At 50.6% G+C, this 69,111-nt stretch overlaps 3 protein-coding genes across 5 annotated transcripts; 1 reads left to right on the plus strand and 2 right to left on the minus strand.

The window, feature by feature from the left end:
• Positions 1-1,357: 1,357 nt before the first annotated feature.
• SLC34A1 (solute carrier family 34 member 1) lies at positions 1,358-12,198 on the minus strand. The gene is made up of 11 exons (XM_049647761.1): positions 12,090-12,198; positions 11,789-11,938; positions 11,571-11,699; positions 11,356-11,499; positions 10,324-10,435; positions 9,824-10,199; positions 4,881-4,950; positions 4,440-4,607; positions 3,304-3,420; positions 3,079-3,203; positions 1,358-2,398 (listed from the first exon to the last, which is right to left on the minus strand). The coding sequence occupies exons 1-11, from the start codon at positions 12,196-12,198 to the stop codon at positions 1,895-1,897; spliced, it is 2,004 nt and encodes a 667-aa protein (XP_049503718.1). The 3' UTR covers positions 1,358-1,894.
• Positions 12,199-22,794: 10,596 nt separating this feature from the next.
• Positions 22,795-38,012, minus strand: RGS14 (regulator of G protein signaling 14). Of its 2 annotated transcripts, XR_007461369.1 has the most exons (16): positions 37,817-38,012; positions 30,847-30,868; positions 30,500-30,678; positions 30,053-30,145; positions 29,824-29,967; positions 29,257-29,400; positions 29,029-29,140; positions 28,615-28,727; positions 27,935-28,138; positions 26,145-26,221; positions 25,795-25,921; positions 25,631-25,712; positions 25,483-25,529; positions 25,298-25,403; positions 23,685-25,038; positions 22,795-23,338 (listed from the first exon to the last, which is right to left on the minus strand). XR_007461369.1 is itself a non-coding variant. In XM_049647762.1 (15 exons), exons 1-15 carry the CDS (start codon positions 37,859-37,861, stop codon positions 24,836-24,838), a joined length of 1,698 nt encoding a protein of 565 aa, XP_049503719.1. In that variant the 5' UTR covers positions 37,862-38,012; the 3' UTR covers positions 22,795-24,835. The 2 variants fall into 2 exon arrangements, 1 of the variants encoding a protein (XP_049503719.1); XM_049647762.1 differs by having other exon boundaries at positions 22,795-25,038.
• A 4,544-nt stretch (positions 38,013-42,556) lies between these two features.
• Positions 42,557-65,029, plus strand: LMAN2 (lectin, mannose binding 2). 2 transcript variants are annotated; one of them, XM_049648638.1, is made up of 8 exons: positions 42,557-42,990; positions 43,159-43,277; positions 54,192-54,309; positions 54,912-54,991; positions 55,174-55,335; positions 55,444-55,558; positions 58,526-58,645; positions 60,388-60,522. In XM_049648638.1, the coding sequence occupies exons 1-8, from the start codon at positions 42,795-42,797 to the stop codon at positions 60,420-60,422; spliced, it is 945 nt and encodes a 314-aa protein (XP_049504595.1). In that variant the 5' UTR covers positions 42,557-42,794; the 3' UTR covers positions 60,423-60,522. The 2 variants fall into 2 exon arrangements, with proteins under 2 accessions (XP_049504595.1, XP_049504594.1); XM_049648637.1 differs by having other exon boundaries at positions 42,571-42,990; positions 60,410-65,029.
• Positions 65,030-69,111: the final 4,082 nt, after the last annotated feature.

Raw genomic sequence — 69,111 nt, forward strand, 5'->3', positions numbered from 1 at the left:
CCCAACGCGGGGCTCGAACCCACGGACCGCGAGATCGTGACCTGAGCTGAAGTCGGATGCTTAACCGACTGAGCCACCCAGGCGCCCTAGAAAGATTCTTGAAGAGGGGTTGCCTGATGGGGCTGGGATTTTGAGTTCAGAGGCTTCCCAGCCTCCTGTACCCTAGATCTGGCCCTCCTATCCATGAATGCCCTGCAGAGGCCTCTGGCCTGACTTCCCAGGGTCCTTTCCCAAGAAAACTTTCCACACCTCTGTGCGGGACAAACTGTAAAAGTAGTTTCTCCCACACCCCTCCCAAAGCAAACCCCAGCTAGACCCTATGGGGTCAGGGAGTCAGGCTGGAGGCCAGTGTACTAGTCACCCCCTCTACTTGGCAGGAGGAAGCCTTTTCAAGTGTCAGTGGGTGACGGAGTAGGGCTGGTAGCTTGGAGAGCAACTCTGGGGCTCCCAGGTTCTTGCATCTCCTCCCACATATCCCAAAGGGAGTGGGAGAAGAGCACATGGCCAAGACCATCACGACGAGGTCTGGACCCTATAGCCGTCTGCCCCCTTGGAGTCCAAAGGCCCCAGAGGACTCTCTAGACTAGAAGGAGGAACTTAGGCATTCCCTACCCCTTGACCTTCACTCTGCAGGCCTCAGCTCCAGGGGCCCTATGGAAAAGGAGGAATTGAAAAGCTTGGATGGATTTGTTTGTTTTAGTGTTTATTTTGGGGGTGGAAGGGGCAGAGAGAGTGGGTGACACATAATCTGAAGCAGATTCCAGGCTCCAAGCTGTCAGCACAGAGGGGCTTGAACCCACAAACTGTGAGATCATGACCTGAGCTGTAGCCAGACGCTTAACCAACTGAGCCACCCAGTGCCCTGAAAAGCTTGGATGGGTTTAAATGAGGCTTGGTTTATTGCCCAAAGTTAAAGGACAAAGGTGGGAGGGAGGGTGGCCAGTCCCTGACCACTATGTGCTGGGGCCCAGAGCATGGCCTCTCTTGCCCATCTTCACCTTCCCTGTCCCCTCCCTCAGTGTCCCCCGACAAGCCCCCACCTGTCACTTGTTTTCTGGAACACTAATCTTATCCCAGAAAGGGGAAGTAAGGTGGGTAAGTCCAGAGGCAGAGAGAGACCAGAGGAAGTCAGCTGGATGGGGAGGGTGGGAGAGTGGGTGGGGATGGTGCAGAGAGCCCTTCTTATGGTTGCCTTGGGGGTGGCCCCAGGCCCTAGGGGGGACTCCCAGGGAGTCTGAATCTGGTTTGGCTCATTAAGGTAGGGTTAAGTGGATTGTTGGGGTGAGCTTGCAGGAAATAGTGCTGCTGGACCCCAAGCCATGGCCTACCCCCACTCCCCAGATGGAAGCAAACAGACTTGTAAATGCATGAGAATTTAATTCCTTTTTCATCACGCAGTATTGGGAAAGGGGGTTGTAGTGGTGCCACAGAACAACTGGGTGAGGGGGAGAGTGGCAAGTAGAGAAAGGAAGGTGACAGGGAGGGTGAGAACTCAGCCAGTGACTCAGGCACCCACATCTATGCACAACCAAACAGCTGCAGGTCCTGTCCTCAGACCCACCTTACTCCTGCTCCACTGAGTCGGACTTGTGTGTCCCGGAGAACCAAGCACAGGTCTCCAGACAAAGCCTCCTGGTGTGCAGAGGACTCAAAATCATACCCAGGTACCCTGTAGCCTGCACACGGGTGCATCAGTTCACACATGCAGGCTGACATACAGTATTACCAAACATGCCCACACATGCACACACACTGACTCTCAGTCACACAAGCCCAGACCTCTGAGGACCTGTACAAGGATAGGCCCGTGCCCAGAGTACACAGACACACCCCTCTGCCCTTCTACAGTGGGCCCCAGGCACAGGCCCTTCCCTGCCCTGGGTGGCAGTCTGGGCTAGAGGCGGGTGGCATTGTGTTGAGCAGGCAGTGCCAGACGGGGGGAGGGTGTGGCAGGGGGCAGCTCCTCCAGGAAGACCCTGGCGGGCAGCGGGGGTGAGCGGGGCTCAGGAGTGGCACAGCACAAAGTAGCACGGGTGATAAGATGGTCCAGGGGCTGCAGGGAGTGCATCCAGTGGGGCAGGAAGTCCCATGTCTGCAGCCACTTGGGCAGGCGTCTGGGGCTGCGATTCTGCAGGACATTGACGAGCACCACAAAAGCCAGCAAGGCCCCAAATGGTGCACCCACCCCCACCATGGCCTGCCAGCCTGCCATGGAGATGCCAAACACCAGCGAGGGCAGTAGCAAGAAGCACAGGAGGAGGTAGAGGACAGCAAACCAGCGGTACTTGGCAGTGCGTTTGCCCAGCGCCTTGGCCATGCGGATTGGCAGGCGCGTGCAGGGCACTGGGTACCACAGCAGGATGCCTGAGATGTTGAAGAAGAAGTGGCAGAGGGCAATCTGTAGAGGAGAGGGCAGAGGGGCTGAGGTGGGCATGGCTCCAGCTCCCTGTCAGGCCGGCAGGGATAGATAATAGGAGCCTGGCCTGGAAAGGCAGCACGAAAGTCACCAGAGGGCAGATGTGCTCCTAGCATAATACTGAAACACTTCCAGACCAGGTAGTAAATAAATGCTGCCCTAACTACACATTTTCCCCCACTGACCCCTCTTGCAAATTCTCCAACAGATTCTGCCCAAACTCAGCAGTAAAAAGATTCATTCTAGTTTCTGGCTCAGCTGCTCTGTCATCCTTATTGGTCCGAACCCTGGCCCCAGCCTCAGGTTTGTCATTACTTCTTTGCTCCTAGAACAGCAACCCCTTTGCCATCTTCCCCCCCCCCCACTTGTCCTTAATCCCTCAGAATGGGCCAGCCCCCCTCTCGCTGCACCCCTTCTTCAGAGTGCAAATCCCACTCACTGTCATTGGTGTGATTATGTGAGTAATGTCTACCCATTAGATGCTAAGGTTTTGGGGATGGCACCCGGTCTCCTTTGGCCCGTATAGTTTCCAGAGCCTGGCATAGTGGGCAGCCCCTAGTAGGCAGTCAAAAACTCTGTTACATGATGTCCCACCCTGGGTCAGGTGCCACACCCCAGTCCCAGCCCTGTCTTGCCCCTGGCAGGCACCCTCCTAGGCGCACCTGGAAGGCGCTGGACAGCTTCTCCCTGGGGCTGGCCAGTGCAGCCAGGATGGCTGTGGTGGTCGTGCCAATGTTGGAGCCCAGTGTGAGAGGGTAGGCCCGCTCGATGCTGATCACACCCAAGCCTGAGGCCAGACAGAGAAGACAGATTCTCCTCAGCCCCCTCCTTCAGCCCTTTCCCTGCCAGCCCACCCTGCCCCACCCTGCCCTGCCATGGGCACTCACCAATGAGTGGAGTGATGGCTGAGGTGAACACAGAACTGCTCTGGACAACGAAGGTCATGCCAGCTCCCACCACCATGGCAAAGTAGCCTGTGGCCCAGGTGAAGGGGGCGGGGAAGTCTACGAGGACACCCCCATCCCAGCAGGGTCAGTAGGAGGGCATTGGGAGAGTAGCCAGGACCTTTCTCAGGGAGGAGGTATTGGATGCCAGCTTCCAAGTGGGGTCTTGTCAATCCCCTGCTCAACTGCAGTGGCTCCACTTATAGTCCTCCTACATGATACCAGATATCATGGCTGCTGAAAAGCCCTCCCTGACCCCTGGCCCTCTGGCGGACTTTGTTTCTTGCTTCCCTAAGCTCCCATAGATGTACCTTATTCCAGCATTTGTTAGCCTCTGCTGGTGCCAGGCAGCATCTCAAAAGTTTGAAATGCAGTTTAAAATGAAAATCAGGTGGTGTCACTCCCCTGCCCCAACCCTTAACCCAAAAGTGGCCCCATTACCCTTAATAAAGTCCTGGCTCTGAGCACAGCTTGTGGGGACCCTGTGACCTGCTCCACCCTGTTACCTTACTGACCTCTCTCTGCCTGGCTCACTCTTCAGACACATCTGACTACTACTCCTCATTCAGCCTCCTCACAGAGGCCGCTGACCACCCATTGAAAGAGGTATCTTCCATACTGTATATTTGTCACTTTTGATTTCTTCTCAGTAGTAACTTCTCTATCTGAATATATCCCCACTCAGTCATTTATTTTTCATTGTATATCCATCTCCCCCTCTGGCCTGTGAGCCCCCTGAGGGTAGGATTCATTTCTGGGGCTCACCTCTGTATCTTTGGCACTAAACCATGCTTGGGCACACAGGTTTAATGAATATCTGTTGAATGAATTGGTGGCCTCTGAGGATCTGTTTAGAGCCACCTGCTAGAATGGAACCACAGCCAGAGACAGCCTCAGGTCCCCAGCTGCCAGCACCTCAGGGTCCTTAGAAATCACCTGGCCCAACCTCTTCTTTGTTCACAGGGAGAAACTGAGGCTCAGAGATGGCAGAGCTTTACCCAGACCACATAGCAAGTGGGACTTAGTGAGATTTGGAAGGGCCCATCCTGGGGCCCACACACCTAGTTCCTGGGGCTTACCAGTGTTTATAACCTTCTGAATGACCTTGGCCACTTGGCCCTTAAGCAGAGAGTTGAGCATCTTGACGAGGAGGATGAGGCAGGTGCATAGGAGCACTAGGGAGCCAGCCAGCAGAATGAGCCCCACAGCCAAGTCAGGGAGCCCCGTGTCCACGAAGATGTGGTTGCCTGGCAGAAGAGGTGTCAGGCTGCTGAGAGCTGAACACCCACAGCTGGTTCCCAGCATCCCACCTCTAGTACCCTTTTGGGAATGGAGTCTAAGGCCCCACCTCAGGCTACTTCAGCCTCAACAGCAGGGCCTAACCCAAGCCCATGAGCTGGGCTGATTGACAGCTGGCTTTCCTGAGGCTGATAGCAGCAGTGACCAGGTTGGGGACAGCCCTTCCTCTGCCCGGCTCTGCCCCTGCCATGCCAAACATCTCCCATGATGCAGACACTCACATTTCTCCATGGTGGCATTTCCAAGGGTCCAGCTGGTATTGGCCTCTGCCCTGGGCATGGGAGTGGGAGCCTAGGTTAAGAGGAGCGTGACTTAGAATTTAGGAAAATGCAGCAGGGCTTGGGGATAAGGTGGGGGTTAGGAAGAGGTGGGGGATGGGAGGATGGAAGTGGGCCTCCTGGCTACGTCCCCTTGGACAGCTTGCTTGTCTTCTTTGAGCCTGTCTCCTCCGCTGGAGAGATGGGGATGAAAACACCTGCCACACAAGAATATGGCCGTGGTGAGTCCTCTGAATGTTCTGTGCTATCACTCTGCTGATCTGGCTCTCACTGGAGCCTGCAGCCTCCTGATCCCGTGGCTTCTTGTCCTTGTTTTCTTCCACCTCTCCTTGGTATTGGGTGCTACTGACCATGGCCCTCCTTCTGAAAACTCTCCCTTCCCCATTCTTTATTATCAGTCTGTCTCTTGGTGCCTCCCACTTCCCCAGTGTCTGTGCCCCATCCTTTCCCCTGAGGCACCATCAGCCCAAGCCCCATTGTTCTCTCGCTCAAATCCTTATGGGGGGATGTTGGGGTACAGGGAGTGGGGGAACCACCGGTGGAGAGAAGTCCAGGCCCACCCTTCCTCCATCCCACACCTACTGCCAGTGAAGTGAGGGGAGTTTCTTCTGGAGCCCCCCCCCCCCCAATTCAAAGGGCCCAGAGCCAGGCAGGCCCAGGCCTCTGTCACCATCCAGGGATGCAGCCCAGCATGGCCAAATGGCCCAATTTTACAAGAGAAACCACATACTTTACAATCCTGTGAGGGCCACTAATTTGCAACCTCACTGGATTGAGGAATTATGATTTTTTTTTTCATGCAACTGGGGTGCCTTACCTTTCCCTCAGGATTCTAGCCTTGAAAAGAGAAAGTGGGCTGGGCTCGGATGGGGAGAAACCATCTCACAAAGGAGGAACTGAGCCCCAGAAATAGGCAGTTACTCCCAGGGCCCCAGGCAGAACACAAGAGCTACAAATTTTCCTTATACACATTGTGCCTCTCTGGGAGCTGATAGGGGCCCTGGTCCAGTCCCCAGGGAGTTCTGCCTCCCACCCCCACCCCGGACCTCCCCTGTGCTGAGGGTAGCATCTCAGGTGCAGGACTGGCCCTTCAATGTTGCAGCTTCTTTGGGGTTTATTCCAAACTGTGTCACTTATAAAATGTATAATAGTAAGAAATATTTCTGGTGTCTGGCTTTAAATCAGGTTTATTTTAGTGACATGTGTCACTGTGAGTGGGACACTGTGCTCATCTGTGTTCCAGCTGGCCACACCTGGGGCCTGGGGCACCCTCAAACCCAGGCCAGAAGTGCAAACTGAGAAACCAGGAGAGAATACTCTCTGTTGGGCTGTGTTGGAAAAGCAGGCCAAGAGAGTGATGGGAGAGAGCCATGTGTTTGCTGTCCAGCAGATCTGAGCAAGTCCTGTTTCTTAACACCAACTACCTGGGGCAAGTCATATCACCTCTCTGTACCTGTTTAAAGCAGGATAGCCAAAGAGCTGTTATAAAGGTTACAGGAGAAAATGTGTGTGAAGTGCTCTCTGCAGGCTTATGCCATAACAAGTCTTCAGTAAATTGTGCCTCCTAATACGGATTAGACCCCCCCTCCATCCCTGGGCCCATTCAGGGTTGCATGATGGGAAGGGTGGATGTGTATGTGTTTGCATGAGATTGACTTCCTAGGTCAGGATCAATGACTCCTGCACGTGTGCCTGAGGATCCTGGCCCTTTTGGGGAGGACCTTGGTGGGCCAGCCTGGAACCCTGGGAGGCAGATGACCCCTGAGATGAGTGCATACCTGACCAGCCTGTGCCCCACTGACCTGGCTGGGCCTATGGATCTCTTAAGGGAGGAACTTCGCTGGGGTCCCATTCAGGGCTGGCTGTGTCAGGGCAGGGCAAGACTCAGGGCTAAGGCCTTGAGGGTTTTGAACCTTGACCTTCATGCCTGGGATTGTGTGGTTCTGGCTGAGCTCACAGAGGGGAATCCAGAGACTGTAAAGGGCAAGAGAGAAGTAGGAGAGTGGGGAGGCCAGAGAGTGGGTAGACTGCACAGTCAGGCTGGGGGTAGGTACTGAGGGAGGGGAGGGAGCAGGCCCAGGACTTCCTTGTCTAGAAGGTGGGACCTCTAGCCTAGATAAAGAACTGGGCAGCCCAGGGTCTGGGACATATCCCTAGATGTGCCCATCCTGCCTGGGCCTGGGAGTGTGGTGGGGGTGGTGAACTCTGTGGGAAGAACAGAATAAATGAGCACCAGGCAGCCCTAAACTGAGATCCCAGCTCAGCCACTCCCAGCTATGTGATCCTGGAACACTTAAGCTCTCTGGGCCTCAATTTCCTTTCCTACAGTGTGAGTTTTATGATGCTGCCCACCTCTTCCCAAGAGACTAGTATTGAGGAATCTTGGAAGAGAGTTAGGATCTAAGTGCCTGTAGGGACACCCCAAATTAAGGAAGCACCTCTGAGATTAAGCTCACAGAAGACTGCCAGGCTCCAGAAATCCTTCCCCTGGAGAGAAATGCACAGGATGTGGGCCTGTGCTGTTGTTCAGCCTGCAGGGTTAGGGGAGCTCTAGGGTCTTTGTTTTTCTGGAAGCAGAAATCACCGTGCCAGCAGCGCCATCTGGTGGCAAAGAGGAGAAATCCTTTTTAGAGCAGTACCTACCACTCGGGAGCAGTCTCTGGGTGGCTGTGGTTGTCTGGTGGCATTCAGGCCTGGTGGGCAGAGCGGGGAATGGACACATATAATGGAACACCACACTGGCTTCTGGAAGAGCCAGTGAGATGGGGGTTCAGAAGCATGGGCTCCAGATTCCACCAGGATTTTCATCCTACCTCAATGGCATGGACCTCCACAAGCCTCTCTGAGCCTCAGTTTCCTCAACTATAAAATGGGCAAGTGATAAATCCTGTTTCCCCATTGCAAGTCTTCAAAGGATGCTCGTTTAGACCAGGCGAGTATGGTTGACAATCCATAGGATAAGTACATAAGAAGGTAATTTTCCAAGACAGTGTTAGGTCCCTGGAGTGTCAAGAGGTGTTGGGACACTAAAACTGCCTCTGGGTTTTTTTCCACCATCTCAGACTCCCAGTACTGTCTTTGGTGACTTCGTTCCTTGGAGACTGTTTTGGGTGAGGTTGGGTCCAGTTTGGTGAAAGCTGGAGGCCACGAGGACAGGTTGGAAGGGAGGCTCGGTGGCCAAAGGAAAAATTCAAGTCTTTGGTGCAGCAGAAACCACCAACACACACAGCAAGAGCAAGCACATGGCTGCGGAGCCATGTTCCACAGGATCTGACCTAGAGAGAGGGTGAGAACAGGGAGCTTGCATCCCACCCCTCAGCTACTCTCCAAGCCAGGGAAATCCCATCTGGATACTGCTCTTAAAGAAAAGTTCTCCTGGGAGAGCTGGGATGAGAAACCAGTGTTCAGGCCAGTGGCATCAGGAGCAGTGAGGCCAGCCCCTGCCACGTGAACTTGAGTGGGTTACTTCACGTCAGTGGGCGTCAAGTTCCTCTTGTGGAAGATGGGATACTCATGTCCACCTTGCCAGCGTTTTGTGAGGATCCCATCGGGACAGGGTTATGTCCGGTGTACGTATTACAAGGGGAGACCTGCTGAATGCAGCTGCAGGTGGGCAACGGGGATTTCAGAGCAAGAGAGGAACTCCACAGCTCAGGACCTCCCTTGCATGGTTTGTTTTGTGTGAAGATCAAACCGTGTGATTTCTCTGTCGTCCAGATTCTGCTATGAAGTAGAGAGGATTTGGGCAATTCAGAGAGCTGAGAGAGGGCCCAGAGGGTGGGTGAGAAGGTGGCACTGTGTTAGAGGGGTCACAAAGCCAGTGTAAGAGCTGCCCGTATGGGCTTTTTGATGTCAAACTGCCTTGAACACTCAGAAGGACTGAAACAGAGCTGTGCACCACTCAGATGCAAAGGAACCTCATAGGGCAGGGTTGAAAGGATCTTCTCTGTTCACGCTGAGATAAAGGGCCGGTAACATCAAGTAGCAAGTAGGAAGGATGAGGGGGCCAGGCTGTGCTACGCCTTTGGCTTCAGCTTTCCTTATATCTTGTTCCAAATGGAGTTGCTTCTTATATGTGATAATTAAGGAGAAGCAAATACTGTGGATTATGGTTTTGATGAAGCATTTCCTTTTTTATGGCTGAGTGAGAAAGTGTGCTAATTGCCTGCTTCCTTGTTAGCCTGGTGTAATGGCAGGTCCACAAGTTTCCAATCAATGTCTTCATTCTGGGCAGGGAAACGGTGCAAAAGGGCAAGCAGACACACGCCTGTGGCAGTCTCCAGGGGGAGGAAACCCTATGTCAGCACAAGTGGCTGTTGTGTCTCCAGTGAGGTCTCTACGTGGCCTTCTTGTCTTGTTCCTGTTTGTCCGGCTTTCCAAGGCATCCTTCTCCACCTTCCCTACCCCTCCCCCCCATTACCTGGGTCCCCAAACACAGCAGAGCTGAATCACTAGTCTCCCTGGCATCCTAGTTGGGGGGAGAGAGCCCCACACTGCTAGGCCTGCACACAGGGCCCTGAACCGGCAGGACAGGCTCTGAGAGTCTCAGCCTCTTGAAGCCTGTTCTCTCTACCTGTGAAACCAGAAGGTTGAGCTAGACCAGTGGTTCTCAAACTTGAGCATGGAGCAGACCTAGAGGACTTGTTGAAACATAGGCATGCCACCCCCCGCCCCAAGTGTTTTTTTTAGAGTCTAGGGAAGGGCTGAATACTTTGTAGCTCTAATATGTTCCCAGGTGGTACAGATGCTGCTGGTCCATACTTTGAGAACCACTGGGCTAAATCAATTACATGCTGACTCTAGTTGATTGGTAATAGCTGCCTAAAGTCACTGTGAGACTGGAAGGAATCAGGACAACATTACTTGGGGCTAGACCTGAGACTCACCTCCATGGGGTCTGGGCGGCACCAGATCCGGATGAGACTATGGTTTCTCAGGGACTCGTCACCGGTGGCAATGCTGGTAATCACAGACTTGTCCAGCTGTGGGCAAGATGTGGGTGGGGAGAATGAGAGAGGGGTCTTTACTATCCCCCGGCCCCCACCCCGTGCCAACCTTGCCCCCACCTGGATGATGAGCTTGGTGAAGGGCTCTGTGATGATCTTGAGCAGATCAGGGGCATCACGGCCGCCACGGATGTTGAAGGAGGCAACCACCAGTCCAGTGACATGGTGCAGGTACCCAGTGGCAGCCTCCAGGGGCAGCAGGACCAGAACTGACAGCCAGTTAAAGCAGTCGTGCACCGTGGCCCCCGCGAAGGCCCTAGGCAGGGAGGCCACATTGCAGGGCAGGCCAGAGCCGGGATGCACTTACGGCTGGGGGCTCCTGGCACCTGGGACCACCCTCCACTGACAAACACAGGCCCCTCACCACTCTACCCCCTCACCGCCGGAAGTCAGTCCTGTCCCCCGCCTGCATCAAGGCCACAATGGTGTTGGTGACAGAGGTGCCAATGTTGGAGCCCATGATGATGGGGATAGCAGAGCTCACCTCCAGCACTGGTAGAAGAAGAGAGGACCTCCTAACTAACTATGTGAGAGCCACTCAGCTCCTGTCCCCACAACACATCCCTCCAGGTTCACTACCCATGTCCCAGCCCCCGTCGGGCAGTCCTGCCATGATGCTGCCCAGCCTTGGTGTCACAGGTTCATATGGGCACATGCTATATGTGTGCATGTATGTGAACAGATACACTGCATGTGCACATATGCAGATGAGGGCACATGACTTGTATGCAAATGAATATCTGTGCTTGTGTGTGCACATGTGCACGAGTGTGATGGTTAGTGCTGTGTGTCAACTTGGCTAGACTATAGTACTCAGTCTTCAACCCAGCACCAGTCTAGATGTTGCTGTGAAGGTGTTCTGCAGATGCGAGTCACTTCTACAACCAGTTAACTTTAAATAGAGAGGATTACCCTTGATCACCTGAGTGGGCTTCATACAATGAGATAAAAGGCCTTACGAGCAAAATTGAGGCTACCCAGCGTTGGCTTCTGCCCAAGAGTTCCAGTCTGCCCTTCCTCATAGCCTGCGCCATGGCTTTTGGCCTTGCTTAGCCAGCCCCACAATCATGTATACCAATTCCTTGCAATTAATCATATGTATATCTCTAGCAGGTTCCTTTTCCCCGACTGATAGAATAAGGAACTGTGTGGTGATGTGGAGCTAAGCCTTCCTGGGGCTGTACTCCCCATCTGGCACCCTTTCCAGATCTTGGGGCACCCCTCCTGGCTGAGACTCCTGGCCCTGACTTGGAGGACAGGGTGATTGATGCTGGAGCTCTGCCCTTTGCCTTTAGCAACCTGTCCCCACTCCTCCCCCCTGCCCCCGGCCTCCTGGCCCTGACACACCACCTCAGCCCCCATCCACACACCAGCCCCCATGCTCTTTCCCTAGCCCTGGTGAGCCAACTCACAGCCGGAGGAGACCATGCTGACAATGATGGACGTGGAGGTGCTGGAGCTCTGCACCAGCACAGTCACCAGGATCCCAACCACCAGCCCTGCCACTGGGTTGGACAGGATGGCATTGTCCTTGAAGATGTCGCCAGCCACCTTCCCTGGGGAGCATGAGCCAGTGTTGCCTGATGCCCTTCAGGAACCCTGCCCTGATCCCCTCCTCTGGCCCTACCTCCAGCCAGCTGGAAGGCAGAGCTGAGCACGTCCAGGGAGCAGACGAAGAGGTAGAGAAAGGCGAGCATCAGTGGTACCTTGAGGAGTGTCATGCCAGCCCGGCGCAGCTTCTGGGCCAGCCCAAGCTCTGGAGATGGGCCAGCCATGAGCACAGGGGCCAGGGTCTAGGGCACTGACTGCTGATGCCCCTGCTGTCCGCCCCCTTCCCAGGCCCACCTGGTTTCTGCTCTTCCTCCAGGGCCAACTTGGCAGGCAGCGGGTCATGGCACTCCAGAACCTCCCCATAGGGGCAGCTGTGCTCAGTAAGGGCCACAGGGCCCAGGCTGGGGAAGGCATAAGCGGAGGTCCCTGGAATCCTGTGCAGGACTGGGGAGGGAGGCTGGTCAGCAGTTCTCAGAAGCCCTGGGACAGGCAGGGTTGGCTGGGGGTGGGGGGGGAGAGGCAGAGGGATGGAGACCTCACGAGGGATGTGAGCAACTCGGGGCACACAGGGACCAGGGATGGCAGCAGCACTCACCCTGAGGGCTGGGCACATAGGCAAAGGCTGTCCCACGCATCATGTGTCCCCCTCGGACTGGGAGTGGGGAGACAGCCGGGCCCCCCAGCCTCTCTCCATAGGACATCATCCTGGGCACACACAGTGGGGCCGCAGCAACACTGAATGACAACTACTGTGTCCTGAAACTTACACATACACACCACCCCTCAACATCCATACCTGCATACTTACATGCACAAACACCCATGGTGTGTAAATCCCAAACACACACTCAGTGAAGTATACCCTCCACCCCCACATATACTCAGAGATGCATACTCAGGTGCTCAGCCCAGATTCATTTATTCTGTCATTCAGCAAGTATTGATTGAGCATCTACTCTATCCCAGACGCTGAGCTAAATGATGGGATGCAGTGATAACTAAATAAATACAAGGACAACTGCCCCCTAAAAGCTCAAAGTCTCATGGGGAGATAGATGTCAATGAAATAATCCTTCAAATAGATGGCAAGTGGCAATGGGGACATGTGTTCTAGTGACAGATACAGGTGCTACCAGAGTGCCCCGTGGCAGGGGGTGGACCCTTGAGGGAAGAGAGGGCAGACGATCAAGCTGAAATGAAGCAGGAGTGGGAGTTCCCAGATGGAGAGGGAGAAGGGCATGTGTGCAGGAGCCTTGGGCTGGAAGGAGATGAGAATGCCCTGCGGCTGGAGGGGACCTGGGAACATGTGTACTGGCAGAGGTTGCAGATGTGGGCCAAGTCTGCACATGCAGGAGGAGTTTGGACCATCCTGAGAGCAGTGAGGAGCCATGGACACCTGCTTGCTCATGGGACCAGTTGGACATGCACTTGGGGGAGGGTCCACTGGCCTGGATCCCAAGTTCCTGGGTTCCCCCGGCAAATGAACTTCTTTCCCCATCTACCTCCCTCCCTGCCAGATGGCCTTTCTCTCATGAATGAGTCTCAGACCAGGACTGGTTTAGGTAAGGAGGTTTCCCCCCTTGTTATCCCCAAGTCTGGGAAGCCCTCGGCTCACTTTAGGCACACCCTCAACTGCACCAGGAGTTCTTCGTTGATGGGGTAGGAGTGCCAATCTGCGCTAGCAACACATATCCTTACACCCCTATAATGTCCCAAGGGCCCCTGGCTGTTGTGGTGGGGGTGAGGGGCTGGCCTGAATTCCAAGCCCTGGTAGAGCACGAGTCCTTTTTACTTTGGGGGAGTAAGCCAGGCTGGACTGAGCCAGGCTGCACTGAGACTGAGATGTTATGGGTGCAGAGAGGGGAAGCACAGTTAGGACAGAGGTAAGGGAGTGGAGGTGATGGGCTATTTCCTACTAAGACTTGGGGATGGGTTTGGGACAGGGGGCCCTGGGCTTACCTTGGGGGTTCTGTGTTTCAGCTCCTGCTCGGCTGCTTAAGGAAGCCCCAGGGGCCTGAGGAAGAGCTGGGACCCTCCCCTTTATACCCTTGGGTCAAGGGCAAAGTCCCAAAACCCTAGCTACCCTCCCTGTTCCCCAATTAACCTCACCCCTGAGATTCCTCCCAGTTAATTACTAATCGTCAGCTCTGCTGGGGGAGTCTGTGGTCAGGCTTTCCCTTCCCCTACACAGAAACTTAGGCTGAAAGAGACAGAGACCCAGCTAGGGCACAGACACATCTCCTGTCCCCAGGCAGAGACCCTAATGCCACTCAGGCACTTTGTTCCCAGGGTCCCCACAGGGATTTCATGGCTCCAGCCCCTTCCCCTCATGCTTGGCCTGACAGGACACCACACGGAGTGACCCAAATGCTCTGTAGCCTTGACGTGCATCTGGATGTCTGTGAGTCTGTCTGCAGGTCTTGGGGGACACTTGAAGGAGAGGGAACATGTGATAGAGGAAGTAATAAGAGAGAAACCCAGAAAGGCTGCATAATATTGAGTCAGGGAGGGTCTTCAGTACATGACTACAAATCCAGGATGCATCTGAGAGAATGGCCAGATCAGGAAGGACCTGGTCTTCATTTTAGAATGGTCCCTTTGGAGTGGTTGTCTGTCAAAGGAGGTGATTCTGGAAGCAGAAAGGCCAGCTAAGAGGCTGGATGGTCCAGAGAAGAGATGATGAGGTCTGAATCAGGTGGAGATGGGGAGGGATGGGGAGGAGAAGATGCATCCCAGGATAACTTGGGCAGTGGAATGGGTGAGGAAGAGAGTGGGAGAAAGGAGAAATATATGACAGTTGAGTATCCAGATTCAGAAGCTGATGATTCTATGAGATCTATTCCAGACCTCCTGAAACCCAGAGAGGGCCCTTAGGGAGCCTTTGAGAAGCTTGTTTCCCTTTCTTGTTTCCCTTGTTTCCCTTTCTTGGGACTGTGGAGCCTGAATGGGGCTCCAGAGTCACAAAATAGATGAGACGGGAGCTTCCTTCTAAAGGAGTGGGATTTAACAGATCCAGCAGTAGTGGGTTCCATTCAAGATCTAGCTTAGGCAACTGTCTGAGTAACCTGTCTAACATTATCCATTCATCTGTCCATCCGTCCATCCATCCATCCACCCACCCACCTAGCCAGCCAGCCAGCCAGCCATTTGTCTATCCATCCATTCCTAACAACATGAGTTGAGTTCCTACTCTATGCTGAGCCAAGATTGGCAAGGCTAGCTCTCTCCTGGTCATTAAAATCCCTGAATCAGCTTGGGGTGCGAGGCAAGTCACTTCACCTGTAAAATGGCAATCGGCACCTCCTTTGCAGTGAGTTGAAGTCAATGAACTAACTGACCCATCTCAGTGCCTAGAAGAGTCCCTCAGCATGTGAATTCTCTTCACGCTCTTGTGCCCTTCTCACTGTCTCTGGGATGGCTGCAGTGTCCCAACCAAGAGAATGGCCCCACCTCCTCTAGATTCTCAGCCCTATTTCAGGTCAACAACTCCTTTTGCTCACTAGTTGCACTTTGATCACTCAGGATCGTCTGAGTTACAGTCCTACTCAATATCTCACATTTATTAGGGTGACACAGACCCAGCCTTTCCTATCAAGGTAGATGGACATTTCTGCACAGTTCCCCTCTAATGTCATAAGGGTTAAGTCGTTCATCCTTAATTTGCAGAGCATTGTGGAGTTGTCCTCTGGGTAGTGTTCACAATGGACTTTCTGTTGAATGGTTAAGAGCAGAGAATGAGGCTAGCCCGGGTTTGGATCCCACCCGGCTCCACCACATTGTGGCTGTGTCAGTTTAGGCCACAAAATCCCCAGAGGATCGGGGAGGGGTGGGAAAAAGAGATGCAGCTGGGATTCGTTTTGGGTAGAGTGACCATAAATCCTGGTTTGCCTGCTCAAGTCCTGGCTTATGACTGTTGGCCCAAAGTCCCCATTCACTTAAAAAGTGCCATGGTTTGGAAAATCAACCATACATTCTTACGGCTTGTTCTGGGAGATTATGGAGAACTGGGGCAATCAGCCACCTGGAGCTTATTAGAAAGGTCTCCATTTATAGAAAAAGGAAAATAAAAACAATCCTGCTTCTCAGAAACATTGTTGTAACAATACTGCCTTTAATCCTTTTCTCTATGCCTTTTTAACCTATTTGAGTGTTATTGTCTATGAAAGACTGCATCTTGCTCTTTTTCCATCTGCCATCACATGTTACTTTTCTTGTGTTCTTTTTATAAATTTTTTTAAATGTTTATTTATTTTTGAGAGAGACAGAGACAGAATGCGAGTGGGTTAGGGACAGAGAGAGAGGGAGACACAGAATCCGAAGCAGGCTCCAGGCTCTGAGCCATCAGCACAGAGCCCAATGCGGGGCTCGAATTCACAGAGCTGTGAGATCATGACCTGAGCCAAAGTCAGACGCTCAACCGACTGAGCCACCCAGGCGCCCCTTCTTGTGTTCTTATACTCAGTGTCAGTTGCATCATGTCCTGTCATGAATCGTAACTTATGTAGTGAACATTTGTGTGTCCCGGAACCTCTCCAAACTGGAGTGAGTGATTTGGGTAAGACGGGTTTGTGCATGGATAGGAGGGGTTTCGCTGAGCCAGGGAAATGCAATCATTGCTAAGTTCTTGTGCTGGAATCATTCTTTGGCTCAGAAACCCTGTTGTTTTTTTTCTAATATATTTTTTAATGTTTATTCATTTTTGAAAGAGAAACAGAGCGTAAGTGGGGGAAGGGAGAAAGAGAGAGGGAGACACAGAATCCAAAGCAGGCTCCAGGCTCTGAGCTTTCAGCACAGAGCCTGACATGGGGCTCAAACCCACAAACCGTGAGATCATGACCTAAGCCAAATTCTGACGCTTAACTGATTGAGCCTCCCAGGTGCCCCGGGCTCAGAAACCCTGTTAAAGTCTTATCGGGCTCAAAGTATGTCTGGGTCCAAGCACACACCACCCCCCCACCCCCACCACCCCCCGCCCATCCACAGTGGGTCCAGGGACCTCTACCATAGGCCCTGTTCCTCTCCCCTGCCTTAGGTCAGATCCTAAGCAGGAACAGTTATATCCAAGGTGTTCCTTATGAACTAGGGGTGATACTTTTTTAAAAGTTTATTTTATTTATTTTGAGAGAGAGAGAGAGAGAGAGAGAGAGCAAGGGAGGGACAGAGAGAGAGGGAGAGAGAGAATCCCAAGCAGGCTCCGTGCTGTCAGCGCAGATTCAGGGCTCAAACTCACAAATGGTGAGATCGTGATCTGAGTCAAAATCAAGAGTTGGACACTTAACTGACTGAGCCACCCAGGTGCCCCAAGGGTGCTTCTTTTTAATAAAGCTAGGATCTTTGATAATTTTGAAGTCCACCTTCCCTGCTCTCATAAAGCTTGGGGCTTAGTGAAAGAGGCAGTTATCAATCAAACGCAGCAAGAGATATAATTACAAAATGCTATGAACAGTGACTGCTTCCACGTATATTGGTGGGGGGGAGGGGGGGGCTGCTAAGTGCTGGTAAGAGCACCGAAACTTGGGAGCTGACCAGATTGGGTTTCGAGACTTCTGAGAGCAGTGGAGAAGGCGACCAAGACTCTGCTCCTCTGTTCATCTCATCCCCCTCCTGCTCACCTCCTGTCTCTTCCCTGTCGGAGACAGACTGTGCATGTCCCCCTGAACGATGACTCCTGCCCTGTCTGCCCACCTGCACTCTGGCCATGGCTTCTCCCAGACCTCTGGGCCTGGAGCCTGGGTGGTGGGTGGTGTCTCACAGTGAGAAATGGCACCCAGGAGGAGGAGCAGTTTGGGAGGGAAGATGCCAAGAACCGTCTGTACAGACTGTGTCTGAGGTGAGCAGTTGGATCTGTGAGTCTGAAGCACACGACGTGCTCCTTACCCCAAACAGGGCCTCCTGCACGTTCCCAGCCTCAATAGCAGCATGTGGCCCATCCATCTGAGCCAGAAACAGAGCAGGCTTCTTTGATGTGTCCTCCACCCCCACCTCCTGTCACTCATCCATCACCCAATACCCCCAATTTCCCTTCTGTGGGAGCTCCCTAAGCCTTTCACCTCCTCCCTGGTCAGGGCCACCATCTCTCATTGAATGCTCTCCCTGCTTCTGCCCTTGTGCCCTCCAATCCGGTCTCCAAAAACAGCAGCCAGTCATCTTTTCAAGATGCAATTCTGAACTAGGTCACCTCTCTCTTTTCACACCTGTCCAGTTTGAAACCAGCATCCTGTCATGGCCTTGGGGCCCAGAGCGACTTAGCATCTTGCCTGCCTCAAGGGCCTCAGCCATAGCCTGTGATGATACCCTCCAAGGGAGAATATGCACATTGAGGAGAGATGGGGCCCAGGGCTGAGTCCAGAGGAGCATCCTCCTTTGAGGGAGGGCAAAAAAAAAGGGGGGGGGGACTCCTGTGAGGAAACCGACAGGTACGACAGGGATTAGGAAGAAAAACAGAAAAGCAGATGCCCCAGAAGCCAGGGTTGTCTCCCAGTTTTGAGAGATATACCATGATAAGCCGGGTCAGATGCCACAGAGATGTTGGGTAATGTGAGAACGGAGCAGATGTAGTGACCTGGGCAAGCTGTCCTGGGAGAGTGCTGGGGGCGGGGGCAGCTTGCAAGGGGTTGGGAATGAGCAGGAGGTGGGAGCTGAGACAGCATGGCCAACGTGAATGTGACAGACTGACAGATAGTGAATTTGATCATGCCAATGAAAACAATTTCTCTGGGAGTGACATGACTGCTGAGAAGAGGAGAGAATGATCCCAAGAACAAGTGCTTGGTCCGGGAATGGAGCAAGCTGTGAAAGTTGGCACAACCCGCTGTTTCTCCAGTCCTCAGCTAAGATCCAGTTGGTCTCTAAATACACTCAATTTTCTGCATGTAAGTTTCCTGCAGGACCTAAAGTTTGAGGACAACCAAGGGAAGAAAAACGAACATTCCAGACCATCGCTCCATGAACTAGATTTTTTTGAGAGAACTAACGACCACTATAATCCCACAACAGGGCTCCTCCTGCCTCTTTGAACCAGCATGTTTATTCCACCAACATAAAAGCCCACTATGAGTCAGCGTGCTGCTGCATATTGTGGACACAGCAGTGAATATTCCACCCAATTATTCAGGCCAGCCCCACTGTACACAGACACAGACGTGTGTGTGCATCACACACACACGGGTGCATCCTCTCTGTATGCGTGGTCAAGGCATCACCAATGGGCTGGGTGACATAGTAGGGGCCACCTGCCACCTCCCCTTAGGAAACAGAGCAACCCCTCTCTGGCTCTCTTGACTTTGTCCTGTCTTGGACAGTCTGGACTTCAATCTGAGCTGCCTAACAGATGTTATCCCACCTAAGCCCCATTTTCCAGATTGGGTGCCCCATGCTCTATTACATTAGATCCATGGATCCAGGGCAGGGGCAGCTGACCTGAGGATGCCCCATCCTTGTTTGGGGGATAAGTGCCCTGTGTAATGTTTAATCCTGGTGGCCCAGGCACCAGTCACTCATTGACTGATGAGGCCAAAGTCTGTGGCCAAAAGAGCTGAGGTTGCTTTGGGCTTTTCTCAGAAATCAGCTCTTCCCCTGAAGCTCCCTTCCTCATGTGGCTCCAGCTCTGTGCTTTCATGCTGGCCTCAGGGACCAGGCCTGAGGGTGAGGTTGTGGACAGCACACTCTCAGATGGTAGTCCTATGCTCCAGCTTCTAGGTTCCAGACCTGAAGCTTTGAGATCTGGCTTTAGACTTCAGGTCCTGAGTTCCATGTTCTGGGCCTGGAGCTGTAGGCCCTGTACCATAAATTCTCAGGTGCAAGCTCTGGGTTCCGGGCTCCAGGATCTGAGCTCCAGTCCCCTGACTCCAGTTTCAGGCATCTGACATCCAGCAGAGCAGGGACTCTGCTTCTTGGCATTGGGCTCTAGGTTCTGGGCTGCAACCCCTGATCCCAGATACCAGACTCCAGTTCTTATTTTGTTAGTATTATTTTTTTTAATTTTATTTTTAACTAATCTCTACACCCAATGTGGGGCTCAAACTTACAACCCGGAGAGCAAGAGTCTCACACTCTAGCAACTGGGCCAGCCAGGTGCCCCTCCAGATTCTAATTTTTTAGACTTCAGGCTCTTGGCTCCAGTTTCTGGGTCTGGGCTTCAATTCCAGTTCCAGGCTTTGTGCTCTGGGTCTGGGCTCCCAGTTCCAAGCTCCAGTTCCATATTCCATACTCCAGGTTTTGGGTCTGGCTGCTGGGTTCCTTCAACTCCTCAGCGGAAGGGCTGGAAGACGGTAGCCTACCTGGCTAGTGGGGTTACTGCTGCCCACCCCTCTTAGCTGGCCAGGGCCTCATTCTGGCAGTCAGCATTCTGGGCTGGCCTAGAGGTGGGAGGCTTGTTCTATGGTGCTTCTCCTTGGCTTTCTGCCTCTGTTCTATCCCCAAGCCAGTTCTCTGCAGATAGGAGCTGAGATGGACCACACAGGAATCACAAAACACAGGTGTCATGTTCTGTTTCTCTTGGATCCGCCAGGACCACCAGGGATACCAATAGTGCCCCCTGTTTTTGTGTAGCGGTATGGGCCTGTGCCTGGCCTGGGATGCTTCTGATTCAGTATAACCAACCATGTGTGTTCCTTCCCCTCTGGGCATTTCTTTCTCTGTGGAAGCTAAATTCCAGCCTCTAATCCCCCAGAAACTGGAGTCACCTGACCATCAGGCCAGGCCTCCCGCAGGGTGCACCTTGCGCTCTGGCTCTTGGAGGTAGGAATGGCTGCCCCTGGAAGAATCCGCCCACAGCTGCGTCAGCACTTACAGCTGGGCTCCAGGTGAGAACTGGTGCCTCTACCTGCCCCCACCCCGGCCCAGAACCCAGGTCACCGTGTGCTCTGTGCTCTCTCTGTGCCCATCCCATACTGCTTTACGTCTAAGACTGTCAACAGTGTAAGGGACCAGAGATAAGTTTCTCTCTTAGAGGCTTGGGTCCCCCAGGTGTCCTCCAGGCAGTCATATCTCTCTCTGCCTGTGTCCTCTGTAAACTGGGGGTGCTGGAGCTGCACAGCAGTCAACAGATGTGTGTTTTCTCCCCTCCTTAACGCTGGGTGCTGGATGGATAGGCTAACTCCCTTCCAGTCTTCCCGTCTGGTGGGGGAGGAGAAGCAACTCCACTACTTTTCCCAACCACCAAGGAATCCAGCTCCATGCAGTGGCTTTGAAAGGGCCTGTGGGTTGACCAGGTGGTGACTTTTGCCCCTGGGCCTGGACCCCCATCTTTGCAGTGAGGGCCCAGGACCTTGAGGGATTCTGAGAGCACAAGAACTGGAAGGAGGGAACTGGGTCTCCTTCAGCCCAGGACAGCTTCAGGGGACATGTTGGGGGATTGTGGCAGAGGGACACAGCAGCCAGCCAAAGTGGCCCAAGGTGGCAGGTGGGCTGAAGCCCCCAGGGAAGAGTTGGTTCTCCTTCTGGAGAAAGGGATGGTGGCCCAGTGTGACAAATAAGTGGCCCTGGGAAATTCTTTGTGTTTTTAGAATTATTAGTTTTTAAAAGTGTTTTATTTATTTTTGAGGGAGCATGAGCAGGGGAGGGGCAGAGAGAGAGAGAGGGACAGAGGATCCGAAGTGGGCTCTGCACTGACAGCAGCAAGCCCAAAGCAGGGCTCGAACTCATGAACCATGAAATCATGACCTGAGCCAAAGTCAAACACTCAACCGACTGGGCCACACAGGTACCCCTATTATAACTATCTTTAGGGATGCCTGGCTGGCTCAGTGGATAAAGCATACAACTCATGATCTCAGGGTTATGAGTTCAAGTCCCACATTGAGAATAGAGCTTGCTTAAACAATAAATAAATATTATAATTATTTTTAATTGCATCTTTTAAAAAACATTAAAGCTAAAATGAAAGTGTCCTTTGACTACTCCTCCCAATCCTAGTCCCCTCCCCATTTTTATCTGCTTGGCATGTGTCTTTCTAGAGCATTCTCTATTCTTTCTATATACTTACACATGTGTCTGTATGTTTGTGGTCATGTCATGTGCATTGCTCTACTTTCTTTTACCAAACAATAACACATCTTGGAGAACTTTCCACATAAGGACATGCTGTACCCAATTCTTTACCTGCTGTGTGGTATTGCAGAACACAGACACGCTACCACCTTTTGTGTTACCCCACACATTTGGCTGTTTGCCAGTTTTGAGGTCATAGACACCCCTGCAGGGAGGGCGACCCTGTACATGGGAGTGAGTAATTCTCTGGTGGTAATGCTGGGGTCAGATGCTGCATTTTTAATTTTTATGCTCTTCTCCCCCAGAGCAGCCACATCAATGTATCCTTCCCCACCCCACCCCCAGAGGGTGCTGGCTTCCCAGAAGGGGTTCCTACAGCATCAGGGTCCTCCCTGGTGTATGTCCCTGAGTCAGACAGCCTGTGTGCTGGTCAAGCTCCAGCAACAAATTCTTTGCAGGATTCTGGACTAGTCACTTCCTCTCCTGTAGCCTTGGTTTCATCCCCACCAGGCTATTTTGTCATGAAGACAAAAATGAGATAAAGGATGGAGCATGCCTAACTTGGGGGCCTGAGTTGATATGCATGTTCCTCCCCCTGCAGGGGCTAATGTCTATCGAGGCTCTTCCACCTGACCCATGACCCCCTCTATCATGGGGCAATCACATGTGTTGGTCCATAAGAGTAATAGGCATCCCTGCTGGGGCTTCAGAAGGGCAGGGGTGGGTGAAGGGGGGGCTTGCCTGAAGGATCTGCCAGTTTTAGGAAAATACCCTTCTCTTACCTGGTGTCCCTTCCTCTCTATCCTGGCACATGGAAGGGTGTCTCTGCCCACAGAGAGAAGCCCCAGGGCCCAGGAAGTGTAAGGGAGGTTCCACAGCCGATTGGGGAAGGGACATGGGTTTGTCTCCTTACCCCCATCTGGCCAAAGACTGTGTGCTATGCAGTCCCCTGCCCAGGACCCCCACTGCCCTGCTGTCCCTGCTTCCTTCACTTGGTCTATCTGAGGCTGCAGAATCATTTGTCAGCCCAGTAGGCCAAGGGGAAACAACAGTGACTAAGATGGACAAGGTCACTGCCATCAGGGCATGTTTATCATATTGTCAGCAAACAAGTGTGAATAAGTAAATAAGGTCATTACAGAGTGGGATTAGCACTGTGAAGGAAGAAAACTGGACAGCATGGTAGAGAAAAAAGTTGGGGAGCACTTCATATCTGGTGTCAGTCCATTTGGACTGCTATAACAAAAATACCAGAGACTGCGTGGCTTATCCAAAAATTTATTTCTCACAATTCTAGAGGCTGGAAGTCCAAGATCAGGGGGTCAGCATATTCGGTGTCTGTGAGAGCCCTCTTGCAGGTTGTAGACAGCCAACTTCTTGCTGTGTCCTCACAGGGTGGAAGGGGTGGGGGAGCTCTCTGGGGTCTCTTTTATAAGCACACTAAACCTACTTACGAGGGCTCCACCTTCATGACCAAGCACATCCCAAATGCTCCACCTCCTAATACCATCACCTTGGGGCTGGGATTTCAACATATGAATTTGGGGGGAGGGGAACACAAACATTTAGACCACAGCTTCAAGTGACCAGGGCAGACTCCGCTGAGGTGTTCAAGCTGAGATCTTCAATGAAGCAAGACTTTTGTGGTTGCAGGTCTCAGAAAACCCACTCAGAGTCACAAGCACATACACATGGAAAGAATGTGTTGGCTTGCCTAAATGAGAATGTCTAGGGGTGGTTGACTTTAGATGTTCAGGGAAATTTTGGAATCTCCCTCTATCTCTCAGTCCTGCTCTCCTGCATTGGTTTGATTCACATGCAGGTTCTCTCCCTGTGTATCCTCTGTTCAAATCCCTAGGAAAGGGTAAAGGACAAGGACTGTCATTTTCACTGGGGTCAGAAGATCATCCCTGCACCAAACTCTGATTGACCAGGCCTGGGTCATGAGCCCACCCCAGCAGCTAGAGGGTCTGGCCAGCCCAGACAAAGAAAATGGGCAGTGGGGGTAGAGGGCTGAAGTCCCCCAAGAAAGGCTTGGGTTAGACTTCTGAAGAAAGGCACATTGGGTCAGCAAACCCCACTGATTTCTCTCAGGAATTTCAAGGATGAGGTGCCATGTTAGGGGGTGTGGGGGTGGGGGGTAGTTCCTGACAAACGGGACAGCAAGCACAAAGAACTGGAGAGGGGAAGAGAGTTTTACCTGTCTGAGGTGGTCAGGAGGTGTCCCCTCAAGGTTCCCACGTCCCCTTGTTTGTCTCAGCAGCACTGGGATTGAGTCTGGCTTCTCTGCCCACAAGCTGGGCCCTCCTTCTGGGAGGTCCTCCCCACTCTCTCTCCCTATGTGGGCTACCTAGGGACAGGGATGGGCACCCAGCCAAAGCAGACAAGGGACAGAACCTGCTCCCACCACAGCACCCAGTATCCTCTACAAGGCTCTAACGCATCCAAAGAAGCCCACAGCCATGTCTGCAGAGACACACTCAGTCCCAGTAGAAGCAGAGGACAATAGCCAGATGCTGTACTCTATTCAGATCCAGAGACTGAGGAACAGTGCGATGACAGGTGGCAGAGGCATGGCTCCCCAGAAGTGCCTTCCCCTCCCTCCCTTTGCCCCCCCCCACCCTTCCTCCTTTCCTCCCTGTCCCTGTCTCTCATATTCACACCCCAATACTCTGTGCAGTCAGGAAGAGACAGTCTGACAACAGGAAGTCAGGGGGCACGTCTTGAGGTCCCCAAGGGCTTCCTGGCACTGACCCTGGTGACAGAGGCAGTATGGCTTGGGGGGGAGGGCACACAGGGTAGACAGGTATCCAAGGAACACACCTCATGGGAGAATAATAATTACTATTATAATAACAATATCATACATCCAGGACAAACCCAGCTGCCCCAAGCCAACTGCAAAATCCATATGTCCAGCAGAGCCTATGTGAGTAGTGGGAGGGGCTTCCCGCCTGCACCCCCAGGCCTTACTCATACCAGCTCCCTGAGGAGGGGCCAGCCCCTCCTCCTGCTCCTTGCTGAGGCTTAGCACAGGGTGAGGAGGCTGGCACTGCCAATGCCATCCTTCTGTGCTGGACATGCCTGCGCCAGAGAGGTTAGGCCCACCTCCCCTCAGTGGCCTGGCAGCAAGGGATGGATGAGTGAACCTATAAGGGACCAAGTGGTGGCAGCTGTGGGGTGCGGCTCCTCTGAGCCCACTCTCCGCCCTCTTCTGGCTCTTCCTGCGGGCCTGCCCGTGACAGGAAGTGGCCAGGAACACTCATGGCACAGACAGGGCATGCAGAGCGGGCCCATGGCATGCTTGGCCCGCCAGGTGCCATGCAGCCGGCCTGGACTCTTGGGCAGCTGTCAGAGGGCTGAGTGGGCAGTGGAGTCCAAGGGGTCCCCCTTGGGTTGGACCTCTGATTCAGTCTGTGGTGGGGCCTCCTGGGAGTTGGGCCCTTGGACAGGCAGCTGCAGAAATTCTGGAAGCACCAGGTCCTCTTTGCGCAGAAGGCCCCTCTGGTCATGGGCCCCGCTGCTCTGCACCCGATTCAGCAGCTCCACTAGGCCTAGGGGTGACCACAGAGTCAAGAAGCCCACCAGTGCAGACCTGCCTATGCTAGCCCACCACTGTTCTACTGCCCTTATTATGACCACAGCCTCCCCAAATGCCCCCCTCCCACCCTTCAGGCCCTCTGGTCCCCCAACCCCAATGGACATTGTTCCAGCCCCAATAACATTAAGCCTCAGATCAAGCCTCTCTGGTACCACCCACCCTCAATGGTCCCCAACCCTTTTGGTCTCTAGTTCCCACCATCCCCAAAGTACCTTCAATGTCACAGGTCTGCCGCTTCCCAGTGGTTGCCTGGGCCATCGAGTTGAAGGACAGTGAAGAGGGATGGGTGGCCTTGTTCTGAGTTCTAGGCTGGCCGCCCTGCGAGAATGTGGAGTCAGAGCCACAACTGGGAGGGGAGGTGCAGTAGGCAGAAGAGGGAGCCCTTACTCTCACTCACCTGGCTGCGGCACGGGGCTGTGTCTCCAGCTTCGGGAGTCTTCACCCCTATGGCAGAGAGGGCCACCCTTACTGTTTGCCTCCCACCTGGACCCCTTCTGGGCCAGGGTCATCTCCGGGGACCAAGCCCCAGGGCCTTGGTTCTCTACCTGGGAGTGTGTCCAAAACCAGTCTCTGGGCCGCCACCGAGCTCACTAGCTTCCCCAGATCCAGCGGCTGCTTCTCGCCTGGCTGTGGGAACAGGTCAGCAGCCTGCAGGACAGGCAGCCCGTTCCCCGCTGTCCCTCCTCTGCCCTGCTGTCCCCCAGCTCACCAGGCACAGTGCCACCTGCTGCGGGCTCAGGCCGTGCTTCGTCAGAATGGGCTGCAGCGCCTCCTGCAGTCGCTTGGTGGGCTTGGCGGAGATTCGCACCACGCGATCCAGCGCCGCCAACTCGAGCCTGCACGGGACCCTAGCGCTGCGGAACCGCGGAGAGCCGACCCCGCCTCTCCCCCAACCCATCCCGGACAAGGCCCAGGAGGGGGCGGAGCCTAAACTAGGGAGGTGGGACAACTTGGGGGTGGGACCTCAGTCCCCGGGACGCGGTTAGCACCAGGGGCAGGACCTGAGAGGGAGTACAGCAGCCAGAACTGGGACCCAAGCCCGGGAAGAGGGGCACTCACTCGAAGGTGATCCTGTTCTCCAGCCGCACTTCCTGGTCCGCCAACACGGTGCAGTCCTGATCCAGGACCAGAGCCTTCTGCGGATGCCAGTCAGGGTCTCAGAGTCCCTCCCTCCCCACCCCTAAAGATCCCCAGGATCCGAAGGAACCACCTCACTTCCACCCATGGCCCCCACTGGGGATCCCTACGGGTCAGAGGGAAAGGCGATGGGCAGGTGAGCGATAGATATGTGGATGGAATAAGACACCTGGCTGAGTCGGAGCCTAGCCAGGGAGAAGGGTGGCAAGAAGGTTGGACAGCCTTGGAAAAGAAACGGAGTTATGGGAAACATGGGGGTGGGATGAGCACGAAATGGTAATGAGGCTGCTTGGATACGGAGCAGGCTTAGGTCCTGGATTATGGAGCTGCCTCTTCTTGGGCCAGGCCAGTCCAGGACCCACTTCCTGGATGGCTGCCCACTTTTGTCTCAGGCATGTGAAATCCATGGATGCATTTCCTCCCTCACCACCCACCTTTGATCAGCCACCCAGACCTTGTCCCTTTTTTGACACTTGTCCACTTCTCTGCATCCCCACCTACTAAGGACACTTCTTGTCTCCTCACTACAACAAGAGCTCTTCTCTCAGACCATTGTGAGGCCAGAAGGATATAAAGTATCTGGCACAGTGCCTGGCACACAGTAGGTACATAAACAGTAGGTAGTGACTACTGCCCATGTAGGTCCCACTGCCTGCACCAGCCCAGGGCAGGGAGGCAGCCTCTTCCAGGGAAGGCCTGTGCTCTGCTGCAGGGACAGGTGGAGTGTGGGTGGGGAGTTATATTCGGCAGATGAGAAGGCCCGTCTGGGCTTCAGAGTCTTGCCCGGGTGGCCTGAGTGGGCAGAGATCCTCCCACTACTGCCCTCACAGTCCCACTCTCAAGGCCCCTGAACTTGCCCTGCACTTCTTATTCACATCCAGACTTCACTTAAGTTGTTCCTTCGGCTGAGAATGTCTTTTCCTGACAGTTCTGCCAGGCAAACTCCTCCCCATCCTTATCCTCCCCTCATCAACAGCTGCCTCTGTCATGAAGTCTTCCCGGAGCCAGCCAGAAAAGCTTACTTTTCCCTAGAAACTCTCTGAAGCTTCGGCTCCTCTTCCCTGATCACATCCTGCCTGGCTTACCGCCAGCCTGTGGACCTGGAGGACAGAGCTCAGGTCTGGGTCCCTCTGCTCACCTACCTGGCAGGGCCTTAGGCCTTGTCTGGGAGAATGAAGTCCTATAGGGTCTCCCTGGAATGCAGCATTCTTTCTTCGAACGCTTCTTACTGGATGGTTTGTTTTAAAGTACATTTCCCCCCACATTCCTCTGTAAAGCTTAATTCTAGTTTGCACCTCAAGAAAACTTTTTTTGTGGGCTAGGTGCATTTGAGTGCCCTTGATGGCCTTTCAAAGATGGTCAGTAGGGACTCTGGGGGTCATGGGGGAAACCCAGCTCTGGCAGTGGTTCTCCCCTACTCTCCCTCCCCAGAGCATCACAGTGAAGATCATGGTAAAGCTGGAAACCAGGAGGGGAATGGGGTGGGGAAAGAATTTTCATGGGATGAGAGTGGAAGTCTGAGTTTGAGGAGTTGGTGCTGGGTTGATTTGGAGCTGAGCATGGGGGACGGGGCACGGTTGTGTTGAGGATTGGAATTAGGAAGGGGGTGAGGATGGGAATGGAACTGGGGTGGAGGTCATAGCTGAGCACAGATAGGAATGGGGTTGGGATCAGGAAGATAGTTAGAGTTGGGGACCAGGCCAAGTCCACACCTGCTCATTGCCCACCAGGTAGACTTTGATGTCAGGTAGAGAGAGACCTCGTTTCTCACAGATGCCTGCCAGCATGTCACGGATGGTGAGGCCAGGTCGGGCCAGGGCCAAGGAGGCTGTGCCATCGGGCAGGTACACGCAGCAGTACTTCCCTGGCCTGCTTTCGCTCTCACCTTCTGTGCTCCCAAGGCTTTTCCTGTGGCTCTGATTCAGGACAGGGGTGGAAGGAAGGTCATGTGTACATATTCAGGGACATGCAGAGAGTTACACAGGCAGGTAAGCCCACCGGGGCGCACACATGCGCACACATGCCTAAGGGCACACTTTTAGGCAGGCAAAGATACTCCTCCTACAGGAACATATGTATGCTCACATGTATGTAACATATGCTCATATGTATGCCAGGTGTAAGGACACCCAGAGACAGGTCCTCCCACTGACCCCCCCACACCTGTTATGTACACCTGGGCACCCCCCCCCCCACACACACACAAAGGGAATGTACACCCATGCCATGCATGGGGCCCATTGTGGTGAGGACAGGAAGAAAGTGAGGAGGCTAAGGGGTTGGTAGCAGGAAGATGTAAGTAGGAACCATGACTAGGAATGATGGTGGCCACACAAAGGGGCATGAATAGTGGCCCTAGCCTGCACGTTGTCCCCCCCAGCAGGCCGCTCACCTCAGATTTGCTGCTTACAAAGGCAAGGAAGCCAAGGTCCAGACTGGCAGACGAGTTGAGGGAGCCCTGGGACTCTCTGCGCAAGGCTGAGTTTGGGGCCCCGCCTGCCAGTTCTAGGGGAGACGTAGCAGTGAGCAGAACAGCCCCTCCTCCCTACACCCCCTTCTCCACCGCCAGGTGGACCCCGCTGGAGCCCTCCCGCAGGGGTCTAACGCGGCTTGGGGCCACGGAAGCGTTGCTACTGAGGGGGCTTCCCAAACTTCCGGGCTCTAGTCTGGAAACCGAACCACCGAGGGAACGTGGTGGTCACAGGGTATTTCGGTTTTCACAGATTTACAAATAGGAGGAAGGGGGCATTCTCAAAGCTTGCCCAAACTCCCACCCTGACTCTTGTCTGTGGCCTCCGACCCTCACCCTTGCGGAAAGACTTGCGGAGCGGGCGGCCGCCAGAGCCCTCAGCAGAAGGCTGGTGCCCCAACTCCTCCACGCCCAGCGGCAGCGACTTCCCGGACTTCAGCTTCGGTTTCTGCGGGTGAAGGAAAGGCGCTGGCTCGGGGCCGGACCCAGCCTACGTGCAGACCGTGGACACAACCCTACAGATCTGCGCCCGGCCCACTGCCTCCCATTGCCCCTCGTCCGCACCTTCCTGGTGGAGTCGGGGCTGCCGGGGCTGGAGGAGCCAGGTTCCCGCAGGGGTCGTCCCTCGGCCTCCGCCAGGAGACATTCTCGGTACAGCGGGGACTTGACGAAGCGCGCATAGCTGTCGAACTTCATCAAGTTGAAGATCTGCGGGACCCGCGCCGGGGCAGTGAGCCGAAGGGGGCGCTCGACTTGCCCCCAGCTTACCTGGCCCTGTCCTCAGGATTAGCTGGGTCCCCAACCTAGCAGCTGAGACCTTAGCCCCTCCCACGCAACTCCTTGATCTAGCCCAGTGCCTACTCTTGGTCCCGCCTCGACCTCTGCTAGGCTCCACCGTCCCTAGACCCTGATCCACCGTAGCCTCTGGTACCGCCCTCTGACCCGCGCCCTGCCCCTGCATTTTACTTTGGTGCGGGCATCCAAATCCAAATTTGCTCCTCTCCGTAGGCCACTCCAACCCCATCCCACCCCTGACAATCGGGCTTCGCCCCTGGATCTGGTCCCACCTCTTGTCCTTTCTTCCAAGGCCACTCCCCCTAATCCCAAACCGAGGCCCCTGGGAACACTCACCTGGAGCTGCTGTTCCCGGAACATGTCCGGTCGAGGCTCTGCCAGCACCTCCTCGCCTAGCCAAGCCTGCCGGTCTATGTTCACTGGGCTCAGTGCCTGGCTGGACAGGAACTCCCGGTAGATGTGGCGGGCCTCCTGAGCAAGCTGTTGCAGGAGGGACAGGTGAAGGTCAGGGGCATGACCCAGGCTCTGGTCCCACCACTCTGCCCCAGCTCGTCTTTTCCCCCACCTGCTGGGTGTCGCTGGCAGGGATCTGCTGGAAGCGCTCACAGGCCTTCCAGAAAGTTACATTCTCAGCACTGAACTCCTTCTTCAGGAACTCCTGGTGCACAGAAGGAAGAGGCAGGCAGAGACACAGAGACCCAGTCAGGGGATGCGGTCAAAGAGATTGGGATAGAGATAGGGCCAAAAGGCCAAATCAGACAGATAGGGCCAGACAGACAGATGGGGCCAGATCAGAAGGCACAGAGAGGAAATGGGAGGCAGAGGCAAGTTCCCTGCTGAGAGAAAAGGAAGAAGATGCCAAAGAAAGCTGACATCTGGCAGCTGACACAGGAATTCCACTCTGGCCAGCTTGAAGCTCCATCCATATCCTCTCCCATGCCGGCCACCCTACCCCCGCCCCCCACCTGGTGGCCACTGCCATCTGCCCTCCCTATCCCATCCCAGGGCTTACAGTGAAATATGCCAGCCCCAGCGGGTCCTGCAGCAGCCGCTCAAAGGATAGGCCCCAGCTGGCCACAGGCTGCTCCTCAGTGGAGAAGGGGCTGCTGGGGCCACTGGGGAGGCTGTGGATACTGAGAGAGCTTCCTCGGCCGTCACCCTGGCCCTGGGGCCCTGCTGTGCTGCTCAGCTCTGTAGGTGGATAGACAAATGGTGGTGAGCTTTGTGGCCTTCCCCAGCTCTTGGCCCAACCCCATCAGTAGGTATTTTCCCTGGAAAGATAGCAAGAGGTGTCCCCACCCTTTTCCACATACCCTCCCCCACCCCAGTCAGGCCTCCTCTGTACCCTCTGTCACTTACCTCCATCTGAGACAGCCAGAACCTATAAGAGACCCAAGGTAGACAGTCAGAGCAGAGCCCGGGGTAGATTCTCAAGGGACAGCTCTGGGCTCAGGCCCCAGGACTGGAGCTTGTTTTCCTCTCCCTGGAGGGCCATGCTGGGCATTCCCAGTGAGGTCACTGCTTGCTCAGCATTTTGCTCAGGCTACTCCCGGCTCCCCTTCCATCATGTGCCAACCACTGTGTGCTGGAATTTATGCCAGTTACTTTCCATTTGCCCCTGGTTCCCTCCTCCCTCAGCACTTGCTGGGTAAGCCCAGATGTACAGCATGGTGAGGATCAGCACAGACTTTGAATCTTGTCTCTGCCATTTACTAGCTGAGTAACTTGTTACTTGTTTGTTTGCATCTGTAATAGGGGCTGGTGATAATAATAGTAACTTACCTTCTGGGACTATTGTGAGGATCAAATCAGTTTAATACATTTCCAGCACTGAGAACAGTGGCCAGCATGCGGTAAGTGCTGTATCAATGTTTGCTGGTGTCTTTGAGGAAGGAAAGGTGTCTCTGTAGCCAGTGATCTCTTTGTTGCAACTGTTTCCTCTTGGAGAGGAAGACCCTGAGAGACCATGGGCCCCACCCCATCTTGGGCTGGGATCAGGATGCAATTTTAGAATGTAAAGCAGTCATTCTCAAACTCTAGTGTGTATTAAAATGACCAGTAGGAAACCACCTCCAGAGATTCTGGCTCAGTAGGTCCAGGATGGGGTCTGAGGCTCTCCATTTCTAACAAGTCCTCAGGCAATGCTGATGCACTGGTCCATGGACCACATTTTGAGTAGCACTGCTGCAGAGACCAACTTCATCCTCCCCCCCCCCCCCCCCCCCCCACGTACAACTCCGACTTCTCTGGGAATCCAACCATTAGTGAAATAGAAAAAACTCTCCTTTCAAAATGACTCTTGCAGTGGTTTCCCTTGGTCTTCCTACCTTCCTAGCAGCTCCTCCAGTTTCCTCCTCATCTCCTACCCACACAAGATGGCCTCCACCCCTCCCTGACTCTGCCTTTCCCTCTCCCACACCTCCCCAGATCCAAACCCACGTAGCCAACTTCCTGCTAACATCTCTGCCCAAATGTCCCACAAGCCCTTTGAACTCAGCCAGTCCCAAGGAGAAGCCACCTCTGCCACTACTAGAGCAAGGCACCAAACCAGTTTCCCTACATCCTGTCTTTCTTCCCACTACCTGGGCTCCTAGCACCAGGGCCCGATCATCCCCCCTTCCCTTTCTCTCTCTCACATCCTCTTCCCACTAGTCCTGTCACAGGGACCACCTGTCCCTTTGTTACATCCCCACTGGAAACAGGTCTACAAACATCTCTCCCAGGAAGCCTCTCCCTGCCCTCCTATCTGGGATCTCCCTCTATGCTCCCCACTCTCACCTGGGAACACTCAGGTTCCATATCTGTGAGCCAGAGCTGGCCCGCAAATATGTTAGTACATAATTAATATCTTGGCTCTCAGACTTTTTTTCTTTTTAAGTTTAAAGGTGTTTCCCACATTTAAAAATCAGGAGTTTTACATAAACTCCTGTGATGCCTCAGCTACCCAGAGCTTCTCCCCAGCATGACAACTTTGGCTGGCATTGAACAGCGACTGCCTTCCCTACAAGGGGCTCATGCTCTGTTCAGAGGTCTCTGAGGCCAGTTTGCCACATTCATGTTACTTATGGAGGCAAGTGCTGCCCCAGACCGCCTGAGTTCAATTTGTGCTGTGTGACCTTGCACAAGGCACTTCACCTCTCTGTGCCTCAATTTCTTTCTCTGCAGAAATGGGGCAAATACTTCTCCTGATTTCAAAAGATTCCTGTGATTAAATAAGTTAAATATATAGATAAGGAACTCAGAACACTATCTGATATGTAGTAAACTTTCATGGAACATTACTGTTATTGCTGCTGTCACATTAGTCTTGACCATGCTCCACTTTGAGTTTGCTAGCCCTGCTATGGAGCACAGGTGTTGGGGCCTGTCAGACTCAGAGTCAAATCCCAGCTCTGCCCTTTTTTACTCTTACGCCCTCGGGCTCCTCCCTAAGCCTCGTCTCCCACCTAGAATGTGGAGGTGAGACGTTACTGGAGAGGAAAGTTAGCACAGATCAGAGGGTGGCCGAGCACCGAGCCCATTGGCCAGCGTACCAAGCCCCTCCTGGGGGCTTGCCAGGAGAGGGGCGCCCTCTCCTGACCCGCCCCAGCCCTCGCCCTCCTGCCTCTGCACCCCCCATGTGATGGCTTCTTCCCTTCTTCCGGGTCAGCTCCAGGGGCTGCCAGAGAAAGTCCCAATTCCTGGGTTGCATGAAGAGGACGAGTTGAAACCCAGGGTAACCTCCAGCTTGCTCCTTCCTTTCCTGGCAGCCCTACTCATGCCACACGTACCAGCCTCAACTGCTCTGTGGCTTTGCCACCCTCAGGGCTGCTCTCACCACCCTTTGCATGGGTCTTTTGGAACCATCCTGCCTTCCCCTCCGGGGTGGCCGCATGGCCACCCCTTGCCCCCCTACCGTCCCCCACTCCTCGCCACTGGCCTCTCTCTGGCCTGCCCTCCATCCTGGGACTCAGATACGCGCACTAGCTCAGAGCCCCCACTGCTGCTGCGGCAGGCCTGGAGCCACAGACTGGGTAAAGGCGCCTGGGGCAGAAGCCAGCCCACACTCCTATTTGGTTTTATTCTTGACCTTGTGTGGAATTGCCTGTGTGTGTCTTTAGGTGGGACTGGCTCTCAGGTGGTGGCCAAGCTCCCTGCCCTGGGAAGTGGAGCAGCTGCTGTGTTAACAGTCGAAGCGCAGCCCAGGGCCTGACTAATGAATCCCTTCAGCCTCCCCCATTTCCCTCCTTCTCACTGCACCCTACACTTTATCAAACTTTTCTAGGTTCCCCACACCCCTTCACACTCCTGCTTCCTGCTTCACTGCTTTCTCTTGCTGCGTGTCTGCTCCTGCTCCCCTCACTGAACTGACTGCTCTCCGATCTCTACTCACTGACATCAGTCACCTACAAACACCACCAGTTTCCCTGAATCCTCCTGCCTACCACACTGCTGTCCACCCATGGCTAGGCCTCTCTCCTTATCATTTGGTAGCTCCTAGAGGGCAGGTCTGGTTTACAGAGGGAGCCAACCTGAACTCCCTCCCATGAAGCACCCTCCTTGCTCTGGTGCTAGCAAGCAGCCATCAGGACCCTAGCAGTCCTCCTCTGCCATCCCATGAGGCCCCAGCACCTCCTTCGGCAAGGATCCTTTACTTCTGAACGCCCCATATCTGTGGCCGGCAAGTCATGCTTCTCGGCCCCTCTTGCCCCACTGGTTGTTGATATGTATAGTTGGGGCTGAGATGCGGTAGGGAGAGAGATCCAGAGGTGGGAGGGAGTTAGGATAGAGTCCAATTTCAGGTCAGCCACTCAAGGGCAAGCAACGTCTTCCTCTGGACCTCGGTTTCACCCTGGGCAGAAGGGGGCTCGGCATTTCCAACTCCTTGGGGCTGCTAGGAAGGGTGAGCGAGTGTGTGAAAGTCGCTGGCATGGAGCCGTCAGGAGCTCTGCTGACCAGGGCTCCCACCTGCCCAGGCTGCCAGGCTTAGGGAAGTTGTGCTGAGCAGGGCCTGCCTTGCCTCACCCCGACTTGCCTGAGAAGTGGTGAGTGAATGGGAGAAAAGGGGAAGAAAGGATGAGGAAGGGTGTGGTGGAAGGTGAAACTCTGACCCATGGTCAGGCCTCAGTTTGCCATAATTTTTTTTTCTTAAGCCTGGCAGAACCGCTAGTATCTAAGAATACTAAGGTGAGCGTGGGGAGCAACATTTCTGAGCTCCACTTGTGTGGCAGGCACTCTCGGACAATACACATCCATGTTCTCACTCACTCTATCCTCAAATCCTTATCCTGCGTGGCAGGTATTACTACCCCCATTTTACAGACGAGGAAACCTAGGCCCAAAGAACTCACACAGTGGGGAAGTGGCTGAGCTGAAGTTAAAATCCAGGTGTGCCTGACTCTGGAGCCTGAGTTATTTTCTCCACCAAGCTGCCTCCCTGGGTGGGCAGGAGATGTACCAGGGGAGCTGGCAGGCCCAGGGCCTTAGCCCTTTGGACACAGGTGGGCAAAGTCAATCAGGGGTAAAGAGCCCAGGGGGTCCTCTTGAACTCTGCCCTCTGTAGGGGTCAGACCTCAAAGGAAGGGGCGAATTATTTAGCATCTTCTGTGCTGGGCACTCTGTACCATCATCTCATTTCATCCTGGTTAGGGGAAACGGAGGCCCCAAGATCCTCTCTGGGTATGTGCACAGAGAACCCTGGGTGCCTGGCCCCTTCAGCCTGAGCCAATCCTGTGGAGCTGAACCCTAGCCCCGAGCTGGATGCCAAGAATACAGACAGAGCTACAGTAGGCTCTGCCTTGCAGGTCTCCCCAGATGGGATGACTACCTGGGCTCCCTGAGAGTGACAGGATATGATAACCCCTCCTCTCCAGGCTTTAGGCCCAGCTTCCCCTTAGGCCATGTCCCTGTACAAACACCCAGTGTTTCCCCACATCCAGACGCTTCCCCATGCCATCCCCTCCTCCAGATGGCATATCCTTTCAAGAGCTTCCTACTATGATGCACAAAATGAGACAAGAAGTCAGTTCTCCCTCCTCAGGTCCTCCTCAAGCTTTCTCTACCCTGGACCCATGGCTCTTACCCAAATCTGAATTCTCTTCTGGTATTTGTACCCACATCTTTTGTGCCTTGCCAGACTGGGAGCTGCATGAGGGCAGGGGCTAGGATGATGGGTTTGTGTCTTCAGTGCCTAGGACAGGGCCAGCATAGAGCAGACCTATGGAGGGGTTGCTGAATGAATGACTGCATGAACAAATGAAGTGGCAATTGGGGTTGTGTAACGATGTCTCTGGGAGGGGGCTGGGAGCCATCTTTAAGTGACAGGTTTCATTGCAACTGCCTGACAAGCTGAGTGGCAGAAAGCCGAGGCTAACAAATGAAGCTGCCTCAGCAGGGAGTGATGGCAGCGGTGGGTGGGGGTGGTTGCAGGGGGAAGAGGGGGAGGACAGAGCCAGGCAGTTCTGGGAGGTGGGAGAGCAAAGGCATTGAGTCAGATAGTCTGGGTTCAGATGCAGGCCCCTCTACCTGCTGGCTGCCTTCAGCATGTCAGTTACTCCTCTGAACCTCCCTCGAGAGGTTACTCATGGAAGGAGCCTGACTCCTGGTCCATAAGTGCTGTGCCACAGATGCTGATGCCTGTCCACCCCTCCCCATGACAGTTGAGCATGGCCTTAGAAAGCTGACCAATGGCCAGCAAGAAGCCAATCTGTGACCCTCAGGATTCCAACAGGTGACAGGGAGAGTTCAGAACAGGCCCAGGAAGGGCAAAGATAAACCTGTGTGTGAAGGTTGCTGCAAGGAGCCAGGGCATCTACGAGCTTTCCAGGGTTGGGGGCAGTGGGTGCCCTCCCTGCTCTGAATGACTTTTGGGTAGAGAAGCCATGGGCTGATGTGGCAGGGACAGAGGCAGGGTCTGTCCCTGGGCATCCTCAGTTGCCCTGAAGTCCTGGACACTGCTCAAAAGCACCAACCCAGCACCAACCCACCCCATCTGGGGTGGTCGTGGGAGTGGCCCAGTGTCCTTGGCCTGCATACCCTAGTGCCATGTCTCTGGGTTGGAGTGAGAGGACCGTAGGTTCTTGAACTTTCAAAGTTAGGTTGATGGCAGAGACAGTGAGGTGGGGACTGAGTCAGCTTGGAGGGGTTTGCCTCTCTCCCACCAAGCTAGCCTGGGGCTGGGCAACAAGGAGACACTAGACAAAGGAGAGGTGGAGAAAAGCCTTAGGAATTAGTAGGGAATTAGGAGGGTAAAACCTCAGTTCCCGAGTGAGGCAGGGGATCCATGAAGAGGTACTGAGAATGAAGGGAGGCATGGGGCTGACATTTATGGAGCCCCCACAATGGGTCAAGGGCCTCATATTCATCATTCTACTTAGTCATCTCAACAAGATGACTTTAAGATCTGTTCCAATTTCCTCATTTTATAGGTGAAGATACTGAGAGTCAGAGAGGACCCTAGTATGGGTCAGAGAGGACCCCTAGTAAGGGACACAGAGCCAAGAGTGGAATCCAGGTCTCTCTAGGCCCATTGGCCTTGTCCCATAGTCCTAGGCTGGGGCTAGGTTGGAGGCTAGGACACCGTCTGGCCTTTCTGGAGATGGGGTTCTGCCAAGTGGGCTGGTATCCTAGGGAGGAAAGGCCTAGTACAGCCTGCCCCATTAGCTGAATGAATAAAGAAGCTGGACTGTCCAAGGGAAGCTCTGATTTGGAGGCCAAGCAGCCAGGGAGAGGCTTCAGGGGGTGGGGCAGCAGTAATAGCCAAGGCATCCTAGTGCCCAGCTACTCCCACCCTTCCCAGTAGCCCAGGAATAGAAAAGACAAGATGTACCAAGCTGGCCTGAGCCTACTGACCCATCCCAGGCTGCCCAAAGACTACTAGTTCTGGCATGAAGCCTCTGGAGCAGGTCTAGCTAAAGGGCAGTGACCCACTTGAAGGTTGCCCCTTACCTGACTTTGTGCATCAGGACATGGGATGAGTAGGGGAAGGCTGAGGCTAAGTGAGATGTGGAGGCCTGGGCCTCTGGGGGTGTGTGCAGGGGTCAAGGGCCATGCTAGGTCTCCCAGCCTAGATGGTACCAAAGTGGCAGGAGAGGGAGCAGTGGGTACCAGAAGCCTGTGACCACTGTACTCTGCTGTCATGCCCAAGGTTGCCTTAGGTCCCCAGCAGGGCCATCTGGAAGGTCCTACAGGAAGGGCACCAGGTCCTACTACCTGCTCCTGTCTGTACCCAACTTCTCCCACCCACTAGCAGCATGCAGGCTCTTCCCCAACCCTGCCGGGTGTGCCTCCTGGGCTCCACCCTGGGTGTGCCCACCCCCTCCCCCGGGCCTGGCCTGGAGCCCACACTCACCATGCGCCCGTTGGGGACGCCCAGGTGCTTGGGCTTCCCCGGCATGCCGTTGCTGTTCACGAGTCCCTGCCGTGAGGAGTGCCCACCATGGGGACTGTGGGCAGCCCCGGCCAAAGCTTGCACGGTGGCAGGCAGGCAACAGAGAGAGCCCAGCTCCGCTCCTGTGGGCCTTCACATCCTGAAACACCAGCTCACTACCTCTTTTCTCTGCCACAGGAAGTGTCTCTATAGAAACCGAACCACAGAAAGAAGCAAGGTCTAAGTGAGCGCACGCCTCTTCCTACATGCACACACACACACACACACACACACACGTTCACATGCGCACACACACATGCCACAATGCACCCTTAGCAGTGCCCCACACTGTCACCAACAAATCGCCAGAGGCCTGTATGTGCCCAGGAAGTGGCCCAGCCTGGTCTGGCCCAGCCAAGGGAGATCCAAGTTTATGTCTGGGCACACAGAAGTGTGTGCTCACACCCTTAGTCACCTTTTTGCACCCTGACAGGGGCTTCTGTGGACATGTGTACATGTGCACCAAGTATGCACACATATATTTTACTCAGGACACACTTATCTCACACCTGCTGTGTGCCAGGCATGTGCACACTCAATACCCCTCCCCCAGGCAGTTGTGTGCATGCAGAGGTACTGTCTCTATTCCCAGATACTTCCCAGGCATGTGCCCACATGTACAGACAGATGGCCACTTTGCATGCATGGTCATATACACACAGGCCATCCAGGTGTGCATGTTATAAACACACACTCTCCCTTCATTAGAAACACTTGGGTGTATGTACAGTCCCTTGGACAGGGGCATGTGGCGGGCACAACTGCATATAGGTGTATAAGTAGTCAGCCACCCCAGTGATATGTGCAAGCAGGTACGCACATGCTTACCCACCCAGGCAGGGGAATGGATCAGTTGCATCTGTGTTTGACATGTGTGCATTCATTTCCACCCACATAAAAGTTCCACCTTGGTGTAGTACTGTCGACTGAAGAGTGACAGCATGCCTTCCCAGCCCTGACCCAGTGCCAGCTGAACTCAGGCCCTTTAGCCAGAGTCCTCAGTTTGCCTCTTTCTTACACAGGCACATACCCACTACAGGACTTGTTTTACCCTAAGTACGGGCTTAGAGCCCTCATGTCCCCCACCACTCTGGTTTGGGCGCCTCTACTGTTTTCTACCCTTTACGCTACTGCCCTCTTCTAGGGCCATGACCTGAACCCTTCAGTGACAGAAAGTAACTGACTCTTCACCACAAATTCATGTCCTCTTCCTCCTGGGCACACGGTTAAACTTTACATTCCCAGGCTCATTTGCAGTCAGGTGTGGCCATGTGACTAGTCCCACCAATTAAATGGGAGTGAGATGATATGTGCCATTTCTGGGCCAAGACTTTTAAGTAGTATGTGCCCTCCACATTCTGTCTTTCCCCTTTAGCTTGGCTGGATGCAGAAGATGATGAGGCTTTAAGGGATTGCGGAGCCACAGAAGAAAGGAGACAGGGTCTTTGTATTAGGGCACAAAGGCAAGCCACCCATTAACCAGAAACACTAGCTTTGTGCTGTTATGAGAGTGAGGAATAAACTTTGAGCTGTTATACACATTAGAGTCTATTTTTGATAGCAGCTAGTGTTACCTTACTTAATATACCTCTTCACTCAGCCCTGACTCACCTCTTTCCAGACACCTTGCTCCAGGCCACCCAGATAGAGGGATTCAGTCAGACTTGGTGTGTATATTGGGGGTTGATTTGGAACCTGGAGCATTGCAAGCAGTGGTCTTAATAAGGTGTCATTGACATGACAATGTCAATGTGCCTGTGAGGGTTTTATAGGTTGTATGATGTCAGTGGAGACTGCTTGTCTGTCTACTGGGCTATGGACCTGGGCCGAGGCTTCATAAAGGGTGTTACCATTTACAGGGGCTTCTCCCAACTTCATTTGTTCCTCACAACCTCTTTGTGAGTGGTGCTCATTTATTTACATTTTACAGATAAGGAAATTGAGACTTGGAGACAAATGAGTTCCCCAAGGTTACACATCAAGTCAGAGACTGTTGTGAATAAGTGTGCTTGGGTGCCAGGAGCTGCTCCTGGGCCATCACAAGCCCAGGTGCCAAGACCTCATCTTCCTCCCCGAAAGGCCCATTTACAGTCTCTGACCCCTGCTAAGGTCATCTTCTCCTCTGCCCACTTCTGAACTATGGATGCCAATTTTACCTTTGACCACATCTTTACCTCAGGGACCCCAGCCAACCCAGAACTTCCCATCTCTTAGTCCTTATCTAATTTTCTCCACTCCACGAGAGCAGTGGGGTACCTCCAGGCCACAGAACACTGTTCTCAGCTTATCTCTCCTTGGCTTCCCACAGCAGATCAATTTTTAATATCTGATCCCCCTTCCCTCTGGAGGCTTCCTGGGCCCAGGCCTTGTTGTCTCTCATTTGGCCATAATAACCTTCTATTCAGTCTCCCCACCTGCTATGCCCCTCCAATCTTTTCTCTTCACCATAGTCAGAGAAAACCATGTTGGCCCCTCCCATGCTTAAAACCATCCCAGTGCTTTCTGGAAAAAAGCCATGTTCCTTAGTTGGGAAATTGAAGGCCTTTCAAGTTCTGGCCTTAGCTATACCCTCCCCCACCTCTCCTCAGCCATTCTGAACTGCTTTCATCCCATATGCCCCCGGGGAATCCTTCAGGGCCTTTGCATCTCCTGTTCCCTCTGCTAAGAATGCCTTTCCTTTTGCTGGTAAACTTCTCATTCTTCATGATCCAATTCCAGGTTTTAGAACAAATATTCATATTTTTACTAATTATTAATCACCTCCTTTGTGCCAAGCACTGCTGTAGATGCTGGGGATGCAGCAGAAGTGGCCATAGCTGACAAAAATCCCACCCTTCCTAGAGGTCTAGTGGAACATACATATTCTTGTTTGTATAGATATAATTTCTGGAAGGGAATACCCCTAGGGAGGGGAGTGGCAGGGAATTTTGTTGTATTTTATTTTTGTATTACGTATATGAGCGTATTACTTTAATAGTAAGCTTATTAAAAATATGTGATCCAGAAAAGATGTCTCAGCACTTAACCCTGATAAATTCATTCATCCCAAAGGGCAGCTTCTTTATTAACCAGGAGTCAGCTGCTTAACTGATTGAGCCACCCAGGTGCCGCAAGGGACAGCTTCTTTAAATAAAGGAGCAACCAACAAGGGATCCCCACCTCCCCTCTGATCTGTAACAGCGGTCATTAATTCATATGTCTAGAGGGCCAGAGGTACTATAAATTAGTGGCCAGTGGGGAGGCTAGCTCAGCACAGGAAAGCTTTTGTGGGGCCTCATGGGCCTAGTGTGGTTGGATCTTCAGATTTTCCTGAAAAACTAGAAATTTGGATTTCTAATATGAATTTAAGTCTCTCAGTTTAAAAATATTGAGGGGATTGGGGCGGCTGGGTGGCTCAGTCGGTTGAGCGTCCGACTTCGGCTCAGGTCATGATCTCACAGCTCCTGAGTTCGAGCCCTGCGAAGGGCTCTGTGCTGACAGCTCAAAGCCTGGAGCCTGCTTTGGATTCTGTGTCTCCCTCTCTGCCCCTAACCCACTCGCATTCTGTCTCTCTCAAAAATAAATAAACGTTAAAAAAAATATATTGAGGGGCACCTGGGTGGCTCAACTGGTTAAGTGTCCGACTTCAGGTCATGATCTCATGGTTGGTGAGTTGGAGCCCCGCATCAGGTTCTGTGCTTACGGCTCAGAGCCTGGTGCCTGCTTCAGATTCTGTGTGTGTCTCTCTCTCTGCCCCTCCTCTGCTCACGCTCTGCCTCTCTCTGTCTCTCAAAAATAAATGTTAAAAAAAATTTTTTTAATAAAAAGTAGATAAAAATATTGAGGGGCGCCTGGGTGGCTCAGCTGGTTGGGTGTCGGTCGCTTGATTTTGGCTTAGGTCATGATCCCAGGGTCATAGAGCCCCCCCCCCCCCCCCCCCCCCGTAGGGCTCCACGCTGGGTGTGGAGGCTGCTTAAGATTCTCTCTTGCTCCCTGCCCCTCCCCCACTCAATTCTCTTCCTCTCCCCCCCCCCAAAAACCCCCACAAAACCCAAACCAAACCAAAAATATCGATATTTGAATCATGTATTGAAATAGCATGAGCAGGTAAAACAGAGCCTTATCCGGCTGTAGGCCAGGAGTTTTTGACCTCTGGCCCACAGCCAGCTTTCCTCAACCTTTAAGGGCTGCTGCTTCCAGCTGCAGCAGATGGGCACTAACATGGTTTGGATCCAGATGGGTCCCAACTATCACTGGGGTCCCGGACAGGATTTCGGTCTGCTCCTACTGCGTAAACTCGATTGGGTATTAGGAGCTGGGACTGTGTACACCCTCTATTTTTCCAAAGGCGGGATGCTGGGGAGCGGTGGGGCCACAGACGGCTAAAGAAAACTATCTAGGGCCATCCAGTGAGTCCGAGGGAGCACAGGAGTTGGAGTTCAGGCTTCCGCCTTCAATTCTGAGAAACGTTAGTCCAGACTCGATTACCGGCAGGTTGACAGGATCGTTTTAGTCTTCGTCTCTCCAGCCTGCGCGAAAGACCCAAAAAACTACAAGTCCCAGCACGCCTCGCTTCGCAGAGGACCCTCGCTCTTCCCCTGACTCAAACCATCCCTCTGTTCCTCGTTGGCTCACAAGCTTAACGTGCTGTTCAATGATTGGTTGCAGCTCTTGTCGCTCATAAGAACCCATTGCCGAAGCTGGCCGACAGGTTCCTCGCAGCCGCTAAGGAGATGTAACAGCACTCGACCAGGCTGGGGGAGCTGGTCGGTAAATAAAGCCGCCTTCCCTCCGGCTGCGAGGCCTTGCTTTTTTAACTTCCCGGTGACACTAGGTTTGGAGGGTTTCCGGCCGGAGGCCATTAGATGGGACACCAGGAAGGCGGAAGTCCCAGGGCGGAAGTGGCCGAGAGGAACGGAGAATGGCGGCGGAAGGCTGGATTTGGCGCTGGGGCTGGGGCCGGCGGTGCCCGGGGAGGCCTGGGCTTCCCGGCCCTGGCCCTGGCCCCACTACACCTCTACTTCTTTTTCTGTTGCTGGGGCCGGTTGTTGCAGATATAACTGACGGCAACAGTGAACACCTCAAGCGGGAGCATTCGCTTATCAAGCCCTACCAAGGTGAGGCCTGGGGCGGGAATGGGCGCTGGGTGAGGGCGAGGCTGGACAGGGTTGGACAAGGGAGTTCCTTTCTCCTGAGCAAAGCAGCTTTGTGGGTTTCCTGTCTTTGGCAAGGCCAGTCCTGGAATGGCTTCTTACGCACCTGTCTCTGTCCGTCTCTGCCCACAGGGGTCGGTTCCAGCTCCATGCCCCTCTGGGATTTCCAAGGCAGCACTATACTCACGAGCCAGTACGTGCGTTTGACCCCTGATGAGCGCAGCAAAGAGGGCTCTATCTGGAACCACCAGGTGAGTGGCTCCCAGGAGGTTAGGTATACCCTTAAGTAAGCCACTACTCCCAGTCTCTGCAGCACCCAGACCTGAGCTTAGTTCGAAGGTTTGCTTGGCACCTTTCTCTCCCGCCCCGGTCTTCCTCATCTTGGTAACGCTCATCAGTGGTGACATTAACAGGTAATGACTACTGAAGCTACTACGTGTCAGGAACTGCACCTGACACTTTCCACCTTTCTCATTTAGTTTCTTCAAAAGCCTTGTGAAGTAAGTGATGTTATTTCCATTTTACTGACTACGCTGAGGCTTAGAGTTGAAAGTACCTTTCTCAAAGTCACGTAGCTAGTAAGCACAGAACTCTCTGGCTGTCTGAATTGAACCCTCAACAGTGGGATAAATGGAATGAACATCTTTATTGGGTGGTTTCTGTGTGTTAGGCACTAGCCTTATGATGCCTTATTGTATTTAATTCTCAAACAGGCTGTTTGAAATAGTTGGCTATTGTGGCTTTATGCAGAGCTAACACAGCGAATGGTATAAACGTTTAAATTCTGATCTGTCTGATATCTAAGCCCAGCAATTCACTTGCTACACTTGACCCCCCCTACCCCTGTACGGTGGAGGAATCCCTTAGAAATACTTGCAGACTCCATCCATTTCCCCAGTGTTTCATTGATGATCTTGTCATCAGTGGCATAGAGGAGCTGGACTTGTAGGCAGTTTTAATTTCTGTGACTTTTGCTTTAGAGGTTAGGGAACCTCGAGTGTCACTGGCATGTCATACATAACCAGTGGCCAAGATAAGTCGCTACACAGACTCCACACTGAGGAGGTCGAGGTCAGGAAAGGGGTGAAAGGGGAATAATTTTGGGCTGGGTCACAGCTTGGGGCGGATGCTGCCCCTGCCCCAGCCTACCTGATTCCAACTCTTCCCATGGCTTAAGCTGTTGGCCATTGTCCTAGTTTTCTCCACCCTGTTCTTTGGTCCATTCTGAGTGGCTTCCTCATTAAGTTCTGGGAGACTGCGCCGTCCTTGTGTTGCCTCATCTGCCTGTCTCTTCCACTCCTCCTCTCCTTTGCTAGGGACATCTGGTTTACTTTCTTCAGCTTTCACTCTGATCCTCAGAGCCTGGGGTCTCTCATCAAGGGATAAACAAGCATTATGTCTATACAGTCTGGCCCCTGGTGTCTCCATTCGTTCTAGTAATTTTGTTCCAGCCTCTCTGGCTGCTTTCTTGCCTCAGGATCTTTGCACTTGTTGTTCTCTCTGTCTGGGCACATTGCCTTCTGGCTCTTCATGCCTGCCTGGTTCTTTCTCATCTGGTGTGTCTCAGCTTGAGTGCCACCCACTCAGTAGTTCATTAACTACTTTATCTCCCCAAGTCACATTCTGTCACATTATTCTGTCTTAGGGCTTCCAGATAATTTTAAAAAATTATACTGTAGTGTTACATTTTTTATGGAAGTGAGTTCAGTATAGCATTAAATTTTTTATTTTTTAAGGAAGGTACAAATAGGGCTAGAACTATTAGAAATTGGTTCAGCTACAAGTAACTTAATTATGGTTGTATATATAACTATTGGTTGGCATTGTCAGTGGTGTGGCAATGTCACAGGGCTGAGAGGATTCTACACTACATCAGATTTTTAGTCGGGAATGTAACTATTCTTCCCCCACATCCCCATTCAGTTCTAGGGCCTTTCCTATTTGGCCCTGCAGATATTCTTAAAAGGTTGGAATGTTTCCTGTAAATCTTGAAAGAAATTGCTTGGAAGTCTTAGAATTTTCTGCCTAGTGCTTCCCAAGAACCACCTCTTCCTTTACTGGGCTGGAGAGCTGGTTTCTGGACTTTTCTTTGTTGCGTGCCCCCACCTGGGAGAGGGACTGAATTAGCAAACACTCCTAAGCACCTGCTGTTCTCTGAGCAAAGAGAAAAACACAGCTGTGCTGTTTCAGTGGAGAGGTCCAGACCATGGAGTGGTCCCAAGGTGAAGTCTCAAGACTGACTGGAGCACAGGACATAGGGGGATGCCCAAGGGGCTGATTGGGCCCCATCTTGAGGAGCCTTGTGTGGAGGCTGCAGAGGTGGTGGTTGACCTTTTTTGGCTGATGTACTGTCTGAAAGTATATATCCTCTTGTGCTTTTTAAAAGTTCATATCCCAAATTACTTATTGTAAGTTTGAATATTTGCAAAGGATGTAGTTTCTAGCATATTTAAATATTGCCATTTTAAAATAAAGCTGTTTGGTACTCTTCAGTATGTTCAGTGGAATCTAAATATTTCAATTTGGTATCCATTGTGTGTTTTAAACACTGTGAATCAGCCTGAATTATACATCAGTTTTTTTAATTCAATGTGTGTTTTCATCTCATCCCACACAATTTTATCCTATGCCATGTATTTAATGCTTGAAAATTTCTTCTTGATTAGCTTGTTCTATTCTCTGCAACTAAAATAAGTATAATAATTTAAACCTTTTAACTTTGGGGGCGCCTGGGTGGCTCATTCGGTTGAGCATCTGACACTCTGTTTCAGCTCAGGCCTTGATCCTAGGGTTTTGGGATCCAGTGCTGCGTCGGGCTCTGTGTAGAGCATGCGGCCTGCTTAAGATTCTCTCTCTCTTTCTCCCTGCCCCTCTCCTCCATTCTCTCTCTCTCTAAAATAAAAATAAATTAGAAAAAAAAACATTTTAACTTTGTTGGGACCTTGAAACTAAGTTTTAATATGGGGGGGGTGTTACAATTATTATTGATACACAGTTGGTCAAAATAAATTCATTACACAATTTTGAGATAATTATTGTAAAAGTAAAAATTTATTGAAATGCATCTCAATAAGCTGTTGTCCCCCCAGTCCCTGTCTGGATGGGTATTATTGTCAGAATGAGACAGGCCTCAGCACCACTTCTACTTTTTGTTTTTATAGGTGTGAATGCTGAGAATCTGTGTTTACTTAAATAGTAGATGGAGATGCAGGGAGTTTTGTTATAGCAGGGACACTCAATATTTTAAACTTCTGTTGGTTTATAAACTCAAAATCATGTAGTGATCTTTCATCAAAATGATGATGTATCAGTTAACTATAGGATTAGCTCTGCCTTCCACTAGTTGCAAGGACGTGAAACCACTAAGTGTAAAATGTTCTATGATTGCCACATGATTCTGATTTAATTGGCTCGGGGGAGGGTCAGGGCATTAAGATTTCTGAGCTCCCCAGCTGGCTCAGCTGTGCAGCTAGGGTGGAAAACCACGGCTGGCTGTCTAGTCCTCCGTCTAGTCCTCCTTCCAAAATCAGCTTCTAAATCCGTTCCAGCTGGTACTTCACCTGCACCTGCTTAAAATCCTTCAGAGGCTTTATATTGTCTCTATTTTGGTATTTCCCTCCACTGATCTACAGTCTTCAGTCTGCCACGTGCAAAGACTTTCTAAGGCCCAGATAGTCCTGTAGGAATCCAGGTTTCAACTTCTGTGTGTACTCTTTCCTGAAACTCCTCTCCCTATGAACGTACCAGGGGCAGGAGGGTAGGTGTTCCTTTCTCATATCCCTGTTCTCAGTTGCCCTTCTGCTTGGAGGCACACCTTGCACCAGCTTGGGGTCTTAGCTCAGTGCATTGTTCTCAGGTACAGAAAACTGGGCACCAAAGAGACCGTTTGAAATCTGGTTTCTGGGCTAACTTTTGTGGAGGTGAGATAGTTAAAAATTTTTTTTCAAATATATAAGGGCTTTTCTAGTTATTAGAAAATTAAGTTGTTGTTAATATCTAGTTTGGTTTCACCATGGTCAAGGAATGCAATCTGTTATTTCATTTCTTGGAGGTCTGTTGAGTCTTGCAAATGGTCTGGTTTCTGGAAGATTTCCTGTGTGTGTCTGCAAAGAATGTGGATTCTCAGGTCGTTGAGTACAGTGTGCTGTTTGGTCCTTAGTTAAATTTACTGATTGGGTTCAAATATCTGTATTCTTCCTGATGTTTTTGCTTGTTTTTATCGATTACTAAGAGAGGTATGTTAAAATTTCTCTGTGGATTTGTTTTTACTTTTGTAATTCGTTAGTTTCTGCTTTACATATTTTTGAGGCCAAAATTTTCCTGGTAAAGGGAATCTTTTATTAAGAAGTGTTTTTGTTATTAAAATGTCCCTTTTTAAAATTTTGTTATTGATATAGCTACACAAGCTTGCATTCGGTTAGTGTTTGCATGCTGTATCTTTTCCTGTCCTTTTCCTTTTTTCCATTTCTTTATGACTTAGAGTTGTTTTCTTGTAAACTCCATATATGATTAGTCTTTTGAGGGGTTGTTGGTTTATTTTTGTGGTAAAATACACATAACACCATTTACCATTTTAACCTTTTCCCCCCCACTTTTAAATCATTTAATTTATGAAACCGTTCTCTTCAGTAAGATGCTCCTTGGCATTTAAACGGTGTTTAAAAATGTAATGGTGAGGTGCCTGGGTGGCTCAGTCAGTTGAGTGTCTGATCTTGGCTCAGGTAGGGATCTCATGGCTCGTGGGTTTGAGCCCTGCATTAGGCTGTCTGCTGTCAATGCAGAGCTCACTTAGGATCCTCTGTCTCCCTCTTTCTGCCCCTCCCCTTCTCATGTGTGGACTCGCTCGTGCGCATGCTCTCTCTCTTCCTCTCTCTCTCTCACGAAAATAAACATTAAAAGGAATATAATGGCTATCTATAAAAAATTAATTTGATTATCGTATTTATGTAGCTGCACGTGTAAAAGAAAATTGGGGAAACATTTTTTATTACAGTAAATGTCCATAATATAAAATTTACCATCTTAACCATTTTAAGTGTCCAGTTCAGTGGCAGTTCATTCACCTTGTTGTGCAACCATCACCACCGTCCATCTCCAGAATTTTCCTATCTTCCCAGACTGAAACTCTGTACTCATTCAACAGTGACTCTCCATTTCCTGCTCCCCAGAGCCCCTGGTAACCAATATTCTTCTTTCTGCCTGAATTTTACTCTTTTAGGGACCTCATTTAATGAAATCATAGAGTATTTGTCTGTGTTTGGCTTATTAATTTAGCATAATGTCTTCACAGTTTGTCCATGTTGTAGCCTGTGTCAGTATTTCATTCCTTTTTATGGCTGAGCAATATTCTTCTGTGTGTGTACACATTTTGTTAATTCATGTATTTGTTGATGAACACTTGGGTTGTTTCCACCTTTTGGCTATTGTGAATAATGCTGTCAAGAACACGGGTGTGTATGAGTATCTGAGTCCTTGCCTTTTTTTTTTTTTTTTTTTTTCCTCCCCACCTAGGAAGTGGAATTGCTGGGTCCTATGGTAATTCTATATTCAACTTTTTGAGGACAATCAAACTGTTTTCCACAGTAGCTACACCATTTTACATTCCCACCAGCAGTGCGTAAAGGTTCCAGTTTCTCCACATCCTTGCCAACACTTTTTCTGTGTTTGTTTGTTTTTTTTTGTTTTTTTGTTTTTTTGTTTTTTATGATAGCCATCTATCCTAATGAGTGTGAGGGGATATCTTGTAGTTTTGATTTGCATTTCTCTAATAACTAATGACGTTGAGCATTCTTTCATGTGCTTATTTGCTGTTTATCATCTTTTTGGAAAAATGTCAAGTCTTTTGTTCATTTTTAAATTGTTTTTAACTTTAGGAGTTCTCTATATTCTGGAGACATTAATCCCTTCCCAGTTACATGATTTGGAAATATTTTATTCCATTTCGTGGTTGTCTTTTTATTATCTTGATGTTTTTGATGTGCAAGAATTTTTGTTGTTGTTTGTTTATTTTTGGGAGAGAGGGAGAAAGTGTGAGCAGGAGAGGGCAGAGAGAGGGAGACAGGATTCTAAGTGGGCTTTGCGCTGAAGCAGAGAGCCTGATTCAGGACTTGAACTCTTAACTGTGAAATCATGACCTGAGCCAGTCAGATGCTTAACCGACTGAGCCACACAGGTGCCCCAAGAATTTTTAATTTTGATGAAATTCACTTTATTTTGTTGTTGTCGTCTGTGCTTTTGTGTCCTATCCAAGAAATCTTGCTAAATCCAGTGTTGTGAAGATTTTCCCTGTGTTTTCTTCTAGGAGGTTTATGGTTTTAGCTCTTGAGTTTAAGGCTTTTACCCTTTATTTAGTTTTAAAATTAAACTTTTTGAGATAATTGTAAATTTACATGCAGTTGTAAGAAATAATACAGGGAGATCTTATGTACCCTTATCAGAATGTAGTTCACATTTAGTAAAATTACTGATGTGTTTTGCTTTAATCCACCTTCCTATTATTTTTATTTAAAAAATTAAAACAATTTTAAGTTATTATTTTTTTATTTACTTTCTATTTGTACTGCTCATTCTCTGTTCATTTTTCTCTCTGGTCTTCTTTTGAGTTGGTTAATTTTTATTCCATTTTTACTCTTCTGCCAGCTCGAAAGTTCTTTGCTTGCTTCCCAATTTTTCAATGATTACTCGAGTTTAAAACACAGCCATATTTTACCAAAGTCTAACGATAATGTGTACTTTCTTCCTGGACAATGCAAGGATCTTAGAATACTTTAACTTTATTTACCCCATTGTTGTCATTTATTTTAATTTTATTTTAAAACATTGTTTCACGCAAATATTTATTTAGATTTTTACCCTCATATTTACTGGATTTTTTTGTTCTTTGTTCCTTCCTGAATCTCTGACTTTACATCTGGATAATTTTCTTTCTCTCTGATGAATGAAAGACAGTTTTAATGTTTTTGTTTATCTAAAAACGGCTCTTTTTGGGGGCGTCTGGGTGGCTCAGTTGGTTAAGTGTCCAACTTTGGCTCAGGTCATGGTCTCGTGGTTTGTGAGTTTGAGCCCTGCCAGCAAGGAGCCTGCTTGGGATTCATATTTTTTTCCTCCCTCCCTCTCTCTCTTTCTCTCCCCCCCACCCCTGCTTGCACTCTCCCTCTCTCAGATAAGTAAACTAAACTAAATAAATAAAAATGTCTCTTTTTAAAAAGTCTTTTTTATCTGAAAATGTCTTAATTTTATCTTCATTCTTGAAGGATGCATTTGCTAAGCATAGAATCCTGTGTTCATTTTATTATTTAAAAATTTAAAAATATCTATTCATTTTTGAGAGACAGTGCAAGTGGGGCAGGGGCAGAGAGAGAGGGAGACACAGAATCGGAAGCGGGCCCCAGGCTCTGAGCTGTCAGCACAGAGCTCGACGCAGGGCTTGAACTCACAAAACTGTGAGATCATGACCTGAGCCAAAGTCAGATACTTAACCATCTGAGCCCCTTATTCACTTATTTCTAAAAATGTTTATTTGAGAGAGAGGGGTGGGGGGAAAGAGTGCACGCAGAGAGAGAGGGAGAGAGAATCCCAAGCAGGCTGCATGTTGCCAGCTCAGAGCCCCATGTGGAGCTCAATCCCATGAACCATAAGATCATAACCTAAGCTGAAATGAAGAGTCGGATGCTTAACTGACTCCCTCCCTTCCTTTTTGTGCCTAGATGTGGTTTTCTTTTTTTTTTTTTTAAGTTTATTTATTTTTAAGAGAAGGGAGAGAATGTGCAAGCAGGAGAGGGGCAGAGAGAAAGAGGGAGAGAGAGAGAGAATTCTAAGTAGTCTCCACACTGTCAGTGCAGACCCAGTGCGGGGTTCAAACCCACGAACCATGAGATCATGACCGGAGCGGAAGTCGGTTGCTTAACTGACTAAGCCACTCAGGTGCCCCTGGTTTTCTTTTTAATTTGTCTTCTTTGGTTTGTAAGATTTAAGATTTGTGGTGAAATGTCTGTGAATCAGTTTTAGTAAGTGTTTGGACATCGCTTTAAATATTCCTTTGCCCTGTTCTCTCACTTCTCATTCTGAAACTCCAGTTTATGTATCTTAGAGTTTTTCACTCTCTCTTACTGACAATTTTGTATCTACCATTCATTCTCTCTGCTTCATCCTACATTTTTTTTTTTTTTAACCTCTCTGGCCTTGAGATCACAGATTCTCTCTTCATCTGTTTTTAATCTACCTGTCCATTACATTGTTAATTTCAGTTACTGTGTTTTTTTAGTCCTCGGACTGTTTCTTTTTGTTTTTTGTTTTTTTTTTTTTTTAGTAGTGTGATTTTTTTTTTTTCCCCTTTTTTTCCCCAGTTATTTTTAGGACACCTGGGTGGCCCAGTCAGTTAAAGTGTCTCATTCTTGGTTTTAGCTCAGGTCATGATCTCTTGGTTCATGAGATCAAGCCTTGCATTGTGCACTGGTGGCATGGAGCCTGCTTGGGATTCTGTCTCCTCTCTCAGACCCTTCCCTGCTCGTTCTCTCTCTCTCTCCCCCTCCCCCCCGTCAAAATAAATAAACATTAAAAAAATATATATATATAAAATTTTTTATTTTTTGAAATTCTCAATCTTATATTTATCCCCTTGATTATAGTAAACTAGTTATTTGAAAGTCCAGTATCTGGAATTCCCATCAGCCTGTTTTCTCCCTCTTTTCTGGCCTTGTTGATAACTTGTCTTTTTATGTGCCTGGTTGTTTATTGTATGCCAGATACTGTATTTGTAATGTGGCTTGTTGAAAAATTTGAGGCCTGGGTGAGTCACTTTAATGTACTTTTCAGGGATTGAGAGGGCTCAAGCTGAGCTACTGCCCCTGGGAGGGCCTTTCCTCATTCACTTTTGTTTTTGGGTTGCTGTCTTTGCGGTTCCAGCCCAAAGCAAGCTTGGTTCACCAGGCCTTCCACTCCCTCAGTAGGCCTTGGGGCAGAGTCTTTGTCCATCTATCTGTCTCCTCACCTCTCAGTTGTCCCCTGTAGAATCTGCAGATTCCCCAGAGCCACAACTGGCCAAGAGCTGGGAAGGCTAAGATTTCACACTACTTGGAAGCTGTTGTTAGGTGTCCACCAGCTCTGCATTCTTAGGGGCTGGAGCTGGGTCTCATCGCCTTGGTTTTGATGCCCACAGCTGACTGAAACTGTACACTGATGAATCAGTGAACGCACAAGCCACATCACCCATGGTGGGATGTAAAGTTTCTCAGTTTTTTATTTTAATTTTTTTAAACATCTTTTAAAATTAAGTGAGCATTATGCCCAGCGATCCCGAGATTAAGAGTCCTGTGCTCTACTAACTGAGCCAGCCAGGTCCCCTTAAAGTTTTTTGTTTTTGATCTTTTATTTTTGATTTTTTAAATTATGTTCATTATACAAAATTCAAACATAGAAAGTAAACATTTCTTGTAGTTCCCCTACCAAAGTCAGCTATCGTTAATATTGGTTCATGTTCTTTTAGTTTTTTTCTCTACATATACTAATATTAAAAATTTTTTTAATGTTTTTATTTATTTTTGAGAGAGAGAGAGAGCATGAGTGGGGGGGGGGGAGGGGGCGGGGCAGAGAGAGAGAGGGAGACACAGAATCTGAAGCAGGCTCCAGGCTCTGAGCTATCAGCACAGAGCCTGACACAGGGCTCGAACTCATGGATTGTGAGATCATGACCTGAGCTGAAGTCGGGCACTCAACTGACTGAGCCACCCAGGCGCTCCTACTAATTTTTTTTAAAAGCACTTTTGCAACTTAGTTTCTTTTGCTTAGTATCTTTGGTATCTTCAGGTGTAAAGGCTTATGGATCTGTCTTGAGTCTGTTAAAAACCTGCAGCAACCAGATTGACCCCCAGAAGATGGGAGTATCAATAATCCCATTGATTGAGAACATGTGTTTCTTTCCATCCTCATCTACACTGGTATTAATGATCTCTTTAATAGTTGCCAATTGGATAAGTCAACAACATCTTGTTCTAGTTTGCCTTCTGATGGGCCTTTATTTTAATTTTTTTAAATGTTTATTTTAGAGAGCGTGTGAACGCAGAGTAGGGAAAGAGAAAGAGGGAGACACAGAATCTGAAGCATGATCCAGGTTCTGAGCTGTCAGCACAGAGCCTGATGTGGGACTTGAACTCAAGAACTGCAAGATCATGACCTGAGCTGAAGTCAGACACTTAACTGACTGAGCCACCCAGGTGCCCCTGGGCCTTTGTTTAAATACTTGCTCATGTACCCAACTGCAGACTTCCTCCAAGTGGGTTCCTGTTAAAGTATTTGTCAACACCTTAGTTTTCATGAGGAACTTTCTAGTGGATGAGGCCAGGCTGTTTCCCTTATTGTGGACGGTGTCCAGCTCTGCACCTGATGTTCCTGAATGCCTGGGTGTATCTGCCTTCTTTCGTATCACAGTTGTCCAGAGACCCCAGAGCATGACTTTTCCAGCCCCCCAGCCCTGGCACTGTCATCACACTGAAGTTCGGCTGGGCCTGCAAGAGGCAGGAGGTATGCTGGCCAAGAACTTAGGGTTTGGAGTCATCCAGAAGGTTGGTTAGAAGGGAAAGACAGTGGGGATGGAAGACCAGAAAAGAATTGCTGCCCTTTGTGTTAAAGGCGTGAAGGCCATGGGAGATATATAAGACACAATACAAGTTTCTAAGACAGATCTGAATGTGAGTCAAGACCATCCATACCTGCTGTGGACAAGTTATTTTGTCTCTGAATGGGTTTTCTTTTTGTAAAATATGTGGCTCCAATAGGGTTAGTTCCAGAAGATTTTGGGGCAGGAGCAGTGGAGATGGAAAGGAAACAGGGCTGATGGGTTTGGCTGGTGTTGAGGAAGGTGAATCAGTGTGAGAACCTGTGGCCAGGCTCAAGAGAAGACTGGGCCAGAGTGGGCAGAGTCTGGGCCTCAGACAGCTTGGGACACTGTGTGACCTCCCTCCTTCCCACCTGGGAGGCCCAGCACCCCCCTCTCTTCCTGCTGAGAATGCTGAGGTGGTCTGTTGGTTAGTGGCACTTGTGACCCTGCTACCTGCCCCTTTTTCGAGGAGTGTCCAGTCTCTGTGGAGGAGATGGGCCTGTATGGGTCACCTCTGGTTGGCAAGAAGGCCCAGGGAGCTCTGAAGTAGCTCTCTCTGCTTTCTCTCCAGCCTTGCTTCCTCAAGGACTGGGAGATGCATGTCCACTTCAAAGTCCACGGTTCAGGGAAGAAGAATCTCCATGGAGATGGCATTGCCTTGTGGTATACCCGGGACCGCCTTGTGCCAGGTAGGGAGGTGCTTGTATAGGTGGGGGCATTCTGCCCAGGTTAGGGCACTGGAGCTCCTCTTTGAGGAAACCTGGGACCTCGAGTCTGCTCTAGGGAGTGTCCCTTTGTGAAGAGGGATAGCTGGATCCTACAGCTCAACTCTAAACCCCATTGTGGCCTGGTGTTGTACACCAGCTAAGAATGGATTTTACCATTCTACTGTTTTTAAAAAAGCAAAAACAAGGAAGACTGTGACTGAGGCCATATGTGGCTGCAAAGCCTAATGTTTCTTGTCTGGCCTTTGACAGAAAGTTGCTGACCCTTGGGCAGAGGGTGGGGTTTCCTTTCTTCTGTAGGAGTCCTTTCTGCCCCCTTGTCACCTGACATGTCAGAGCACATGTCCAGGTACTGACCCCTCAACAGTTAACGGTTTCAAACTTTGAGTCCTCTCTGCTGTACCCCTGCACCTCCTCCTGCCTTAAAGATCCCTTCTCTTTCCTGGGCGAATGACCACAAATCAGCCTCCCTTTCCCCCACCCATACTGGCAATACTTTGTCCTTCAGGTACCCAGGGGACAACTCCAATATCTCCCATTACGAAAGCATCTCCTTCTAATTCCAGGGCCTGTGTTTGGAAGCAAAGACAACTTCCATGGCCTAGCCATCTTCTTGGACACATATCCCAATGATGAGACCACAGAGGTATGCCTCTGCTCTCTCCCTCAGACAGGACAGGAAGGACTGGGCAGTTGGCTGGGGGGTGGGAACCAAGACTTCTCTCTGGTCTCAGCACAAAAGGGGCCTCCAGGGATCAGGGTGGCGGGCTACCCCAGTGCCTCCCACAGGATGGGCTGGCCATAGAGTAACTGGTGTCTTGGTCTCAGCGTGTGTTCCCGTACATCTCGGTGATGGTGAACAATGGCTCCCTGTCCTACGACCATAGCAAGGATGGCCGCTGGACTGAGCTGGCAGGCTGCACGGCTGACTTCCGCAACCGCGATCATGATACCTTCCTGGCTGTTCGCTACTCCCGTGGCCGTCTGACGGTGAGCAGGCAGGATGGGGGCCGGTTATGCCTGTGCCAGTTCCGTGGAGGCTTAAGTTGATGGGCGGGCTTGGACCTGGCACGTACTTGACTTACTGGCTGGCTGCAGGTGATGACCGACCTAGAGGACAAGAACGAGTGGAAGAATTGCATCGACATCACGGGAGTGCGCCTGCCCACTGGCTACTACTTTGGAGCCTCGGCTGGCACCGGAGACCTGTCTGGTGAGCATCTGGGCCGAGGGAGGCATTAAGTCTCAGTCTTGACCTTCCCTGGTCTGTCGGGAGCTTGTGACATAGTTGATAGCTTTCCTTCTTAAACTTCTTTCCTTTGGTTCCACACACACCTGGGTTTCTTCCTCTACTTTCTAGCATCTGGGAATGTTGTCACTCTTGGGGCTTTATTCCGTGAGCACTCCCTCAGCAGTCTTCCCCTCTGCAGCTAGGGGGCTGAGTATGCTACAGGGTCCCACATTTCCATCACCAGCCCAGACCTTTCCAGACCTTTCCAGACCTTTCCAGACCTGTGTCACCCAACAGCCTGCTCCGCATCTCTGCCTGGATACCCAACAGGCATTTCAGCCTTCACATGCCAATAGCTGAAGCCCACATCTTGCCACCAAGACATAAATGGCACCTCTGTTACTCTAGTTGCTCAGTCCAAGAAGACTTGGTGCCACTGTGGTCTCTATTTTTTCTCTCACATGCCACCTCTTATCCTTTGGTGAGTCTTGCTGGGTTTGTCTTCTCAGGGCAGCAGACTACTTTTCCTCTCTTACTACTTGGCAGGTCCAGGCCATCATCTTCACTCTCTTGGACAACTGCAGGAGCCTCCCATGTGGTCCCCTCCTTCCACACCAGTTCCCCAGCAGTCTCTCCCAGTTCAGTCAGAGCGATTCCATTAAAGCTCAAATGAGGTCTTGCCACTCCTCTCGTCTTCTGCAGAGTCAAGGCCCCTGTCTGTCCCAGTAGCGGTTGCTGGGCCCTGTGTACCATGCCTCCCCTACCGCATCAGCCGTGACTCATGGCTTCCTGCTCCTTTACATCACTCTCAGCTCTTCTTCAGATACACCAGCGCCCTCCTGCTTTGGCCTTTTTACCTGTGCCTCATTCTTACCTCCTTCAGGTCTTGCTCAGATGTCACTTCCTCACTGGGGCCTTCCCTGATTCCCACATACCCCAGTCTCCTATGCACTCCTTACCACCTTTCTTGGCTTTATTTTTCTTCATAGCATTTAACCATCTTGGAATCTACCATGTAATTTATTTCATTTTCTAGGTATGCTTAACTGAATTGTAAGCTTCATAAAGTCAGGGCTCTTATCTTCTTTGGCCCACAGTGTGTCTGTATGCATTGGGATGCTGCTAGCCTATGCAAGCCTCGCTGGGCCACCAGGCCTGGGTGACACTTTATAGTGACCTTTGGCCATGGTTCTCAGAAGGCATCAGGGTCCTCAGAGGGCTGGCACCAAGCCCAGGGTCAGCTCTTGCTGACCAGAAGTGGGAAGCAACGTATAGGACCAGACATAGGGCTTATTTATCCTCAGGATAGATGTTTCTGAGAGCCTCCCCTTCACCCTTGAAATGTCGAGGTTCCTAGAGAGTCCGTTGCTTTGGGGTTTTAAAGTTTTTAGTGTGGATAGTCCAATAAGTCCCTTTGCCCCTGTTACCCAGCTTTAGGTAATCATTACTTGCTCGTTGATTACTTGGTAATTAGTTACCAGCTGGATGTCAGTCTTGTGTCATAGTCCTTCATCTCAGGTTATCTGGAATTTCATTGGGTAGTACATCAGCATATGTCAGGAGAAGGTTCTGGAAACAAAGCCAGATCTGTGGCAGGTGAATGCTCTCTAAGGGTATTTGGAGAGGCCCAATAAAGAGTGTTGGAAATTGACTACACAGTAGTGCCTGACCATTAATCAGAGAGTTGGGAATGCCGTCCTCTGCAGCAGGCGTCTCATGGGGAGTCACATGATGTAGTGGTCTCTTTTCCCTTTTAATTCTTTTTTTGTTTGTTTATTCTGGGAGAGCGAGTACACGCACGGGAGGTGGGGGCAGAGAGAGAGAGGGAGACAGGGGATCTGAAGCAGGCTCTGCGCTGACAGCAGAGAGCGCAATGCAGGGCTCAAACTCACAAACCATGAGATCATGACCTGAGCCGAAGTTGGACGCTTAACTGACGGAGCCACCCAGGCACCCCTCTTTTCCCTTTTATACATCTGAGACCATTGGGAATTTGAGAGTTGAAGGGATTTCCCCACGTTCACACCTAGGAAGGGCAGAGCTTGGGTGGAAACTCTGGTCGAACTTCAGAGTCAGGACTTGTCCCTGCGCCTCCGGGGCTGTGTGTGCTGGGCTCTGAGATACCACTTGGCTCTGCCTGACCCATTTGCCAGGTCCTTGCTCTTTAGGCTGTCCCTTTTCCGGTTTCCACGGATTTCCTCTTGAAATGAGGCTTTTCCTCAGGTTCCAGTAGGTTAGCTGAACTGATGCTGGAATCAAGGGACCAGGACCCCTGTCTTGGCTCTGATCTCAACCTCCCCATCTCACAAATGGGGTGGTCACTTACTGTCAAGCAGAAGTTCTCTTCTGCCCATACCTGAGCCTTTCTCTAGTGTTTTCTGGGACAATCACTGCCCAGGTATTAGAGCCTCGCCCTCAGCTGGTTGCTGAGTCGTTCATCTGCATTCTGAACTTGGGTCTCTGATGGGAGCACCTGGCAGCAGCCTGCCTGCCCCTCGGGAAGATCAGACTTCTCAATTGGCTGTAGAATAACTTGCAGGTCCTTTTCTGGTACATACTATCTGCTGGGCAATCTGTCTCTGCTTTGTGTGTACTTTCTCATTTTCTTGCCATGATTACCAGGCAAGATGGATATTATAACCTGGATTTACAAACAAGGAAACTGCCTCAGGATTTAGACCCAGGTGATTTTGACTGTAAAATCCATGCTTTTTTTCTGTCCTGCCTCCTCCCAGGTTTGTTAATGTTGAGTTCTAGAGGTATTCTAGCTCCTGGAATACCTGCTGGGGGTCACTGGGAAGAAAACAGACCCCTCACTAGGCAGGAGCAGAATTCTCCCTGTGGGACCTTGCCACTCTGAGGGACTGGAGCAGCAGCTTCTCTCTGGGGAAGGCCATGGGCCCTAAGGCAGTCTCCATGCTCCTTCTAAGCTAACTCTTGATCCTACAGACAATCATGACATCATCTCCATGAAACTGTTCCAGCTGATGGTAGAACATACACCTGATGAAGAGAACATTGACTGGACCAAGATTGAGCCCAGTGTCAATTTCCTCAAGTCGCCCAAAGGTATGTATGCAAGGCCCGCCTGGGCCTGGGTGGCCTGGTATGGGGTTGCAGTGGGGCTGGCTTGGCTGAGTGTGTATGGTCCATTTGCTCTTGCTTGGTCCAGTTGTGATTGTGGCTTGGGGTCTTGAATCAGCAGCTAGTGCTAATGAGTAGATTTGTGAGCACCTGGTGCCTATTTCGGCTGGTGCTTAGTGCGGGGTTAATGGCCAGTAAAGCCAGAGGGGCCAGTTTGTTGGTATAGGTGGCATGCAGGGCATTCTGATACAACATGTGTGTGGTCTCAGTGAATGGCCTGGGAAGTAGGTGCTGCCCCTAGCCAGGGCAACTGGTCTTCCAGGTTTCCTCAGCTAGAAAGAAGTAAAGACAAGAATCAACTTTGAGTTTTTGCAAAGCCCCAAAGCCTGGACTCTTTCCATGGTGCTAATTAGCCACCAGTCTCTCCTCACAGAGCAAGAGTTCTGGTTGAAGTGAAACCCCTATGTGTGTAGACATCCAAGAACCCTGAAGTTTGCCTATGGGCCAGGATGGGGGCACTGAGGAGCCTCTCAGCCTAGCCCAAGGTCACCATGTAGAGTGTGAGCCAGAGTGGAACCCAGCACTTAATGTGACCTCTCACTTTTTTAAGATTCATATTGCTTACAAATATCTCAGGGGCTAAACAAATCCTGCCGTGTACCCACTGTTTTTGCAACCTTTGATTGGAGAGTTTCTGGCTGAGGGCTTTCAGAGAATTCCTCTGCTCTGACCTACCCAGCAACCCAATAAGGTTGGCCAGGCAGGGGTTAACTCATTTGCAGACCTGTTGATCCATTTGCTCCTTTAGCAGATGGTTCCAGAGCTTTCATTCACTGCCTAGCCATGGGCTAGGTGCCGTCCTAGGGCTTAGTCTAGTGACTGAGGCAGAGAAGGGGGCAGAGGAAAACAGGCTGGTGGTGAGACCACGTCAGCAGGCCTGCCCTGGTTAGGTTGTGTGGGAAAGGATGACGTAGCTTGGCTCCTGCCTGGCATTGCAGGCCTCCTCCACAGTGAGCAGTGGAGGGCTAGGGCTGTGGCTCCGGAGGGAGGCCGAGTGGCAGGAACAGGGCCGAGGCTGCACAGGGCAGGAGGACTTGAGTCCAGATTCCTGTCCCTTCACCCACAGACTAGTGAACTTGACAAAGTCTGTTCCTGCTCTCAGCCTTCTCTAAAAGTGAGATTATGAGCTCCCCATCCCAGGGTAGTTGGGATTCCAGGAGAATATCTCATGTGTCAGGGCCTTGTTTCTGGTAGAATTCTTGATGTTAGCAAGCAGAGAAGTGGTGTGGCTGGAGAAGAAGGACAGGGGATGGAGGGCCTGGGAGATTCCCCCCCTAGGGACCATGGAATACATCCAGGTGTAAGTCAGGGCCGCTTTCGGCCAGGGCTGTGTCTCTCTAGGTCAGGATCTTGGACCACTGACTGCATGGGGCCAGGGTGGGGCTTGTGAACGCAGGTCTTGGGCTTGCCTTGTGCTGACTCAGGCTCTCCTGGGGAGGCCAGGAATTCGGTTTTCACCAGCCCCTTTCAGAGAAGACACCTGAGGCCTTGCTCCCTGGGAACCTCAGTCCCAGTGGGATTATTCCTGTGTCCATTCCTCCGCCCCTCTCTGGTATAGCTGTGAGCAGGACACAGGGCTGGCTGCGGCCTATTGCTCTGCTCAGTCCTGTTGGACTCCCTGTCTCCCGGGAGCCCGCCTGACCTCTCTCTCCACTTTACCACTTCAGCTCCCCCTCTCTTCTCCCCCAGACAATGTGGATGACCCGACGGGAAACTTCCGCAGCGGGCCCCTGACGGGGTGGCGGGTGTTCCTGCTGCTGCTATGTGCGCTCCTGGGCATCATCGTGTGCGCCGTGGTGGGGGCCGTAGTGTTTCAGAAGCGGCAGGAGCGGAACAAGCGATTCTACTGAGTGGCCGGTGCTCTGCTCTGGGGAAGGCCTGGTTTTGGGCCCCGGCACTAATGTGAACTTTTTTTTACTGAGATTGTAAAAGAAAAACAAGACGACCTTATTTCTTAACCGTTTCAAAGAAATAATTAAAGTATTTTCGTACATTTTGCTTCTTGCCCAGCAGGGATAAGCTGCAGGGCTGGGGAATAGGGTTTGGCATCCCCACACCTGGGGCAGAGGTCCTCGCCCATCTCAGGAGCAGGGAGGAGTCTGTGCCTGGAGCTGGGCCCTGGCAGGTGGCTCTTGAACACTGGAGGGCCCCCCAACCACATTGTGGTGGGTGTCTGACGATGCAAGCAGTGATTTTGTTCTGTGCGGTGTGTGTTGGTGGAAAAGGAGGCTGACTGGAGAACCTGGGCCTTTCTGGTCACCCTCTGAGCTTCTTCCCAAGGCAGAGCCTCGAGTGAGGCTGGAGGAGCAATTTGGTGGGGCTCAGAGTGTGACCGTTTGCTAAATAAAGTGAAATAACCAACCTCAGCTGTGTTGACTGTCCTAAGGGGCTTGCTTTTCTTTTCCTTCAAGTAACTTCCAGGTGGCCAGTGCTTTACAGCTCTCAGCCTCCTCCCCTCGGCCTTGCCACACAGCCCCAGGAGGCAAGTGCTGTGCTCCCTGTTCCCAGATGGGGAAGCACAGCTCTGGGAGGTCAAGCGAAACTTGCCCAGTGTCACATAGCATTTGAGGTCATGGGGATGGGGCCTTGTGCCATCTTCCACGTTCTCTGAGCCTCTCACTCTGGGCAGGGGAAGGTCCCACACAGAGGGTGGGACCTAAGTGCAAGCGAACTCTAGGGAACTCGGGCTAAGGGGGGCTTCAGGAAGATCTGGAAGGGATTTGTAGGTACAGAAGGACAGGTTGGGGTCGGTAATGGTATTCCCTTTGTGGTACCTCGAGGGGAGAAAGATGGCATAGGGAGTGGAAGAAAGCCGGCAGCTAAAAGGAAAGTACCATCATCTGGCAGCTTTCTTGGGTCTGTCTGTCCTGGCCATGGCCTGCCTCTGCTCTCCAGACTGTTCTTCGGTGCTCCTGACCCCGCCATGGAACAGTGTGTCCCCATCCATTCCGGAGCCATCTTCAGCATCTTGCACTTTTTTTTTTTAATGTTTTATTTATTTTTGAGAGAGAGAGAGAGAGAGCTTGAGCGGGGGAGGAGTAGAGAGCGAGGAAGACACAGAATCCAAAACAGACTCCTGGCTCTGAGCTGTCAGCACAGAGCCCAATGCAGGGCTCGAACTCACGGACTGTGAGATCATGACCTGTGCCGAAGTCGGATGCCCAACCAACTGAGCCACCCAGGTGCCCCCAGCATCTTCCACTTAAATGACATTTGAGTCTCCATCTTTTAAAAAAAAAAAAAATTTTTTTTTTATGTTTATTTGGGGGAGGGGCAGAGAGAGAGGGAGACCCAGAAGCCGAAACAGACTCCTGTCTCTGAGCTGTCAGCACAGGGCCTGACACAGGGTTCGAACCCACAGACTGTGAGACCATGACCTGAGCAGAAGTTGGATGCTCAACCATCTGAGCCACCCAGGCGCCCCAACTCTCCATTTTAAAAACAAGAGCAACCCTGTCTCCCTGTTGTAACCAGGCTTCTTATAATTAACATTCTTGATGAGATTCTTATAAAAAGTGGATAGAAGTAGATGTAAAGAGTAAGAACATATATTCCTGTCAATCTTTCACCCTCACTCCCCTGAGCTCTTCATTGATCTGTTCATGGTCTCTTATCCCTCTCGATGTGTCCTGTGTACACATAGGACCCGTCTTTTGGCAGGTGAGATGTCAAGAGATTGTTTATAAATTCACAGTGACAGAGAATTCTGAGCTGTGTTTTCTTCTCATGGGGCTGGGAGCCTGTTCATGAAGCTGTAAGAGAAAACATGATCTTCCTTATTGAAAGAAATATTTTATTGAGCACTTTCCCCAGAACAATTTCTTTACTTGAAAAGTAGCTAACTTTGAGTGCTTACTATATATCCCAGGCATGGTTCTGAGCAGTTGACACGTATTAACTCATTTCTCTCCACAACACTTAACCCACTTGGACATGAAAAATCTGCTAGGCTGGGTGGCTCCTGACTCACTGAGCATCTTCTTCCTTGGCGAGTGCCGTGTCTGTACTGACATGAATGACTGAGGCCTGGAATCTGGAACTCTCTGTGGCTGCTACAACCACCATAATCTGCACTACACTCGCCATATTTGGCCTTTAATTTTGGCCCTATCTTGGCCTTCCCCGAATTCCTGAATTATTAGGCAAATTGGCATCCTGTCCTGTATGGCTCTTGCCTTTGGCTGCATGTTGGAGACATCTGGAGAATGAAACTCAGTCCTCTGTGCTCTACAGTTTGGGTTTAAGAAGTAGGTGGGGTGTGGGCAGGGGCAGTTTGAAAACAACCACGTTGGGTGGTTCAGATGAGCATATAGGCTTGAGAAGTGGCAGGTGTAGACTAGTGATTTGAAGGCTGATCTTGAAGTGGTCCTGGTCTGTTCTTGGCGGTCAGCGGCTTGTTTGCATCCCTTTCAAAGTTCAAACCTGGAGGTGCTTTCCTAGAAGGTTAGATTTGTGTTCTCACATCTGCTTTTTCATATATGTGGGTTCATGCTACTGTAATCTACATTTTTGCCACATGCATTTATTATTTTTAAATGTTTATTTTTGAGGGGGGTGAGGGGCAGGAAAGGGGGACAGAGGATCCAAGTCAGACTCCACCCTGACAGCAGCTTCAGCACAGTGAGCCCACTGTGGGGCTCAAACTCATAAACTACAATCATGACCCAAGCCAAAGTCGGATGCTCAACCGACTGAGCCACCTAGGTGCCCTGTCACATGAGTTTAAAAACAGAGTTATTTCATCATATAGAAGTTAGATATAAATGTATATCCCTGCACCTGTTGTACAGCATGAGAAATGAAACGTGGCTGACGCATTTGCATCCTTCTTTGTCCCCTGCCCAAAATAGGTGCCCCCCCTCTTGGAGGTGATTGCTGCAGATTCTGATTTTTTTTATGTTTCTTTCTTTCTTTAATGTTAAATTTATTTTTGAGAGAGAGAGTGCAAGTGGGGAAGGGACAGTGAGAGAGGGGGACAGAGGATCTGAAGCTGACAGCAGTGAGCCCAATATGGGGCTTGAACTCATGAACTGTGAGATCATGACCTGAGCTGAAGTCCAATGCTCAACCAACTGAGCCACCCAGGTGCCCCTGATTTTATGTTTCTTAAAAATGTTACTGTAGAGGTATGTATCCCTAAACGCATAGTAGTGTTTTGCATTCTAAAAAATTACAAATGGTACACAGACGTATTCCTCAGCTCTTAAAATTCAGCACTGTTTGTGAATCTTTGCATTAGATGTGGCTCAAGATGTGGCATGAGTGGACTCCAGTTTCTCCATTTGGCCATTGCTGGATGTTTGGATGGTTTCCAGGTTTTTGCTCTTAAAATGCTGCTCTAAATGTTCTGGAGCCCATCTCCATCCATGCACAAGCCGGGTTGTAACTTACTTGTAACTTATGTACATTCCAGTCTTACTGGTTGTCAGATTGGTCTTGTGGGTTGTATTCATTCTGCTCCCACCTTGGTGACTGAGATTCCCCCTGCCCATTTCTTAGCACGTGATATTATCAATGTTTACTTATTGATGATCTGATAGGTATAAAAGTTTTAATTTGCATTTCTCAGCTAATCAGGTTGAGGATTTTTGTATCCTCAAGGATCCGTCCATGGTGGTGTAATTTTTTTGCCCCTCACCTTTTTCTTGTGGTTACATGCCCATTCTCATGGGATCTTCAGGTATGTGCTTTTGCGGATTACCTCTCAGCATGTGTGTCTTTTGATTTTCTAATGTCATATGATTTACTGTCTATATTTTAATGTCAATTACTAATCTTTTCCAAATATTTTTCCCCCAAAAGTCTGAAAATTTTGTTCAGACTCAGTTTATAATCTCCATGGAATTGACTTTTGTGTGGAGTATGATGTAGGGATCTGGTTTTCCCACTATGTATAGCCAGTTGTCAAAACATTTCCTGACATTCATTCTTCCACACAAGCCACAGCGCTGCTGAATCAAGTGCTCCAGATACCGCTCCCTCGTCTTCCTCCTGTTTCGTGGCTGGAAGGCCAGATGTTTAGCTAAATTCTCCAGCTTCTTAGCTAGGGTGGCTCTGTGAGAACTGTGCCTGCCGAGGAGACTCTCGGTAAAAAGCGCCAGATGGCAGCTGGCGTGGCTGTTTGCCCATCCTCCTCCTGCTGGACAGTGGGGGTGATCCCCAGAGGTGCAAAAGCCCCCTGTGACCATGGGGGCAGTAGTGAGCACCAGAGCTGGGTGGAGCATGTGTCCTCAGGACATCCAGGGCTGCCGCAGCCCTGGACTGCTGGGCTTTTATGTAAAATAAATAAATTTGTATTTGCTCAAATTACCATGAGTCATGTTTTCTGTTATTTGAGACTAAGAATAGCCCTCTCCCCCGTCGTGTATATGTCAAGTTTTCTAACCTGTAGGGGTCTTCTCTGCAGGTAATATTAATGTGCCCACTCAATGCCACACACTGTTGTAGGCCCTGGGACACGACAGCAAAAGGAACTACAGTCCCCCATGGAACTTACAGTCTGGTGGGGAAATCAGGTGACATAAATATTTACAGTATAAAGTAAGTTTAAAGTATGTAGTAAGTATAACATATGCCATGTTAGTACTTACATTTGTTTCTTGTAGCTGCCGTAACTATGTACCACAGACTGGTGGCTTTGAATGACAGAAGTTTATTGTCTCACAGTCTGGAGGCTGGAAGTCTGAAATCAAGGTGCTTGCAGGGCCATGTTTCCTCTGATGGCTCTAAGGGAGAATCCATCCTTACCTCTTCCTAAATTCTGGAGATTCTCTGTAATACTTGGCATTCTTTGGCTTGTAGACCTGTCACTCTTGTCTTTGACAACATCATTGCATGGCAGTCTTCACATCGTCTTCCTTCTGTCTCCAAATTTCCCCTTTTTGTTAGCACACCATTTACATTGGATAAGCCATCCCTGTGACCTCATCTGAACTTGATCTACATAGAGCCTCTTTCCAAATATAGTCATTTTCTGAGTTACTGGGGTGAGGACTTAGCATAGCTTTTTGGAGGAACACAACTCAACCTGCAACAATGATTAAGGGGAACAAAATTAGGGAAAACGGATACAGGGAGTCAGATGAAGATGGAGAAAGACTTGCATTTGACTAACAATCTATGGGAAATGGACTGAAAATTCATTGAGCTTAAGATTTGTGTATCTTTCCATATATAATATTTCTTTTTTTTTATGTTTATTTTTGAGAGAGCGAAGACAGCCATCAGGGGAGGGGCAGAGAGAGAGGGAGACACAGAATCCAAAGCAGACCCTGGGGTGCACACACTGTCAGCACAGAGCCGGATGCAGGGCTTGAACTCAGGAACCGTGAGATCATGACCTGAGTGAAGTCAGTCACTCAACTGAATCACGCAGGTGCCCCTCTTTCCATATATGATATTTCAAGAAACATTAACTTTACATATCAGAAACAGCTTTTTTTTTTTTAACTGCAGTATTGGCACACAATATTACATTAATTTCAGGTGTACAACGTAAGAAATTGGCAGTGCTGTTATGCTGTGCTTACCACAAGTATAGCTGCCATCTGTCACCAGGCAACGCTATTTCAATACCATTGACTATATTCCCTATGCTGTACTCTTTATCCTTGTGACTTATTCATGCCATAGCTGGAAGCCTGTATCTCCCACTCCCCTTCACCCATTTTGCCCATCCCTCCCCTCTGACAACCATCAGTTCTCTGTATATCTGGATCTTCTTCGTTTTGTTGGTTTCAGTTTTCACATATAAGTGAAGTCATATGGTATTTGTCTTTCTCTGATTTATTTCACTTAGCATAATACCCACTGGGTCCATTCATGTTGTTGCAAATGGCAAGAGTTCATTTTTTTTTATATGGCTGAGTAATATTCCACTGTGTGTGTATACCACATCTTCTTTATCCATTTGTTTATCAGTGCGACACTTGGGTTGCCCCTGTACCTTGGCTGTTGTGAATGCTGCAATGAATAGGGGTGCATATATTTTTTCGAATTACTGTTTTTGTTTTCTTTGGGTAAATACCCAGTAGTAGAATTACTGGATCATATTGTACTTCTGTATTTAATTTTTTTTTATTAAAAAAATTTTTTTTAATGTTTATTTTTGAGAGAGAGTGTGAGCAGGACAGGGGCAGAGAAAGGAGAGACAGAATCTGAAGCAGGCTCCAGGCTCTGAGCTGTCATCACAGAGCCTGATGTGGGGCTCAAGCCCACAAACTGTGAGATCATGACCTGAGCCGAAGTCGGATGCTCAACTGACTGAGCCACCCAGGTACCCCTCTATATTTAATTTTTTAAGGAACTTCATACGGTTTTCCACAGTGGCTGCATCAGTTTACACACCCACCAATAGTTGTTTGAGGGTTCCTTTTTTCCCCCCACATCCTCACGTACACTTATTTCTTGTCTTTTTGATTCTGGCCATTCTGATAGGTGTAAGATCCTATCTCATTGTGGTCTTGATGTGCATTTCCCTGGTGATTGTGATGTTGAGCATCAATTTATGTCTGTTGACCATCTGTCTTCCTTGGAAAAGAGTCTCTTCAGGTCCTCTGCCCACATTTTAGTTGAATTATTTGTGTTTTTGGTGTTGAGTTGTACAACTTTATATGTTTTGAATATTAGCTGCTTATTGGATAGATTGTTTCCAGATATCTCCTCCCATCCAATAAGTTGCTTTTTAATTTTGTTGATGGCTTTTAATCACTGTACAAAGTATTTCTATTTTGGTGTAGTCCCAATAGTTTATTTTTTACTTTTGTTTTCAAAAGAGTAGCATTGTAAGACTCTCATGATCATTATTTGGCATTGCTTGACTTCAGTCAATAATACTGGCATTGTGTATGTGCACTAAGATTTTGCCCGTGGGCTTTTTTTTTTTTTTCAGTGTTTATTTTTGAGAGAGAGAGAGAGACAGAGTGCCAGTAGGGGAGGGGCAGAGAGAGGGAGACAGAATCTGAAGCAGGCTCCATGCCCCAGGCTCCAAGCTGTCAGCAACAGAGCTGTACATGGGGCTTGAACCCATGAACTGTGAGATCATGACCTGAGCCCAAGTCAGACGCTTAACCAACTGAGCCACCCAGGCACCCGGCCCATTGTTTTATCATGCTTTATTTTGATTTCTGACTTTAGTTCCATCATGGAATAAAGGCTAATTAATTCAACAAGTCTTTGTTAATAAACTAGTATGTACTAGGCAATAGGCAAGGGATGCAGAAGTACAGGTCCTGCCTCTGTGGAGTGTAAACTCTGGCTGAGAACGTAGATTGTATGATCCAGGATCCAGTCTGGACAATATGCCACACTAGGTATTTCAGACAGAGGGCACTTAATATAGGGGGTTGGTCATGGGGGTGTGGGAAGGCTGAAAGAACAAAAAGGGGCCCTGAGATACACCAGAAATTCAGTGTGGGAAACAGATACCTCCCAGAGGTATCAAACAGAAGAGGTGATGTTACCAGAACCCTGGAGCTTGGAGGGCCCTGTGGTTGGTGCTGAAACCTATGAGCATATGGAAGCTGGTGGTTACTTGGACTTGCAAGGGAGCCACAGCCTTGGTGGGGAGGGAGCCTGGGGCAGCTGGGCTTTCTCAGACTGCAGGGCAAATTTCTGGTGCTGGGAGTGCTGGAGGCAGGAGCCCTCTGGCACCTGCTGCTGGCTTTGGAAGAAAGCAAGTCCCTTTTTCCTGCTTCCTCTTCCATCTAATACCTCCTCCCAGTAGCAGAACTCAGCAAGAGGCCAGCTGATTAGGGAGGCTGGGAAACGGTGCAGAGTTCCAGACCCAGAATCACACAACAGTATAGAAAGGCAGGCTTGAGGCTTAGAGATGGTGGGTGAATAACCTGCAGGCAGCAGGCTGCTGGGTGGGAGACCATCTGGAGGGTGGACGCCAAGGACCCTGGATTGGCCACCACTGCAGATGGTATTCATACAGAGAGAAACCCACTTCTGTGCATGTATTGTGTTGGGTTTTCTTTAAATCAAAGCTGAACCTAATCCTGTCTCATGCAAGTGGGGATTGGCGACCAGAGGGAGAATCTATTATGTAGAAGGAGGGAAGACTTGAAATGAGTAAGTTGGTAAATTTAGAAGGGAGTGGGATCCTGTGGAGGGAGAATGTTAGGAGGGATATGGGCAAACCCTTGGCTGATGTGGAGTCATATGGTGGAAGTGACTGATACAGAATAAGCTGGGGGACTTGAGTCACGTGCCAGTGCAGTGGCGCATCCTCATGGTCTCAGCTGACCTCCTTGGGCACCACTGCTTGGCTGACATCTCCAGATCTCTGGACTCCTGAACCAGGATTCACTTTGCCTGCGAGAGCAATTTCAAGTTGTGTGGCATCACTGCCACCTGGGAGGGCAGAACAGGAAGCCGACAGAAATTAC

The sequence above is a fragment of the Panthera uncia genome (assembly GCF_023721935.1).
Source record: "Panthera uncia isolate 11264 chromosome A1 unlocalized genomic scaffold, Puncia_PCG_1.0 HiC_scaffold_17, whole genome shotgun sequence".
NCBI classification, from domain to species: Eukaryota; Metazoa; Chordata; class Mammalia; order Carnivora; family Felidae; genus Panthera; species Panthera uncia.

Excerpts from the sequence above, each read along its gene's own strand:
- SLC34A1 (XM_049647761.1), bottom strand. The coding sequence starts at position 12,198 with ATGATGTCCTATGGAGAGAGGCTGGGGGGCCCGGCTGTCTCCCCACTC. Across the intron at positions 11,700-11,788 it reads GGAGGAAGAGCAGAAACCAG|AGCTTGGGCTGGCCCAGAAG; the intron begins GTGGGCCTGGGA and ends GCCCATCTCCAG. Across the intron at positions 4,608-4,880 it reads AAATGCCACCATGGAGAAAT|GCAACCACATCTTCGTGGAC; the intron begins GTGAGTGTCTGC and ends CTCTTCTGCCAG.
- RGS14 (XM_049647762.1), bottom strand. The coding sequence starts at position 37,861 with ATGCCGGGGAAGCCCAAGCACCTGGGCGTCCCCAACGGGCGCATG. Across the intron at positions 29,968-30,052 it reads CTGCCAGCGACACCCAGCAG|CTTGCTCAGGAGGCCCGCCA; the intron begins GTGGGGGAAAAG and ends CTCCTGCAACAG. Across the intron at positions 26,222-27,934 it reads ACCTGGTGGGCAATGAGCAG|AAGGCTCTGGTCCTGGATCA; the intron begins GTGTGGACTTGG and ends TGGCATCCGCAG.
- LMAN2 (XM_049648637.1), top strand. The coding sequence starts at position 42,795 with ATGGCGGCGGAAGGCTGGATTTGGCGCTGGGGCTGGGGCCGGCGGTGC. Across the intron at positions 54,310-54,911 it reads CCGGGACCGCCTTGTGCCAG|GGCCTGTGTTTGGAAGCAAA; the intron begins GTAGGGAGGTGC and ends TTCTAATTCCAG. Across the intron at positions 58,646-60,409 it reads TTTCCTCAAGTCGCCCAAAG|ACAATGTGGATGACCCGACG; the intron begins GTATGTATGCAA and ends CTTCTCCCCCAG.